The sequence below is a fragment of the Salvelinus alpinus genome, chromosome 30 (assembly GCF_045679555.1).
Source record: "Salvelinus alpinus chromosome 30, SLU_Salpinus.1, whole genome shotgun sequence".
Classification (NCBI taxonomy): Eukaryota; Metazoa; Chordata; class Actinopteri; order Salmoniformes; family Salmonidae; genus Salvelinus; species Salvelinus alpinus.
The window spans coordinates 24,726,867-24,789,382 of record NC_092115.1 but is presented as its reverse complement, the minus strand read 5'-3'; the positions used below and the strand labels follow the sequence as shown (position 1 = coordinate 24,789,382).

General features: G+C 42.7%; 1 long non-coding RNA gene across 1 annotated transcript; it reads right to left on the bottom strand.

The window, feature by feature from the left end:
- Window positions 1–35,161: 35,161 nt before the first annotated feature.
- LOC139560326 (uncharacterized) lies at window positions 35,162–40,247 on the bottom strand. Its single transcript, XR_011671914.1, has 3 exons — window positions 40,153–40,247; window positions 39,584–39,719; window positions 35,162–39,468 (listed from the first exon to the last, which is right to left on the bottom strand). It is a non-coding gene; the product is annotated as an uncharacterized lncRNA (long non-coding RNA).
- Between the last annotated feature and the right edge of the window lie 22,269 nt (window positions 40,248–62,516).

The window sequence follows — 62,516 nt, the reverse complement described above, 5'->3', positions numbered from 1 at the left end:
AGACTGGAACATGTTCCAGGATTTATCTGATGACATTGAGGAGTTTACCACATCAGTCACTTTCTTCTTTAATAAGTGCATCAACGACTTCGTCCCCACAGTGACTGCATGTACATACCCCAATCAGAAGCCATGGATTACAGGCAATATCCGCACTGAAATATAGGTTATAGGAAGGCCCAAAAAATGTGTCAAAGACGGCAAGCGATACCGGAGCGCCAACTCAAGGTCCAAAAGGCTCCTTAACAGTTTCTACCCCCAAGTCATAACACTGCTGAACAATTACTCAAATGGCCACCCGGTCTATTTACATTGACCCCCCCCCCTTTGTTTTTACACTGCTGCTACTTGCTGTTTATTATCTATGCATAGTTATTATCTATGCACCTCAACTAACATGTACCCACGCACATTGACTTGGTACCGGTACCCCCTGTATATAGCCTCGTTATTGTTATTTTATTGTGTTACTTTTTATTTATTTATTGAACTGCATTGTTTGTTAAGGGCTTGTAAGTAAGAATTTTATGGTAAGGTCTACTACACCTGTTGTATTCGGCGTATGTGACAAATAAAATGTGATTTGATTTTTAGAGCTGCCATTTTCAAGGAGTGGGACACTAATCCAGATGCTTATAAGACATACTACTACGACCTCCGATGAGCCATCAAACAGGCAAAGCGTTAATACAGGACTAAGATCGAATCCTACTACGATGACTCTGATGCTTGACAGATATGGCAGGGCTTGCAAACTATAAGGGATTACAAAGGATAACCCAGCCATGAGCTGCCCAGCGACACAAGCCTACCAGATGAGATAAATCTCTTCTGTGCTCGCTTCGAGGCAAACAACACTGAACCATGCATGAGAGCAATAGCGGTTACGTACGACTGTGTGATCTCATTCTCCGTAGCCGATGTGAGTAAGACCTTTAACATGCGCAAGGCCGCGGGGCCAGACTTAATACCAGGACACGTACTCAGAGCATGCACTGACCAGCTGGCAAGTATTTTCACTGACATTTTCAACCTACCTCTGAGCCGTTCTTTAATACCAACTTGTTTCAAGTAGAGCACCATAGTCCCGGTGCCCTAGAACGGCAATGCAACCTGCCAAAAGGAATAACTATGACTACAGCTCAACATTCAAACCCTTCAAAGCTCATTACCAAGCTCAGGACCCTGGCACTGAACACCTCCCTCTGCAACTGGATCCTGCACTTCCTGACGGGCCACCCCCAGGTGGTGAGAGTAGGCAACAACGCATTCGCCATGCTGATCATCCACACGGGGGCCCCTCAGGTGTGTGTACTTAGTCCCTTCTTATACTCCCTCCAACAAGATCAACATGTTTGCTGATGACACAACGGTGGTAGGACTGATCACCGATGAGGCAGCCTATAGAGAGGAGTTCAGAGACCTGGCATTGTGGTGCAAGGACAACAACCGCTCCCTCAATGTCAGCAAGACAAAGCAGCTGATCTTGGACTACAGGAAACGGGGAGGAAAGCACGCCCTCATCCCCATCGATGGGGCTGTAGTGGAGCGGGTCGAGAGCTTCAAGTTCCTCTGTGTCCACATCACTAAGGAATTATCAAGATCCACACACACCCACACAGTTGTGAAGAGGGCACGACAGCGCCTCTTCCCCTCAGGAGGTTGAAAAGATTTGGCATGGGCCCTCAGCTCCTCAGCTCTACCGCTGCAGCATTGAGAGCATCTTGACTGGCTGCAACACCGAGTGGTACGGCAACTGCAAGGCACCCAACCGCAAGGCTCTACAGAGGGTGGTGAGCACGGCCCAGTACATCACGGGGGCCGAGCTCCCTGCCATACAGGACCTCTATACCAGGCGCTGTCAGAGGAAGGCCCAAACAAATGTCAAAGAGTCCAGCCACCCAAGCCATAGACTGTTCTCTCTGTTACGGCAGAGGTTCCCAAACTTTTTCACTCAGTGCTCCCCTTCAGCAGTGGGGAACATCATGTCACAAACTGTTCATTTAGCAAATTCTTGTAATTCTATACATTTTGCCATGTATAAAGTGTTTTCATATGATACTTAGATGACACATTTAAAAAAAATATCTATTGGATGAAAAACCGAAATAAAAAACGTTAGCTGACATGAGCTAGTTGATTTGGACATTTCTGACAAGCTATAAATAGCTCTCTGAAGGCATGCAATTACTAAAATGACAAGAGGAACTGATGATGCACTACCTAATTTCAAAATTGCACCTTGTGCATTCTACTATCACAACTTTCATGAGTAAGTTTAAAGCCGGACCGAGTTGTGCGCACCACAGTTTGGGAAGCACTGTGCTACGGCACAGCAACAGGTACCAGTACACCAAGTGTGGAACCAACCAGACCCTGATTAGGTATGACTGCTAAACAAGACTGCTAAATGTCTACCTGGACTGTCTACACTGATCCTTCTTTGCACTGACTCTATGCACACACACTGGACTCTACCCACACACTCACACATACACTACATGACCAAAAGTATGTGGACACCTGCTCATCTAAAATTTAATTCCAAAATCATGGGCATTCATATGGAGTTGGTCCCCCCTTTGCTGCTATAACAGCCTTCACTCTTATGGGAAGGCTTTCCACTAGATGTTGGAACATTGCTGCTGGGACTTGCTTCCGTTCAGCCACAAGAGGTTGGGCCCTGTGAGGTCGGGCACTGATGTTGGGCGATTAGGCCTGGCTCACAGTCGGTGTTCCAATTTAAAAAATATTTATTTTACCTTTATTTAACTAGGCAAGTCAGTTAAAAACAAATTCTTATTTTCAATGACGGCCTAGGAACAGTGGGTTAACTGCCTGTTCAGGGGCATAACGACAGATTTTTACCTTGTCAGCTCTGGGATTTTATCTTGCAACCTTTTGGTTACTAGTCCAACGCTCTAACCACTAGGCTACCTGCCGCCCCATAGGTGTTCGATGGGGTTGAGGTCAGGACTCTGTGCAGGCCAGTCAGGTTCTTCCAAGTCGATCTCTACAAACCCTTTCTGCATGGATCTTGCTTTGTGCACAGGGGCATTGTCATGCTGAAACAGGAAAGGGCCTTCCCCAAACTGTTGCCACAAAGTTGGAAGCACAGAATCATCTAGAATGTCATTTTATACTGTGTAGCGTTAAGATTTTCCTTCACCGGAACTAAGGGGGCTAGTCCGAAACATGAAAAACAGCCTTAGACCATTATTTCTCCTCCACCAAACTTTACAGTTGGCACTTGGCGTCCGCCAAACCCAGATTCGTCCGCCGGACTGCCAGATGGTAAAGCGTGAGCCTGAATCATCGTGATTCAGAGAACACGTTTCCACTGCTACAGAATTCAATGACGGGTAGCTTTACACCACTCTAGCCAACACTTGGCATTGCGCATGGTGAGCTTAGCTTGTGTTCGGCTGCTCGGCCATGGAAACCCATTTCATGAAGCTCCTGACAAACAGTTATTGTGCTGATGTTGCTTCCAGAGGCAGTTTGGAACTGGGTAGTGAATGTTGCAACTAAGGACAGATGATTTTTACGCGCTACACGCTTCAGCACTTGGTGGTCCCGTTCTGTGAGTTTGTGTGGCCTACCACTTCATGGCTGAACCGCTGTTGCTCCTAGATGTTTCCACTCCAAAATAACAGCACTTATAGTTGACTGGGGCAGCTCTAGCAGAGCAGAAATTCGACAAACTGACACGTTGAAAGTCACTGAGCTCTTCAGTAAGGCCATTCTACTGCCAATGTTTGTCTATGGAGATTGCATGCCTGTGGGCTTGATTTTATTCAAGTGTCAGCAACGGGTGTGGCTGAATCCACTCATTTTAAGGGGTGTCCAAATACTTTGTATATATAGTGTACTTACACTGACACCCCAACACACACTACATACAGATGAAGTCGGAAGTTTACATACACTTAGGATGGAGTCATTAAAACTCGTTTTTCAACCACTCCACAAATTTCTTGTTAACAAACTATAGATTTGGCAAGTCAGTTAGGACATCTACTTTGTGCATAACACAAGACATTTTTCCAATTGTTTACAGACAGATTATTTCACTTATCATTCACTGTATCACAATTCCATTGGGTCAGAAGTTTACATACACTAAGTTGACTGTGCCTTTAAACAGCTTGGAAAATTCCAGAAAATGATGTCATGGCTTTAGAAGCTTCTGATAGGCTAATTGACAATATTTGAGTCAATTGGAGGTGTACCTGTGGATGTATTTCAAGGCCTACCTTCAAACTCAGTGCCTCTTTGCTTGACATCATGGGAAAATCAAAAGAAATCAGCCAAGACCTCAGAAAAAAATTGTAGACCTCCACAAGTCTGGTTCATCCTTGGGAGCAATTTCCAAATGCCTGAAGGTACCACGTTCATCTGTACAAACAATAGTGTGAAGATGCTGGAGGAAACAGGTACAAAAGTATCTATATCCAAAGTAAAACGAGTCCTATATCAACATAACCTGAAAGGCCGCTCAGCAAGGAAGAAGCCACTGCTCCAAAACCACCATAAAAAAGCCAGACTACAGTTTGCAACTGCGCATGGGGACAAAGATCGTACTTTTTGAAGAAATGTCCTCTGGTCTGATGAAAGAAAAATAGAACTGCTTGGCCATACTGACCATCATTATGCTTGGAGGAAAAAGGGGGAGGCTTGCAAGCCGAAGAACACCGTCCCCAACAGTGAAGCACGGGGGTGGCAGCATCATGTTGTGGGGGTGCTTTGCTGCAGGAGGGACTGGTGCGCTTCACAAAATAGATGGCATCATGAGGGAGGAAAATTACGTGGATATGTTGAAGCAACATCTCAAGACATCAGTCAGGAAGTTAAAGCTTGGTCGCAAATGGGTCTTCCAAATAGACAATGACCCCAAGCATACTTCCAAAGTTGTGACAAAATGGCTTAAGGACAACAAAGTAAAGGTATTGGAGTGGCCATCATAAAGCCCTGACCTCAATCCTATAGAAAATTTGTGGGCAGAACTGAAAAAGCGTGTGTGAGCAAGGATGCCTACAAACCTGACTCAGTTATACCAGCTCTGTCAGGAGGAAGGGGACAAAATTCACCCAACTTATTGTGGGAACCGTTTGACCCAAGTTAAACAATTTAAAGGCAATGCTACCAAATACTAATTGAGTGTATGTAAACTTCTTGCCCACTGGGAATGTGATGAAAGAAATAAAAGCTGAAATAAATAATTATCTCTACTATTATTCTGACATTTCACAATCTTAAATTAAAGAGTGATCCTAACTGACCTAAGAGAGGGAATTTTTACTAGGATTAAATGACAGGAATTTTGAAAAACTGAGTAAATGTATTTGGCTAAGGTGTATGTGAACTTCCGACTTCAATTGTATGCCCACACACACATGCATATTGATGCCACACACACACTTTCACACACACCACATACGCTACTGCTACTGTTTATTATCTACCCTGTTGCCTAGACACTTTACCCCTTCCTATATGTACATAGATACCTCGAACCCCTCGACATCAACTCGGTACTGGGACACCTCGTATATATTTTTTACTCGTTATTGTTATTCACTGGGTATTTATTCCTCATGTCATTTTCTCTCTCTCTCTCTCTCTCTCTCTCTCTCTCTCTCTCTCTCTCTCTCTCTCTCTCTCTCTCTCTCTCTCTCTCTCTCTCTCTCTCTCTCTCTCTCTCTCTCTCTCTCTCTCTCTCTCTCTCTCTATATATATATATATAGTTTTATCTTTATCTCTGCATTGTTGGAAAAGGACCCGTAAGTAAACATTTCACTGTTAGTCTAGACTTGTTGTTTACGAAGCATGTGACAAATAAAATGTCATTTGATTTGAGTCAGAGTGAGCTTTTACTCAACCAGCCTACCCAGAGGACAAAGTGGTTGGTCCTGAAAGGGCAGGTCAACCTGGCACCAAGCAGTGGTTGGAGTGCACCCGCATGCTAAATGAAGTCTCTATTCATCCCTGGCACAAAGCCTGTGTGGGTTCCCCAATGGAGAGAGGACCACCTCTCTGTCTGAAGTGCCCATCTCTGCCTCTGAAAGGCCCTGTGGATGCCATGCCACGCCACCCCCATTAGACACCCAAGAGACATTGCATCTCCTCCTGCTTGGCCAATCGCCTGTATACCACCACCACACAAGGAGAGAAAGAGAGATGGTGGCAGTGGCCAACATCCAACACTAGACCAATGATTTACTCCCCGTCTGCCCAACTAGCCCGTTATCCTGTCCTCACCCCTTTTACGGGTCAAAAACAAAGGCTGCATGCTGTATGTAGTTATTAGTTATAAGGAGGATTTCCAGTGAATAAAGTCATCATATTTGATGTTATATATTCAACTGGAATGCTCTTGATTTGAATGTCATGGAAAGTTCTAAATGAACAATGGTGTATTTTTGGATGAAAACCTGAAATTGACTTTAGTAAAACCACAGGCCACATGGAAATTATCGAGATTGGAGACATGGGGAATTGAACAATAAATTCTGGTCTTCCCATTAAATATTTAGATAATATCTTGGTGTAACGTGGACATGTAAGTGATCCAGGACTTTCCGAACAGTCCAGTTGAGCCAAAGGGGTAAGCTGAGCCGCCCTTGTTTCTAGGATACCATACACAAAATGTATACAGTACCAGTCAAACATTTGGAAACACCTACTCATTCAAGGGTTTTTCTTTATTTGTACTATTTTCTACATTGTAGAATAATAGTGATGACATCAAAACTATGAAATAATACATATGGAATCATGTAGTAACCAAAAAAGTGTTAAACAAATCAAAATACATTAGATAATTTAAAGGTTGTTCAATATATTTTTATAATTTTTTACTTTAGTTTATTTGGTAAATATTTTCTTAACTCTTCTTGAACTGCACTGTTGGTTAAGGGCTTGTAAGTAAGCATTTCACAGTAAGGTCTACACTTGTTGTATTCGGTGCATGTGACAAATAAAGTTTGATTTGATACATCAGTTGCGCTTCAATTTGAGGTCCTAAACCTAGCATTAGATTGCATCCTTGTAGCTGTGTGGGCTAATATAGTCAAAATGTTTGCCTTGGGCTAAGTTGAGCCAATGGCCATGGCGTAAGTTGAGCCAGTGACAAGTTGAGCAAATTGAAGTGTTTTCTTCCCAGGTGTAATGCAAGTCATTATCACTGGGATAGGAGGTAACACCAGGGTCTGGCCTATGTTAGAAGTGTAACATTTTCTTTACAAATACTTTGTTAGGTGTTAAGCCTTAAAAGATGCTTAAAGTGATTAAATACAAAAAAGTGATAGTGTTGAATTGTGTTTGGGAAATAAAGATAGACATGGTTTTAAAATGGTAGTGGTAATATTTAATTCATTACAGAAATGTGTAGGCGGCTTAACTTACCCTGTCCCGCGGCTCAATTTATCCAGAGTAAGTTGCGTCAAGAGACAATTTTGGACAAGCTATGTTTTCAAAACTGTAATGTTTACATTAATTCAGATTACTTCCAGTGATACACAACATCCTGAAATATATGTAGATATCTTTGTTAGAAGGAAAACTATATTTCCTTTGACGGAGTGATGGCTCAACTTACCCCACTCTCTCTTACAAGTGTTTTCTTTTCAGACCACTAAAAAAGTTCTCAGTTGACAATAATGTTGATTGTGTTTTGGTGCAGGGCCTATATTGGTGGAAAGGTTCTATTAATCAGTGCTTGATATGCGGTCGAGTCCAGGACGGTTGGCCTCCCAAGAGGGAATGGTGGGACGTTTCCAAATCTGAAGAAGGCTAATGAGCGTGTCTGTCTAGGTAAAAGAGCTCTCTCTCTGTGGAAAATTGCCAGTCTATGGTACAAGATTGATGCTGAAAATCTGCTGGGGTAACAAGGGAGGGCAACCTAGCATGTAACTGAGGAATACAGAGGTCCTATTTTTTTTTATTCTGTCTTGGACCAAAAGTTGTCTTTAGAAATATTGATTAGATAAATATATAATTCAGAATTTTTCTGCTAAGATTTTTTTTTTTTTTTTTGGTATAAATCACACTTTTCTTCTTTTAAAATCGACCAATGTTGTCAATATGAATCAGAAATAATCTCCTGCTGTGTGAGTTGTCACTTGAAAACTTGTGCCAATGATCTTGTCCATCCACACTCCTTCTCCTCCAGTACACTAATCACAACAGATATCCCAAAATAGCAGAAATACTCCTGTTGAAACTAAACCGCTGTCTATGACTGGGTTGGAATATTTAATGGACACGAAGTGAATGACCCCCCCCCCCCCTCTCTCTTACAGCCATTCAACAAAGCCAAACCAGCTCACTAACACAATGTCAAACCAGACAGATCAGTGGAAGAAGGTAGGGTTGGACTCTGAGTATGGCCAGCCAGGCTAGTGCAGTCTAAAAACCCCTGGTTAGACCCGTGATTAGAAACCTCTCTCTGTCATACCAGGATCAGGGAGAGAGAATGCATCTCCTGATTCTCAGCAAAGGCACTCCTTATCTCGTGTTTGGACCCTCCTTGTCCAACCCCTGTCCCCACCCCCCAGTCCCCACTATGTCCCTTTTCTCCAGGTTGCCTGGGTGATGCCTAACAAAGCCATCATTTTACCAATTTCCACAGAAACAGGTGCTGGCACAATGGCTGCTTCCTTCTTAGCTGAAAGGGAAGGTTAGTGAGGTTCATGGGAACCCGGGCGGACAATCTCATGGCTGTCCAAGTGTCGTCCCTGGGCCTGGGCATAAAAGAAGGCTAATTTGTTGTCGCTGTTTTCCCAGGGGGTGGGGGGGGGGGTGGTGGGGGAACAGTTTTCAAAACAGACCCCCTGATATCAATCTCCATGCCTGATAGGTCTGTTTTTGGCAAGGGGTGGTGTCTATTTTTTTTTCTTCAACTCCGTTGCAATAGAAGACAAAAGTGGCCATGTCATGACTTCAAGATGTTTTAATTTAGCTTCTCATAGTGCCCACATCCCTGTGTGTGTGTTTTATCCTGTTTTTTTGTGTGTTCCAATGAAAGTCTCTGATATCTGTGCTTATCTTTAACCCCACCAAAACAGAAAGGGGCGTTTGGCGCTAGAAAGTATTTGTGGGCACATTAAGAGTCAGAAGGGTTAGGAGGGGGTGGGTGGTGGCGCTGCACCTCTTGCACGGGCCTAGCAAAATGTTTTGTGGGGACACAACACCATTTGAGGGGTGTAAGCAAAGTATTTAGATTGTGCAAGAACTGTGTCATTCACTTGCAATCTTGTTAATAGTATTTGTCTCAATGTGCACCGCCCAATAGAATTGATGGAACTCAATCCAATTAGAATCAAGCTCAAGGACTGGGCTGTCACAGGTTTATTTATGCAACACAAAATATATTCTGAATATACTTTTTTCAGTATATCTGAATCGATGGGTACAATAATGAGGTATAGTGGAAAGAGGTTGGGTGTCAGAAATGTGCATGTTGCAAGCCCACACTTGACTTTTTGTATGTTTTATTATACCGTCTGGATTCCTCAACACCTCTCAACAATGAGACAGGGTTGTGCTCATCTGCATCTCAAATGGCACACTATTCCCTATATAGTGCACTGCTTATGACCAGAACCCTTTACAATATAGGGAAGAGGTTGCCATTTAGGATGCATCCCGAGCCTGAGGTGCCACTGTGCCAGTCTGTAGGGGTTACGGTTACACCGTCTCTGACCCAGACAAATGTAGCCAGCAGGCAGTAATCCAACAGGTTGGCACTCGGGCTAAATGGAGCAGCACCGTGGAGGGTGGGCTTCAGTCAAAGAAACTAATATCTAATATCCCTAATGATTGACAAGGCAGCTTTGAATCCATTCTAAAATAACATTTGTAGTGTAGAGAGAGACAGCTTGGAGAACTGGCATAGACAATGACCTAAGAAAACATTCCATTGACCTATGAAAACAGTCTTCAATCAATAAATCAAAATCTATAAACACAAATCAATTTCTTAAATACAAGACATAATTAGGGTAACGCAATGACAAAACCATGTCATTTGGTTTAATTAATTTGATTGAAATATATTTGTACGTGCGTGTGTGAATTTGTGTGTGGCTGCGTCTTAGGTGACATCCACCCACACAGGCAGGAGATGACGGGGCCATGTTTGCCCAGTTGGGGGTTGCAATGTTTCTGTTTTCGCCCTGATCTCATCTTCTCCAAAGCAGCAAGACCTCCAATAGTCCATTTGAGCCACTGGCTGCAGTGTATTGCAGCCACTAAAACATTCCACAAATGGTATAATAAGACATTGGCACAAGAGGCTTAGGACTGGGGGAGAGAGCAGGGATCGGTGGGCTTGTAAACCACTCTGTAAACATTCCATTGAAAGATGGAAGAATGCAAGCTCATAAGAGCTCTATTCAGTCAGCCGGGATCACTGTCAGTCAGCCGCTCAGAGGAAGGGGGGAGGGAGAACACAAAACACACACGCCCACAGGAACACACAGATAGCTAGCGCACAGCACAGCACACTTGGAGGGAAACAGACAAAGGCACGCACGCTTTATCTCAGGAGCCATGGCTAAAAGGGATGCAAAACACATTTATCAGTACCAGACACACACTGGTGAAGATTGTGTTACCACACACATACACAGATGCCAAAAAATGTCTGTAACCTGTACCAACACACAAGTACGTGCATAAACAGAAACACACACAATTTTTTTCCACAACTATGGGAAATAAGTAACCCCTAAATAAAGTTAGCTGTAATTGTCTTTATAATTCCATCAAACTTACATCTTCATACAGCTGAATCTCATCTCGTTGCAAGAAACCACTTGTGGTATAGGATTGTGCTCTATATCCGCTGACTAGTCATTGGCCTGAGCCTCATGCTCAGCCCTGTAGTTCTCCCCAAAAAATTGACATGCTGTGAATGTTCAACGCCACCTGATGGCGATAAGGAGTTCATAGAAAAATGTAGTTTTGATCCAAGGTGATGTATCACTTCTCCTCCACCAGAGGTCAATGTTTCTCTGTATATCAGCCCCAACAAGCTGACTTCAACACAGATAAAGATGAATAATATTGTAATGATCTGGCTAGATCATAAAGAAACAATTGTCCAGACAGAGGATTAAGTTTACAAATTCCCGTTTTTTTAACCCAACAGAGGCTACTGTTTGGCCGTAGCCCACGCCAAATAAATCAAGGATACCCGTATAAAACAACCGTGACCATCTCTTGTTAAGACCACGACCATCTCTTGTTAAGACCAGACGTAAGAGAGAGAACAATGGCTAAACATGGTCTTAAACTTGCGATGCTCCACCCCCCGCCAACCCCACCTCAATGTGGAATATAGAAAGGCCTGTGAAATCACATAATGTACAATGAGAGAAATGGTGGAATCAGCAGTGGTCAGATATGTTGCTCATTGACAACTATAGTTCAAGACAGCTGACAGGCATACCTCAGGACTTTCCTGCTGACCATCAGCTGGTATGGTTTCATCATGTGCATTGCCTCACATGGACTCTGACTGACTGACTGAGTGGCTAGTGTGTTTGTTAGTGTGTTGTCCCCCCTGTGGTTGCCATAACAAGTCAGATGACCAGGGTATTTCTCAGTAATGAGGAAATCCTCAGTGTCTCACTCAGTTGAATGCCTTCCATCTATTCTAGTCTGACCATGAAGGCTGACATCCAGTTACATCAACCTGTAATCAGGGGCGGACTTAGTGATTTGGAGGCCCCAGGCAGAGGCCAGTCTGAGCCGCCCCCATGCAAGCATGCACACAATATTTTTGCTAACTTAACTGTAAAAATGTATTAGCTTTTAATGTGCCATGAACACAACCAGTCATGATTTTTCATCCAATTGTCAAACAAATCTCTTCAAAAAGTAGGTTACCTCTGCACCGTTCATCCCAAAATAATTCCATCATCCGAACAGTGCACTGTGCACCAGCCAACATTCCTTCAATTCACAAGTGGCTGAAACTATCTAAAGCAGGGGTATACAACCTGATAATTAATTGCACTCACCTGTTGTCCCAGGTCTAAATCAATCCCTGATTAAAGGCGAACAATGAAAAAATGCAGTGGAGCTGGCTTTGAGGTCCAGAGTTGAGTTTGAGGGATCTAAAGCATTCGAGTGAGCGAAACAGCGCCCCTATGTCTTACTATAAGCTGCCCATGACATGCCATACTCTTTGGCCAGACCGTATCAGATACACGGCCTAAACACAAATACGGTAGGCTTACATGTCCTCTGCTTCAACAACGATGGAAGTATTATCCTCAGCACCTGTCTTTTTACTAAAGAAATGCGTTAACTTGAACTTTCTGTTAAAATTTAATATTTGTAATTTTTTTGCTCTGAAAGCACCTCCAAATCCTCTTAATTGAAATAAAAGGTTTGCTATCATATTACGTGAAACAATGCACAGGAGCTATGTCAGGGTGGAATAGCCCATTATTATTATTATTTTTAAACTTTTATTTTTATATTATGAAATATACTTAATGTATATGTATGGAAATACATTATTGATCTATTATAAATGATAATTCAGCTGTATGGATACATTTTGTTGGTCAACAATGTGGCATCATTACCCTGGGTGCAGTGGCCAAGCAAACTCCCCCCTCCCTCCCCATTTCCTTTGCAACTTTGAAGCTTCCCGCAGATTTTGCTGCTGCTGAACCAACCTGCTGAAGCAAGACAGAATGAGTTGTAACTAGTTCCCTAACCACAAAGTCATAAACCCCACATTTTTCTATAAATTCTCTTGTGATTTTAAACTTAACCTTAACATCACGGACACTGCTAACCTTATAACCTTAATCTTAAATTAAGACCAAAAAGCAAATGTTTGTTTTCATTAATATTTACCTTAGAGCCCATTTTCACTTTGTGGTAGTGCTATCTAGTGGAAAGCGACAAAGTGAGAGCGATGAGCTGAGCATCCCACAACCGTGGGTCGTTTGTCGGAAATCACATTGACTAACATGCTTTGAAGGGCTATAGAAGAATATGCTGTAAACCTGAATTGTTAGGGAATGTATCAATGAGAAAACAAGACTATAGAAGTCATAAGATTCAGAAGGAGAAGTGGTGAAGAGGGGAGTTGTGATGTTGTCTCTTCTTGTTGTTAGATAGGGTAGCCTATTTATAATGAAAATGAAGAAGTTGTCCATTTGACTCAAGGAATCCCCATCAGATGTTTTGACAAAGCGTAGGCTGGCTACACACAATGCTTGACTTGGACTGAAATAGGTGCCGGTACTGTTTATATTTACAGTTGAAGTCGGAAGTTTACATACACCTTATCCAAATACATTTAAACTCAGTTTTTCACAATTCCTGACATTTAATCAGAGTAAAAATTCCCTGCCTTAGGTCAATTAGGATCACCACTCTATTTTAAGACTGTGAAATGTCAGAATAATATTAGAGAGAATGATTCATTTCAGCTTTTATTTCTTTCATCACATTCCCAGTGGGTAAAAAGTTTACATACACTCAATTAGTATTTGGTAGCAGAGGTCTGAGGTCTTGGCTGATTTCTTTTGATTTTCCCATGATGTCAAGCAAAGAGGCACTGATTTTGAAAGTAGGCCTTTAAATACATCCACAGGTACACCTCTAATTGACTCAAATGATGTCAATTAGCTTATCAGAAGCTTCTAAAGCCATGACATCATTTTCTGGAATTTTTCAAGCTGTTTAAGGGCACAGTCAACTTAGTGTATGTAAACTTCTGACCAACTGGAATTGTGATACAGTGAATTATAAGTGAAATAATCTGTCACTAATCTGTCTGTAAACAATTGTTGGAAAAATTACTTGTGTCATGCACAAAGTACTTGTCCTAACCGACTTGCCAAAACTATAGTTTGTTAACAAGAAATGTGTGGAATGGTTGAAAAACGAGTTTTAATGACTCCAACCTAAGTGTATGTAAAATTCCGACTTCAACTGTAGGTGCAGGTGCTCCACAATACGTTTGAACATATGTTCTATAAGAGGAACTGGAGCTCAAGCAGTAGAAAATGTGAGGTGAGGGGACTCAGCTCCGGTGAGCTCCTGCCCAAGTCAAGCACTGGCTATAGTTGTTCGGTTTCAATGTTAACAAAACAAACACAAATAAACAATCACAAGATAGAAAAATCCCATTTTTTTTTACCAGGATTAATTTAGGTCGTTGAATGATGATTTGGGTCACGGGAGGACGGTCAATTTCTCATTTGTGTTTCGAGCTGAAAAAGTTTAAGAAAAGTATGTCATACATTGCTGTTGCCGCGTTCACGTACCAGTCGGAACTTGGAAACTCGGAAATGTTCGACATGCTAATTGGTTGAACACGGCACATGTATATGTACTTCCAGTTAGCAACTCGGACATTTCAGAGTTTCCTAGTTTCCGACTAGCACATGCAAGCGGCATAAGTCTTCATTCTGACCGTATCAGTGAAAATATGTATAATAAGTCCGAGTCCAAGACAATACATATTTTTGGGGGGAGTGAATCATTTTGTATTTAGATAGAAACCAAATGTAACAATTATCAATGAAGTACTATAACGCACCATAGCGTTACTAGAGTGAAATAGAATAAAAGTGTTGAGGTTTTCCTATTCTCCAGCAGAGGGCAGCGTCATACCAAAGTATAATGGTCTCATCTTTTTAGGCCCCGCTTCAGTCAAGGCCACATGGGTAATTTCGGAAGAACAAGAAGACAAAATACCCGACCACAACAAAGTTAGGGATTTTTGTTGTCTTCAGAGTGAAAGTAGCTACTAGCTAACCACTTCTACTGAATTTTCTATTTCCTTCTGAACACATCTAGCTGAGTGAGTACAAGACAGCTCTGTACAAACACAGTTTTACCAGCCAGTCTGAACTATTGTTAAATCATAGCTGGATGTCTCATTCAATGCAACATGAAAATGAGCAAGCACCCTAATCTTAATTACACCGGATAGTCCTCAGTATGGAACTAATATAACATACACAAAATGTAGTACTTTAATATTGTGATTTTTAAGGAAAGAAGGAAACATACAATGAAAGTGAGTGATCACTAATTCCTCAAGACTTGTTCTGGTGAAAAGGGGTTGGTGGTTAGAATGGAGTTGGTCATCTGCACATGACCACTAATCACAAGGCATCATTCATCAGGCATCTATTCAACTGTAACTCTTGTCAAAGAAACACATTACAGTTGCTGTTGGTAAGCCAGTAACAAGTAAAGTAATCAGAAGTTAAAACTGCAAGGATATGACGCATTCCCAATGCTATGGCAAAGATGGCTACCATACAGGGTTCATACACTGAGTCATCTCTCTCTCTCTCTCTCTCTCTCTCTCTCCTAATACAGTATATGAACATGGTCCTGAACTTTCCAACTGAGCTGCTACTGTGTCTGTAATTGACTGCTATTTGTAACATCAGAAATACATTCTCAACATAATTGCATTTCTGCCATTCACACACAGAGAATATTCTATGCACTAGCTATTATGGCCATTGGAGAGAGAGATATGGACAGAAGGGGAAAAATAAAGAGCGATAGAAACAGAAAGTGCAGAGGCCTGTCTAAATGATAATAAATGATACATGATAGGGGCATTCTTCTTACCAAACCAGATGACCTTTGTTTTGGAGGTGTTCAGAACAAGGTTAAGGGTAGAGAAAGCTTGTTGGACACTAAGAAAGCTGAGTTGTAGAGCATTTAACTCAAAAACCCGGGGAGGGGCCAGCTGAGTATAAGAAAGCTATACAATGAATGTACCCCAATTAACATCAATTAAGACATATATTATCATGTTCTCCCACTAGCCTGTTTCTACTCCCTGGTGGCCATAGAAACCCCCAAATACCATATCCCCTAGAATTTCTCCCCCTTGTTAAGATGAGAGAAACCTTCTGGGTTGTTATAGCACCATAATCCCTAAATGACGTCAGATTCTCTCTCGCTCTCTAAATCCGTGTCTCTTTATCTCCCCCTCTGTATCTCTTTATCCCACTCTATTCCATTTCTCTCTCTCCCTCTCCCTCTTTCTTGCTCTCCTTCTTTTTCCTCCATGTTGTTTAATCAGGAGGTGGGTTCCACACTATGGTGGCGTAGATACTCTGAGTTTGAATCAAAGCTGAATCACTCAGAACTAAACACGTAACCGTAGAAGGTTTCCTGACATATTGTTGGTGCTTGGTGAACCATGGGAATGGTGTAGCAGTTCCACATGTACCCAACATGGAGGAATATTGCTCTGTAATGGAAACCAAAACAGAAAGGATCAAAATGTGGCAAAAAATAAACAAAGAAAGTAATCAGATGTGTCATCATGACAATAAATAGTTGCCTGAAAAAAAAATATCCCAAGCAGCATATCAATAATCCTGTACCATACAGTTATTATCCATCTAGCTAATTTACAGAAATATTACAGAGACAAAATCAGGTGAGAAATATTCAACATAATGGAGACAGGCTGTCCTCTATTTGGGGCCCGTCTGGGTCGCAGACATGTGAGCTCAAATAGCAGCAAACTGGAGCAGATTATCCGGAATGTCTGTTAACCTGCAATACCAGAACATTGATGACTTAGTTTTAGTAGGACATATTTACTCCCTGTCACAACACTGCCTTACAGAGTGCTGTTAATCAAATAAAATGTTATTTGTCACATGCTTCGTAAACATCAGGTGTAGACTATCAGGAAATGGTTACTTACGGGCCCTTCCCAACAATGCAGAGAGAAAAAAATTGAAATAATAGAAAAATAATAACACAATGAATGAGTAACGATACTAGAACTTGGCTATATACACAGGGTACCAGTACCGAGTCGATGTGCAGGGGTACGAGGTAATTGAAGAAAGATATGTACATATAGGTAGGGATAAAGTGACCAGGCAACATAAACAGTAGCTGCAGCATTAGTGCTAAAGGGTCAGTAAAGATAGTCCAGGAAGCTATTGGTTAACTATTTAACTAACTATTTAGCAATCTTATAGCAGTCTACAGTGGGGAGAACAAGTATTTGATACACTGCCGATTTTGCAGGTTTTCCTACTTACAAAGCATGTAGAGGTCTGTAATTTTTATCATAGGTACACTTCAACTGTAAGAGACGGAATCTAAAACAAAAATCCAGAAAATCACATTGTATGATTTTTAAGTAATTAATTTGCAATTTATTGCATGACATAAGTATTTGATCACCTACCAACCAGTAAGAATTCCGGCTCTCACAGACCTGTTAGTTTTTCTTTAAGAAGCCCTCCTGTTCTCCACTCATTACCTGTATTAACTGCACCTGTTTGAACTCGTTACCTGTATAAAAGACACCTGTCCACACACTCAATCAAACAGACTCCAACCTCTCCACAATGGCCAAGACCAGAGAGCTGTGTAAGGACATCAGGGATACAATTGTAGACCTGCACAAGGCTGGGATGGGCTACAGGACAATAGGCAAGCAGCTTGGTGAGAAGGCAACAACTGTTGGCGCAATTATTAGAAAATGGAAGAAGTTCAAGATGACGGTCAATCACCCTCGGTCTGGGGCTCCATGCAAGATCTCACCTCGTGGGGCATCAATGATCATGAGGAAGGTGAGGGATCAGCCCAGAACTACACGGCAGGACCTGGTCAATAACCTGAAGAGAGCTGGGACCACAGTCTCAAAGAAAACCATTAGTAACACACCATGCCGTCATGGATTAAAATCCTGCAGCGCACGCAAGATCCCCCTGCTCAAGCCAGCGCATGTCCAGGCCCGTCTGAAGTTTGCCAATGACCATCTGGATGATCCAGAGGAGGAATGGGAGAAGGTCATGTGGTCTGATGAGACAAAAATAGAGCTTTTTGGTCTAAACTCCACTCGCCGTGTTTGGAGGAAGAAGAAGGATGAGTACAACCCCAAGAACACCATCCCAACCGTGAAGCATGGAGGTGGAAACATCATTCTTTGGGGATGCTTTTCTGCAAAGGGGACAGGACGACTGCACCGTATTGAGGGGAGGATGGATGGGGCCATGTATCGCAAGATCTTGGCCAACAACCTCCTTCCCTCAGTAAGAGCATTGAAGATGGGTCGTGGCTGGTTCTTCCAGCATGACAACGACCCGAAACACACAGCCAGGGCAACTAAGGAGTGGCTCCGTAAGAAGCATCTCAAGGTCCTGGAGTGGCCTAGCCAGTCTCCAGACCTGAACCCAATAGAAAATCTTTGGAGGGAGCTGAAAGTCCGTATTGCCCAGCGACAGCCCCGAAATCTGAAGGATCTGGAGAAGGTCTGTATGGAGGAGTGGGCCAAAATCCCTGCTGCAGTGTGTGCAAACCTGGTCAAGAACTACAGGAAACGTATGATCTCTGTAATTGCACACAAAGGTTTCTGTACCAAATATTAAGTTCTGCTTTTCTGATGTATCAAATACTTATGTCATGCAATAAAATGCAAATGATTTACTTAAAAATCATACAATGTGATTTTCTGGATTTTTGTTTTAGATTCCGTCTCTCACAGTTGAAGTGTACCTATGATAAAAATTACAGACCTCTAAATGCTTTGTAAGTAGGAAAACTTGCAAAATCGGCAGTGTATCAAATACTTGTTCTCCCCACTGTATGTCTTGGGTGGCTGGAGTCTTTGACAATTTTTAGGTCCTTCCTCTGACACTGCCTGGTATAGAGGTCCTGGATGGCAGAGAGCTCGGCCACAGGGATGTACTGGGCCCTACACACTACCCTCTGTAGCGCCTTGCGGTCGGATGTCAAGCAGTTGCCATACCAAGCGGTGATGCAGCCAGTCAAGATGCTCTCAATGGTGCAGCTATAGAATTTTTTGAGGATCTGAGGGCCCATGCCAAATCTTTTCAACCTCCTGAGGGGGAAGAGGCGTTGTCATGACTTCTTCACGACTGTGTTGGTGTGTGTGTGGACCATGATAATTCCTTAGTGATGTGGACACTGAGGAACTTGAAGCTCTCGACCCGCTCCACTAATCTCCTGGGAATGACAGTGTCAGATTATCTGACAATGTTTCAAGATCTAAGGGAAATAAGGCCTGTCAGAGAGTGGAGAGCAGATCAAGGAGGCCATTGTGGGGACGTGTATTGGTTTAGGTTTGATTGATGGAGGGTTTTTAAGGCATACTTAGCTGACAGCTGTGCACTGATGTGGCTCAGTCCATAATGAGATTGTGGACTAATGATGTTTGAGATGACGAGTGATCTGGCATCAAAGAGATCAGTCTGGCCTGTTATGTGATTCGGCAGATTCTGAGATGTGATGTGGGGGTTGTGTGTACAGTTACAGTATGAGGGTGTACGCGCATGCACACACTGACACACACAAGGGTGTATACTCATCACACACCACTCTAATACTGAGGCACCACAGTCAAGTATGTAGAGAGAGTGGAGTTGAATTTGCCCCGCCATAAAGCTCCAAGGGTACATCCTACTGTACCTAGTTCTGAATAACACAAAGCACCGTTTTTTTGGTGTTATTGCTATTCTTTTCTCAGTCTTTGCCATATTGCGTCAATGGCCTACTTTTAGGTATAACATTGTTCTATTGTTGTACTTCAAGAGGTGGGGACTTGCACAGTCTCAGTTGTAAATACAATGTGTCTGAGTGCAGCAGCCAGCAACTAAACAAATGCAGGCATGTGCACAGAGGTTTAGGGGTGCTGGAGCACCTGCCTTTTTGCCATCCTTAGGAAAAAAATAAATACATTTGCTTGCTATTTTTTATTAAAAAAATGTTACTATTACTTTTTATTTTGAGTTTTTTTTCTTTCTTGTAACTTTAAAAGTAACAAATTGCCCATCAAACTAGATCATTTCTCAAACTCCGGAGCGACAGTGGCAGTGCGCTGCTGGATGGTGAGTTTGAAATTAATACCAGGTAGGTACTTTGCAGTTGCTAGCTAACATGTCATCTCTTGGTCAGGGACAGGGGAGGGGGCAGTTGCAGTTCGATTGTTTGTCAGCAACAGAACAAATTCAAATCAGGTAAAGACTACCCACTGGGCAAAAACTGGTTCAATCAATGTTGTTTCCATGTCATTTTAACCCAAAAATTCTATGCGATGATGTTCAATCAACATGGAAAACTGATTTGATTTTTAAAAAGTAATCATTGTAAATTGTCTTTTTTTCACCCAACTTTTAACCTAAATCCAATGACATGGTGACATTTTATGTTGATTTCATGTTGAATTCACATTAGTTGACAACTCAAGCAAATGTTCATCAAAACTAGACATTGAACTGACGTCTGTGCCCAGTGGGTAGTTAGCTTGTTTTGACAGCGAATAACAAGCTGATTCATCTACTAGCAATGTGTGATGTGTGTTTTTGAGAAATAATTAGGGCCTATGTGTGGGTTATGTCTGGATGTGCAACAATAAACTGTGTGTTATTGACTGACCACAGAGATCAACAGCTGCTCGGCCTTGGAAACCCATTGCCTTGGAAACCCATTGCCTTGGAAACCCATTTCATGAAGCTCCCGACTAACAGTTCTTGTGCTGATGTTGCAACCAAGGACAGACGATTTTTACGTGCTTCAGCACTCGGCGGTTCCGTTCTGTGAGCTTGTATGGCCTACCACTTTGCGGCTGAGCCGTTGTTGCTCCTAGACGTTTCCACTTCACAATAACAGCACTTACAGTTGACAGGGGCAGCTCCAGCAGGGCAGAAATTTGACAAACTGACTTGTTGGAATTTGGCTACAGGAGAAGTAAAAAATATGAATTCAAGGTCTGTCCACGGCCCTGCACAAATGTGTCATGAAAAGCTAAAAGGTTCACTGCAAGACCTGTAGACCTGTACGATTTGTACTTCTTCTTCAGACATAACCCATGTACATAGATGGAAATTAAAGTGGGTGGAAAACGACATTGGTTTAATCACAGGTGTGCCTGTCTGCAGGGGCTAGTGATGCTCTGGATGTGCAACAACAACCTGTGTGTCATTGACTGACCACAGAAATCAACAGCAAGCTGGGGCATACCTCACTGAGACCTCTCATAACACTCATAAAGGAGAAAACAACATTGTGGACGGCAGACCGAGTGGAGTGTACAGATGACCTTCAAAGTAAACAAGACTATATAACAAATACTCAGTGCATTCAAGATGCAGTTTCTGACACTGTTTCTGAATTCTAACTAGGCTTTGTTTACATATATCAAATCAAACTTTATTTGCCACGTGCTGAATACAACAAGTGTAGATTTTACCGTGAAATGCTTACTTACAAGCCCTTACCCAACAGTGCAGTTCAAGAAGAAGAAAATATTTACCAAGTAGGCTATAATAAAAATGTCTAATAATATTAACAATAAGAATAACAATAACGAGGCTATATACAGGGGGCACCGGTACCGAGTTAGTGTGTGGGGGTACAGGCTAGTTGATGTAATCTGTACATGTAGGTGGGGGCGAAGTGACCATGCATAGGTAACAAACAAACAGCGAGTAGCAGCAGTGTACAAGAGGGGGGGGGGGGGGGGGGGGAATTGTTCAGCAGTCTAATGGCTTGGGAGTGAAGCTGTTGAGGAGCCTTTTGGTCCTAGACTTGGCGCTCCAGTACCGTTTGCCGTGCGGTAATAGAGAAAACAGTCTATAACTTGGGTTACTGGAGTCTCTGACCATTTTTTGGGCTTTCCTCTGACACCGCCTATTATATAGGTCCTGGATGGCAGGAAGCTTGGCCCCAGTGATGTACTGGGTCGTTCGCACTACCCTCTGTAGCGCCTTACGGTCAGATGCCGAGCAGTTGCCATACCAGGCGGTGATGCAACTGGTTAGGATGCTCTCGATGGTGCAGCTGTAGAACCTTTTGAGGATCTGGGGGCCCATGCAAAACAAAGGTTTTGTTGTGCGCTCTTCACGACTGTCTTGGTATGTTTGGACCTTGAAAGGGAGAGACTGTATAGATTTACAGTATACAGTGGGGAGAACAAGTATTTGATACACTGCCGATTTTGCAGGTTTTCCTACTTACAAAGCATGTAGAGGTCTGTAATTTTTATCATAGGTACACTTCAACTGTGAGAGACGGAATCTAAAACAAAAATCCAGAAAATCACATTGTATGATTTTTAAGTAATTAATTTGCATTTTATTGCATGACATAAGTATTTGATCACCTACCAACCAGTAAGAATTCCGGCTCTCACAGACCTGTTAGTTTTTCTTTAAGAAGCCCTCCTGTTCTCCACTCATTACCTGTATTAACTTCACCTGTTTGAACTCGTTACCTGTATAAAAGACACCTGTCCACACACTCAATCAAACAGACTCCAACCTCTCCACAATGGCCAAGACCAGAGAGCTGTGTAAGGACATCAGGGATAAAATTGTAGACCTGCACAAGGCTGGGATGGGCTACAGGACAATAGGCAAGCAGCTTGGTGAGAAGGCAACAACTGTTGGCGCAATTATTAGAAAATGGTAGAAGTTCAAGATGACGGTCAATCACCCTCGGTCTGGGGCTCCATGCAAGATCTCACCTCGTGGGGCATCAATGATCATGAGGAAGGTGAGGGATCAGCCCAGAACTACACTGCAGGACCTGGTCAATGACCTGAAGAGAGCTGGGACCACAGTCTCAAAGAAAACCATTAGTAACACACTACGCCGTCATGGATTAAAATCCTGCAGCGCACGCAAGGTCCCCCTGCTCAAGCCAGCGCAAGTCCAGGCCTGTCTGAAGTTTGCCAATGACCATCTGGATGATCCAGAGGAGGAATGGGAGAAGGTCATGTGGTCTGATAAGACAAAAATAGAGCTTTTTGGTCTAAACTCCACTCGCCGTGTTTGGAGGAAGAAGAACGATGAGGACAACCCCAAGAACACCATCCCAACCGTGAAGCATGGAGGTGGAAACATCATTCTTTGGGGATGCTTTTCTGCAAAGGGGACAGGGCGACTTCACCGTATTGAGGGGAGGATGGATGGGGCCATGTATCGCGAGATCTTGGCCAACAACCTCCTTCCCTCAGTAAGAGCATTGAAGATGGGTCGTGGCTGGGTCTTCCAGCATGACAACAACCCGAAACACACAGCCAGGGCAACTAAGGAGTGGCTCCGTAAGAAGCATCTCAAGGTCCTGGAGTGGCCTCGCCAGTCTCCAGACCTGAACCCAATAGAAAATCTTTGGAGGGAGCTGATAGTCCGTATTGCCCAGCGACAGCCCCGAAACCTGAAGGATCTGGAGAAGGTCTGTATGGAGGAGTGGGCCAAAATCCCTGCTGCAGTGTGTGCAAACCTGGTCAAGAACTACAGGAAACGTATGATCTCTGTAATTGCAAACAAAGGTTTCTGTACCAAATATTAAGGTCTGCTTTTCTGATGTATCAAATACTTATGTCATGCAATAAAATGCAAATTAATTACTTAAAAATCATACAATGTGATTTTCTGGATTTTTGTTTTAGATTCCGTCTCTCACAGTTGAAGTGTACCTATGATAAAAATTACAGACCTCCACATGCTTTGTAAGTAGGAAAACCTGCAAAATCGGCAGTGTATCAAATACTTGTTCTCCCCACTGTATATACATTTGCAATCGTGCATGCATTAGGGGTGAGCAACAGTGCAGACAAATATCACTGCTGTTGATTGGTAGCAGTCGAAACTGCTGAAAGAGAGAAAGTCTTGTTTGTCTTCCTCTCCCCGCGAATGTGGTCCAATAGCCTTGAGAGCTTCTGCCTGGTTAGTGTAAGGTTTCATGTTGGTTCTGTCTGATTGCAGTAGTGGCTTGATGACTCTCCCTAAGGTTGGCACTGCCGCAATCCAGCTGCAGTCTGGGCAGATTGATCACTCTATTAGTAGGGTGTGTTCCAACACCCGGCTGGCTTCTCCTCTCCTGTCCTATCAGCCTAGCAGCTAAGAGCCGGAGGACTGGACTGGACTGGACTAGTTGGGGATGGTGTCTGTGTCTGTGTCTGTGTGTGCGTGTGTGTGTGGGTGAGTGTGTGTGTGTCCTCTAGATCAAATACTACTGCATGAGAAATTAACCCTGGACGTCAGTGTGAGGCAGGTGGCTCATTATGATCCAGGTGAACATGAAATTATAGGTGCCATGACACGTACTAACCTTGCACACATATCATGTAATGATATGTAGTAAAACAGTGTACTAAGCAAGATTATTGGAACTTCAACAGCTCAACAGTTGGCTGTATAGTTCTAAGAAACTCAGTTGTTGTGAGCAGAAACTTTGGTTAAGCTGCTTGTTGCAAAAGCATTAAGTACTCAATGCAACTTGAACAGAGTTACATGTACAGTGGGGAGAACAAGTATTTGATACACTGCCGATTTTGCAGGTTTTCCTACTTACAAAGCATGTAGAGGTCTGTAATTTTTATCATAGGTACACTTCAACTATGAGAGACGGAATCTAAAACAAAAATCCAGAAAATCACATTGTATGATTTTTAAGTAATTAATTTGCATTTTATTGCATGACATAAGTATTTGATACATCAGAAAAGCAGAACTTAATATTTGGTACAGAAACCTTTGTTTGCAATTACAGAGATCATACATTTCCTGTAGTTCTTGACTAGGTTTGCACACACTGCAGCAGGGATTTTGGCCCACTCCTCCCTACAGATCTTCTCCAGATCCTTCAGGTTTCGGGGCTGTCGCTGGGCAATACGGACGTTCAGCTCCCTCCAAAGATTTTCTATTGGGTTCAGGTCTGGAGACTGGCTTGGCCACTCCAGGACCTTGAGATGCTTCTTACGGAGCCACTCCTTAGTTGCCCTGGCTGTGTGTTTCGGGTCGTTGTCATGCTGGAAGACCCAGCCACGACCCATCTTCAATGCTCTTACTGAGGGAAGGAGGTTGTTGGCCAAGATCTCGCGATACATGGCCCCATCCATCCTCCCCTCAATACGGTGCAGTCATCCTGTCCCCTTTGCAGAAAAGCATCCCCAAAGAATGATGTTTCCACCTCCATGCTTCACGGTTGGGATGGTGTTCTTGGGGTTGTACACATACTTCTTCTTCCTCCAAACACGGTGAGTGGAGTTAGACCAAAAAGCTCTATTTTTGTCTCATCAGACCACATGACCTTCTCCCATTCCTCCTCTGGATCATCCAGATGGTCATTTGCAAACTTCAGACAGGCCTGGACATGCACTGGCTTAAGCAGGGGGACCTTGCGTGCGCTGCAGGATTTTAATCCATGACGGCGTAGTGTGTTACTAATGGTTTTCTTTGAGACTGTGGTCCCAGCTCTCTTCAGGTCATTGACCAGGTCCTGCCGTGTAGTTCTGGGCTGATCCCTCACCTTCCTCATGATCATTGATGCCCCACGAGGTGAAATCTTGCATGGAGCCCCAGACCGAGGGTGATTGACCGTCATCTTGAACTTCTTCCATTTTCTAATAATTGCGCCAACAGTTGTTTCCTTCTCACCAAGCTGCTTGCCTATTGTCCTGTAGCCCATCCCAGCCTTGTGCAGGTCTACAATTTTATCCCTGATGTCCTTACACAGCTCTCTGGTCTTGGCCATTGTGGAGAGGTTGGAATCTGTTTGATTGAGTGTGTGGACAGGTGTCTTTTATACAGGTAACGAGTTCAAACAGGTGCAGTTAATACAGGTAATGAGTGGAGAACAGGAGGGCTTCTTAAAGAAAAACTAACAGGTCTGTGAGAGCCGGAATTCTTACTGGTTGGTAGGTGATCAAATACTTATGTCATGCAATAAAATGCAAATTAATTATTTAAAAATCATACAATGTGATTTTCTGGATTTTTGTTTTAGATTCCGTCTCTCACAGTTGAAGTGTACCTATGATAAAAATTACAGACCTCTATGGATTAAAATCCTGCAGCGCACGCAAGGTCCCCCTGCTCAAGCCAGCGCAAGTCCAGGCCTGTCTGAAGTTTGCCAATGACCATCTGGATGATCCAGAGGAGGAATGGGAGAAGGTCATGTGGTCTGATAAGACAAAAATAGAGCTTTTTGGTCTAAACTCCACTCGCCGTGTTTGGAGGAAGAAGAACGATGAGGACAACCCCAAGAACACCATCCCAACCGTGAAGCATGGAGGTGGAAACATCATTCTTTGGGGATGCTTTTCTGCAAAGGGGACAGGGCGACTTCACCGTATTGAGGGGAGGATGGATGGGGCCATGTATCGCGAGATCTTGGCCAACAACCTCCTTCCCTCAGTAAGAGCATTGAAGATGGGTCGTGGCTGGGTCTTCCAGCATGACAACAACCCGAAACACACAGCCAGGGCAACTAAGGAGTGGCTCCGTAAGAAGCATCTCAAGGTCCTGGAGTGGCCTCGCCAGTCTCCAGACCTGAACCCAATAGAAAATCTTTGGAGGGAGCTGATAGTCCGTATTGCCCAGCGACAGCCCCGAAACCTGAAGGATCTGGAGAAGGTCTGTATGGAGGAGTGGGCCAAAATCCCTGCTGCAGTGTGTGCAAACCTGGTCAAGAACTACAGGAAACGTATGATCTCTGTAATTGCAAACAAAGGTTTCTGTACCAAATATTAAGGTCTGCTTTTCTGATGTATCAAATACTTATGTCATGCAATAAAATGCAAATTAATTACTTAAAAATCATACAATGTGATTTTCTGGATTTTTGTTTTAGATTCCGTCTCTCACAGTTGAAGTGTACCTATGATAAAAATTACAGACCTCCACATGCTTTGTAAGTAGGAAAACCTGCAAAATCGGCAGTGTATCAAATACTTGTTCTCCCCACTGTATGTATGAGACAGAGTCCTCCTGCCCTAATGCCATGTCTTTGATACTTACAGCACTGGTTAACAGAGACAGTTACTGTCCAGTGCAAATCACCCTTTTCTATTTGTGAGGTTGTATTTCCAGCTCAGCCCAGAATGGCTGATGTTGAAGTTGCTTTATGTAATTACAAGTTACGACATCTAAAATCCGCGAGCTTGGACACGTTAACACTAAATGACTGTAAAGTAAAGGAGAAATAGAGATATTTGTGCTTTGCGTACCATGTCTTCTCTCTCTACAGTAGGTATCTCAAAGATGCAGTCCGGGATCTTAAGCACTTACAAATTGGAATTCGTAACATACACTACATGACCAAATGTATGTGGTCACCTGCTCGTCGAATATCTCATTCCAAAATTATGGGTATTAATATGGAGTTGGTCGCCCCTTTTCTGCTATAACAGTCTCTACTCTTCTGGGAAGGCTTTCCACTAGATGTTGGAACATTGCTACAGGGACTTGCTTCCATTCAGCCACAAGAGCATTAGTGAGGTCATGTTCTTCCACGCTGATCTCGACAAACCATTTCTGTATGGACCTTTCTTTGTGCACAGGGGTATTGTCATGCTCCCGATGAACAGTTATTGTGCTGATGTTGCTTCCAGAGGTAGTTTGGAACTTGGCAGTGAGTGTTGCAACCGAGGACAGACGATTTTTACGCCTTACAAAGTTGAGCACTCTGCGGTCCCGTTCTGTGAGCTTGTGTGGCCTACCAGTTCATGGCTGAGCTGTTGTTGCTCCAAGACGTTTTCACTTCACAATAACAGCACTTACAGTTGACCGGGGCAACCTTAGCAGGACAGAAATTTGACAAACTGACTTGTTGGAATGGTGCCACGTTAAAAGTCTTTGAGCTCTTCAGTAAGGGCATTCCACTGCTGATATTTGTCTATGGAGATTGCATGGCTGTGTGCTCGATTTTATACACCTGTTAGCAATGGTTTGGCTGAAATAGCCAAATCCACTCATTTGAAGGGGTACTTTTGTATATATTCTGTGCCTTGCAAAAGTATTCATCCCACATGGCATTTTTCCTATTTTGTTGCATTACAACCTGTAATTTAAATTTATTTTTATTTCATGTAATGGACATACACAAAATAGTCCAAATTGGTGAAGTGAAATGAAAAAAATTGCGTTAAATAAAATTCCAAAAAATTTAAACCTGTCACGCCCTGGCCTTAGTATTCTTTGTTTTCTTTATTATTTTAGTTAGGTCAGGGTGTGACATGGGTATTTATGTGGGTTTTGTAGTGTCCAGGGTGATTGTAAGGTTTAGGGGGTTTATTTAGAGTAGTTGGCTTTATGTTTAGTATAGTTGTCTAGCTGTGTCTATGTTGTGTGTAGTTGTCTAGGAAAGTCTATGGTTGCCTGAATGGGTTCCCAATTAGAGACAGCTGGTTTCTGTTGTCTCTGATTGGGAGCCATATTTAAGGTAGCCATAGGCTTTAGTTTGTTGTGGGGAATTGTCTATGTAGAACGTTTGTAGCCTGTGTGTGTGCACTACGTTATTTAGCGTCATGATCGTTTGTTGTTTTGGTAGTTTGTAAGTGTTTTGTTTCGTTTTGCCTTCTTCAATAATAAAGAGAAGATGGCTTATTTTCCTCATGCTGCGTTTTGGTCCGAATCTCTTCCACACGATCGTGACAGAATTCCCCACCACAACAGGATCAAGCAGCATGATCGGAACCAACAACAGCGGCAAAGTAAACAGGACTCATGGACATGGGAGGAGATCCTGGACGGCAAAGGACCCTGGACTCAGCCAGGGGAATATCGCCGTCCCAAAGCGGAGCTGGAGGCAGCGAAAGCGGAGAGGCGGTTTTATGAGGCAAAGGCAAGGCAGAGTGGCTGGAAGCCCGTGAGTAACACCCAAAAATTTATTGGGGGGGGGGGCTAAAGGCGAGTGTGGCGAAGCCGGGTTGGATACCTGAGCCAACTCCCCGGGCTTGCCGTGGAGTAAGAGGGCGTCGTACTGGTCAGACACCGTGTTATGCGGTAAAGCGCACGGTGTCCCCAGTACGCGTGCTTAGCCCAGTGCGGGCTATTCCACCTTGCCGCACTGGGAGGGCTAGGTTGGGCATCGAGCCGAGTGCCATGAAGCCGGCCCAACGTATCTGGTCTCCAGTACGTCTCCTCGGGCCGGCGTACATGGCACCAGCCTTACAGGTGGTGTCCCCGGTTCGCCTGCATAGCCCAGTGCGGGCTATTCCACCTCGCCGCACTGGCAGGGCTACGGGGACCATTCAACCTGGTAAGGTTGGGGAGGCTCGGTGCTCAAGAGCACGTGTCCTCCTTCACGGTCCGGTATATCCGGCGCCACCTTCCTGCCCCAGCCTAGTACCACCAGTGCCTACACCACGCACCAGGCTTCCAGTGCATCTCCGGAGCCCTGTTCCTCCTCCACGCACTCTCCCTATGGTGCGTGTCTCCAGCCCAGTGCCTCCAGTTCCGGCACTAAGCCACCTGTGCGTCTCCTGAGTCCTGTACACACTGTTATTTCTCCCCGCACTCGTCCTGAGGTGCGTGCCCTCAGTCCGGTACCACGCACCAGGCATATAGTGCGCTTTGAGAACTCAGTGTGCCCTGTTGTTGTTCCCCGCACTAGCCTTAAGGTGCGTGTCATTAGCCCGGTACCTCCAGTTCCGGTACCACGCACCAGGCCTACAGTGCGTCTCAGCCGGCCAGAGTCTGCCGTCTGCCCAGCGGCGCCTGAACTGCCCGTCTGCCCAGCGGCGCCTGAACTGCCCGTCTGCCCAGCGGCGCCTGAACTGCCCGTCTGCCCAGCGGCGCCTGAACTGCCCGTCTGCCCAGCGGCGCCTGAACTGCCCGTCTGCCCAGCGGCGCCTGAACTGCCCGTCTGCCCAGCGGCGCCTGAACTGCCCGTCTGCCCAGCGGCGCCTGAACTGCCCGTCTGCCCTACGCCGTCTGAACTGTCCGTCTGCCATGAGCCTGCAAAGCCGCCCGTCTGCCATGAGCCTGCAAAGCCGCCCGTCTGCCATGAGCCTACAGAGCCGTCCGCCAGACAGGAGCCGCTAGAGCCGTCCGCCAGACAGGAGCCGCTAGAGCCGTCCGCCAGACAGGAGCCGCTAGAGCCGTCCGCCAGACCGGATCAGCCAGAGCCTTCCGCCAGACCGGATCAGCCAGAGCCTTCCGCCAGACCGGATCAGCCAGAGCCTTCCGCCAGACCGGATCAGCCAGAGCCTTCCGCCAGACCGGATCAGCCAGAGCCTTCCGCCAGACCGGATCAGCCAGAGCCTTCCGCCAGACCGGATCAGCCAGAGCCTTCCGCCAGACCGGATCAGCCAGAGCCTTCCGCCAGACCGGATCAGCCAGAGCCTTCCGCGAGCCATGACCAGCCAGAGCCGTCAGCGAGCCATGACCAGCCAGAGCCGTCAGCCAGCCATGACCAGCCAGAGCCGTCAGCCAGCCATGACCAGCCAGAGCCGTCAGCCAGCCATGACCAGCCAGAGCCGTCAGCCAGCCATGACCAGCCAGAGCCGTCAGCCAGCCATGACCAGCCAGAGCCGTCAGCCAGCCAGGATCCGCCAGCCAGTCCGGAGCTGCCGTCCCTCAGCCCGGAGCTGCCGTCCCTCAGCCCGGAGCTGCCGTCCCTCAGCCCGGAGCTGCCGTCCCTCAGCCCGGAGCTGCCGTCCCTCATCCCGGTGTTGCCCCTTATCCCGGTGCTGCCCCTTATCCCGGTGCTGCCCCTTGTGTCGATGTTACCCAAAAGATTAAGTGGGGGTAATATGAGGGTGGTCATTTGTAGGGGGAGATATAAGCTGGGATTGACTATGGTGGGGTGGGGACCTCGCCCTGAGCCTGAGCCACCACCGTGGTCAGATGCCCACCCAGGCCCTCCCCTAGACTTTGTGCTGGTGCGCCCGGAGTTCGCACCTTAAGGGGGGGGCTATGTCACGCCCTGGCCTTAGTATTCTTTGTTTTCTTTATTATTTTAGTTAGGTCAGGGTGTGACATGGGTATTTATGTGGGTTTTGTAGTGTCCAGGGTGATTGTAAGGTTTAGGGGGTTTATTTAGAGTAGTTGGCTTTATGTTTAGTATAGTTGTCTAGCTGTGTCTATGTTGTGTGTAGTTGTCTAGGAAAGTCTATGGTTGCCTGAATGGGTTCCCAATTAGAGACAGCTGGTTTCTGTTGTCTCTGATTGGGAGCCATATTTAAGGTAGCCATAGGCTTTAGTTTGTTGTGGGGAATTGTCTATGTAGAACGTTTGTAGCCTGTGTGTGTGCACTACGTTATTTAGCTTCACGATCGTTTGTTGTTTTGGTAGTTTGTAAGTGTTTTGTTTCGTTTTGCCTTCTTCATTAATAAAGAGAAGATGGCTTATTTTCCTCATGCTGCGTTTTGGTCCGAATCTCTTCCACACGATCGTGACAAAACCGGAAAACTGGTGTGTGCATATGTATTCGCCCCCTTTGCTATGAAGCCCCTAAATAAGAAACCAATTACCTTCAGAAGTCACATAATTAGCTAAATAAAGTCCACCTATGTGCAATCTAAGTGTCACATGATCTGTCCCATGATGTCAGTATATATACACCTGTTCTGAAAGGCCCCAGAGTCTGCAACACCACTAAGTAAGGGGCACCACCAAGCAAGCAGCACCATGAAGACCAAGGAGCTCTCCAAACAGGTCAGGGACAAAGTTGTGGATAAGTACAGATCAGGGTTGGGTTATAAAAAAATATCCTAAACTTTGAACATCCCACGGAGCACGATTAAATCCATTATTAAAAAATGGAAAGAATATGGCACCACAACAAACCTGCCAAGAGAGGGCCGCCCACCAAAACTCACGGACCAGGCAAGGAGGGCATTAATCAGAGAGGCAACAAAGAGACCAAAGATAACCCTGAAGGAGCTGCAAAGCGCCACAACGGAGATTGGAGTTTCTGTCCATAGGACCACTTTAAGCCGTACACTCCACAGAGCTGGGCTTTAAGGAAAGAGGGGCCAGAAAAAAAGCCAATGCTTAAAGAAAAAAATAAGCAAACATGTGGGAGACTCCCCAAACATATGGAAGAAGGTACTCTGGTCAGATGAGACTAGCTTTTTGGCCATCAAGTACTCTGGTCAGATGAGACTAGCTTTTTGGCCATCAAGGAAAACGCTATGTCTGGTGCAAATCCAACATCTCTCATCACCTCAAGAACACCATCTCCACAGTGAAGCATGGTGGTGGCAGCATCATGCTGTGGGGATGTTTTTCATTTGCAGGGACTGGGAAACTGGTCAGAATTGAAGGAATGATGGATGGCTCTAAATACAGGGAAATTCTTGAGGGAAACCTGTTTCGATCTTCCAGAGATTTAAGACTGGGACACAGGTTCACCTTCCAACAGGACAATGACACTAAGCATACTGCTAAAGCAACACTCAAGTGGTTTAAGGGGGAACATTTACATGTCTTGGAATGGCGTAGTCAAAGCCCAGACCTCAATCCAATTGACAATCTGTGGTATGACTTAAAGATTGCTGTACACCAGCGGAACCCATCCAACTTGAAGGAGCTGGAGCAGTTTTGCCTTGAAGAATGGGCAAAATCCCAGTGGCTAGATGTGCCAAGCTTATAGAGACATAGCCCAAGAGACTTGCAGCTGTAATTGCTGCAACAGGTGGCTCTACAAAGAATTGACTTTGGGGGGGTGAATAGTTATGTTTTCAGTTTTTTGTCTTATTTCTTGTTTGTTTCACAATAAAAAAATATTTTGCATCTTCAAATTGGTAGGCATGTTGTGTAAATCAAATGATACAAACCCCCCCAAAATCTATTTTAATTCCAGGTTGTAGGGCAACAAAATAGGGGGGTGAATACTTTCGCAAGCCACTGTAGTGTATCATACGAATTGCAGGCCTTAACATATCATACAAAATGCATGACGTAGTACACATTATTGTGCACAAAATTCTGTGACCAGTTTTGGCTCATGTGCACTACTTTCAAAACTACTGGCTGAAATGATACAAAACCTATGTAACATGACTTTAAAGCTGCAATATGTAACTTTTTGGACGACCTGACAAAAGTCACATAGAAATGTGAGTTATATATCTGTCATTCTCATTGAAAGCAAGTCTAAGAAGCGGTAGATCTGTTCTATGTGCGCTATTTATATGCTTCCTGTTCTTAAATTAGACAAACTATTAGAATTCTAGCAACCAGGAAATTCCGGTTTCTGCGTATTGCACCTTTAAGTCTTCAGCAACAGTTTCTAAACCCAAAGGTGCAACTTCACAAGATTTCCGGGAACGGTTGCAAAACAGACCAAGCAGACCTGGCCGGCGTTTGTGGTTTGAGAAGTCAATGAGAGAAGGGAAAAATGTTTCCTCAGTTGTTCATTTCCTCAACATCTAAAGGCATAATGTAGATTCAAGCATAATGTAGATTCAAAGTGACAAACTGACACGTTTTCATTTTTGTCACAAACAACTTTATATTGGAGGAGTGCCTTTGATTTGACAGCCTGCACATGCCCAGTTCGGCGTGAGACGACTGTTAGACCCGATGACGTGTTTCTACGCATGAGCTTAGCTAGCCAACGTCGCCATGACATCACCAACAAGTGTGAACAGGAATTTCTATGGGAGAAGCAGTTTTATTTTATTTAACCTTTATTTAACTAGGCAAGTCACTTAAGAACAAATTCTTATTTACAATGACAGCCTACCCCGGCCAAACCCGGACGACGCTGGGCCAATTGTGCACCGTCCTATGGGACTCCCAATCATGGCCGGATGTGATACAGCCTGGATCTTCATTCTGTACCGTCTTTGAGTCAGCCCCTTGCACTTTTTCACATTTTGTTGAGTTACAACCTGGAATTAGAATGGATTTAATTGGCACTGATTTTCTTTGACACTGATGTACACAAAGTACTCTAATGTCAAAGGACTACTTCTGATCTAAAGGGAGATTTTTTTTGTCTCTCACTTTGTTGGCTGCCAGAACTCTTGTCTTCTCAGCCCTGTCATGCTGCCAGTCAGTACAGTCAACTCTTGGCTGCTAGCTCTTTTAGGCTGTGTGCTGCCATCCTGATACAGCAACATGTAACCGTAAGGGATCTCTGTCAATCACAAAATACCCTTATTTTACCAATCCAGACTGCAGTGAAACTGTCCACGATCACTCAAAAAATCTAGTGAATGAATTCAGAATATACTGATAGTTTGTTTAATAGTTTGTTGAATATTATCTATTATACCATCTCTTGACACAATAACAATAATGTCGAATGGAGGTACTTTTAGAGTCCGTAATACAACCCCAGTCTAGCAGGACAATTTACTCTGAAAGTGCTATTGACACCAGTGTTATTTTTGCATTATGCTTCCTCCATCATTTCCTATACTGAATGTATCCCCTGCACTGGCCATGATAGTCTCTAAAGAGAGTCATTTGTTTACAGGGAAGATATAGCCTGTGGGATAAATATTTTTGGACAAAGTTGCAATATGTTTTTGTTCCATTTAGGCAGTCTGAGGAAAAAATCTTGTTTATTCAAAAAGCGAATTCATCCATTCCTTTACGCAGCTGTGAAGACACAGTGGAGTCGAGTGGAAGAGGATAGGGGAGCTGAGGGGTGATTGACATCTGTTAGCCTGCGATAAAGGTGCTACCAGATCAGTTTAGAGGGTGGCCGGCAGGCAGGCATTTTGTGGCCCTTCTAATCTAGTTGACTTTGGCCTATGATCTTATTTTTTCATATCATTCTGACCATCTGCACGCTTTCTAATTCGGTTAGAACCAACATCTACAAAGCACCACGCAGTTGGTTTGTCTTAGAGGCCAGGAATCAGGAGAACAAAGAAATTGTGCATTCCTTTAAAAGACTGACCAGACCTGCAAGCTGTGCCGATGGCTTATCTTGAAAAAAGCAGTTAGAGCTTGAAAATCACTTCTGATGGGTTCCACCACAAAGATATTGAAACACTTTGTAGAATGAGATGAAATCTTTCTGTAGACTTGTCATGACGTCAATTCTGTTATATCACACACTGTGTGAAGGTTATTTCTGTTTTAGGATCCAATGCTAATAATTTATTTTTATTTTTTATAAACAAAACAATAATATGCATCACAAGCTGTGTATGCTGTAATGACAGGATATGTTGAAGGTCACAGCATGCGACAGAATCAGCCTTTGTTTAAAGACTGTTACTTTACAGAGCTGATAGACTCAACTCTAGAGTGATTAGAATATTCCGGTTCTCCTATGACTGTAGTCTGGGAGTGGAACTGACGGGGACTGTATTATAGAGAATGATGTTACTAACAGACATTTACAAATCCTTTGTTTTTCTGCTAAACATTTACAGAGTTTACATGCCTTCACAGACATGAGATACAAAAAAGATGAATTTATTTTATTATTATTTTACATGATATACAACATAGCAAATAGACCAATGAGAGTCAGACAAATATAAGTATTTTACTTCTCCTCCACTCCAGACAACATAAAAAAACATACACTAGTTGAAGGGGAATGAGATAAGGAGTGTGTGTGCATATGTGTGGGCATGCGTGCATGTATGTGTGTGAGAGAGAGGAATAGAGAAGAAATACGGAGAAACCGTGATAGTGAGGAAGCACAGCTATAGAGAGGGAGAAAGGGCACATGACAACTATAGTCCCTGCTTGTTTCCATGGCAATTGCTACTCTCCACCACCACCACTCACATGTGTCTGCCTGTCATTTTGAGGTGGGAGGTACTGGGATTTCCTATCTCACTTTCCTTCTGCAATCCAATAATCTGACACATGATGACGTCATCACATTTCACAATCACCAGCAGTTGCTTCACTCTCTCCTCCCTCCCTCCTTCCATACCACCCTCCCTCTGGGAAAGTTCCCTCACATCTTTGAACACCTCCCACCCACTGTAAAACCACAATAAATCACTTCCTGTTTCACAGCCAGGTGCCTTTGGTGTGCTGCTGAGCACAAAGACGTATTACTCAGACAGACATGCATTGTTTCCTGTTTTGATGATTGCTAGACTGCAGCACATATGTGGTGTTGCATCCAATGATGTGTATGGTTGCCTCGCAACCCGCCAACACATGTTGCACATCTTGCTTAACAGGCCATAGTGCATAGCTAGCCTACTGTAGTAGGAGAGAATTAATTCACTCACCATGTGCTTTATACAATGACATTATAAAGATTCCATGTTTTCAAATAAGGGGATGATAATAAAACATGAATAATCTGAGGATCATACATGGAGATATGATAATTTAATCCCTTGGGATTATATCATTTGATTAACATGTATATGATAGAGTATTTATCAGCACTGTTATGACAGCCTGACCATTATTAATTATAATGGATTTACCACAAACAATTGATTGTCGTGGCATTTAAACTCATTACATAACATCATAATAGTCACAATTACCACCAAATACTGAATACATTTACTGCATGTTACTTCACTGGAATGTAGCTTTCCAAATAGCCCAGCTCTTGGAAATGGAGAGAATTCAAGAGGATTTTTAGAGCTAATTGTAAGAATTGTCTGAGAACCCCTTTATTTCATGTTTATATATTGGCTGGAGTTTGTCTTCAGTCGTAAATTAGTTCCTGCGTGGTAACGGGTTATTGGTTTATACTTCCAAGTTCCATACCTTGGAAAGAGCACAAAGCATATTTAGGCTTAAATCTGAACACATAATTTATATAATCTGTAAAGTATGTTTGGACATCTTTTATGTAGCAGAGAATGCATAAGGGGAAATTTCCCTAATAAACTGACTGTCAGGGAGAAGAGATGCTGGAGACAAGCACAGGAATTTATGAGATGAGAAGATAGACCATGAACTTCAGAGGAGTTAAGATTAGTGGAGAGACTCTTTTGATGTCCCGGTAGTGTCTTTATATTGAGTTAACAGATTTAAACTGGTGTTGAATTAAACAATACCAGAGGACTCAGATATAGTATGGATCCCAATGACACCCTATTCCCTATTTAGTGCTTTTAGTGCCCTAGGGTCAAAAGTAGTGCCCTAGGGTCAAAAGTAGTGCACTAGTCAAAAGGGTAGGGTGCTAGGGTACCATTTGGGATGGAAGTAATATAGCAACGTCAGAGTAATGAATATGCAGATATCCCTGGTATTGTAAGCGGCTGGAAAGAAGTCTGCCAGGGCCAGGGGTGTGGGTCTAAACTAAAACAACCCGTGTCTGGAGAAGTGTGCTTCTGATACAGAGGCTACAACTCCCTTCTGAAGATTAATGAACTGAAAAGCACTTCCAAACACCCCGTCAGCTTTACCTGACCCCTCGGAAGCAGGCAGCAGATGGGGCCAATTCTGGACGGGCCCTTGTGACAGCTGTCAGGGGTAGGGGGTGGAGTAGGTCAAAGGTCAAAGATCCTCTAGCTGAAAGAAAGACCCCTCTGTCCCAAACCCCACCCCCCTCAACTACTACCACCACTGCTACCACTACTTAGGCTGTATCAGAGTCCCTATTTCTGTCCAAAAAGAGGATGGATGCGTCAGGACATGTCGGGGAAGCAGGATATAGCCAAGTAGTGATGGGGATTCCGAGGCTTTTCAGTGAGCCAGATCATTTGGCTCTGTTAATCTAAAAGAGATGTTAGTTTGACTCCCAAATGGCTCTTTGTTCAGAATTGTGCTAGGACCAAGAAAATATAGCAATGTTCTAATGTAAAGCCTTCCCTAATTCAGTCTCAAAAAGAGGATGTCTAGGCATGTCCTGTGCTAGGGGGAGGCAGCAGGATACAGCTAAGAGAGTAAGAAGTACTATGCTGCCATCAGCTGTTTTCTACATAAATCATGTCCCCTATGGGATGGTGAATCTTTTGAGCTGACAGGTCAGGCCTGTAATTCAGGATCAGGATACTCCGTCTGGGCCAGGACTAGGGTTTTCCCTCCAGTTTGGACAACTGTGTATACAGTTATGTCACAGATCCTGTACCAACAAAGGATATCTTCTTCTGTTTTGCCTATATGTAAAGAAAGCCATATGTTTGTCTAAATGTAAAGCAAAGAGAGAGGCTGAAATTAAGTAATAGATATTTTCCTCATGTATATATATATTTTTTTTTACAAATTAATGCATGTGAAAAATTCAGAGATGTTCTCTCAAACTTTTGTAGAATTTCAGCCAATAGTTTCGAAAGTGTTGCTCATGAGCCAAAAGTGGTCCACGTTTTTTGTGTACTATGTAATCAAATTTTGTACTACATCATCCATTTCGTATGATATGTTACGTCCTGCAAAATCTTTTTTTTTATATGTTACGTATCGAAATCGTACTATATGTTACGAATTTGTTGTGCTTAAGATCCTGGAGTGCATCTTTAAGCACTCACATCTCAAGTTAGGATTCAGCCCATACACAATAAGTATATCGTAAAGTAGTTTAGGGCTCCAGCAGCCCATACACAATAAGTATATCGTAAAGTAGTTTAGGGCTCAAGCTCTGGAAAGAAACAAAGTGCCATAGTCAAATATTTACTGCAGTTGTAGCCTACATTTCTAAGATACAGTTATCTCCTCCTAAAAATAGCACAGCTTCCTCTAAGTTCAACTGCCTTCTGTGCATATTTATTTCAAACCCAACGCTGCTAATTTTACATTCACTTGTTGTGAGGTGAAGTGTTCAGGAGGATTATGCTGTACCCATGTATTTTCTTTCGGTGAGAAAGCAAGGTTATTAAGGGCTGTCAGAGTTAATCAGTTAACTCAAGTTCACTTTTTAAAACTTAAATTAACGTTTATTTTCTATTGCGATTAATCGCATTGTCTGAAAGCATTCAAAATACACTAAAAACATCCAAAACACATAATCTATACAGCTAAAACAACAATGCGATGTCAAAACAAGTTGACATTGAGGGTAAAGAAAGTGTGCTTTTAGAAGTTTACCTGATTTTGCGTACCATTGCTTTGGACAGAATCAAGGAATGCTTTTTGTATAAAAAATCTTAAATTACAGCTCAATTTGAGCAAATTCTAACATGTTATGAAGCTGGTTGTCAAGTAAAGTGTTACCATTTCAATAGCAACATAAAAAGAACAGACAAACCTTTGGCTCAGGAATATTCTCCCCTCCCTCTGAGATCACTGATAGAGATATCTACCACCACACAGATATCAGGTGTTCCCTATACCTGTTCTCTCCAAAACTTTGCTGAGCTCTTGTTTCACTATGGCAGCCTCAGCCAACATGGACAAATATGGTCATGAACAGCCTGTTATAATAGCATTCCTCTCCTCTAACCTCCGACACCTTGGCCGGCCCAAGAGAAAGGTCTACACATGCACATTCATAGCTGGGATAGGATTTGAATAATTGCATTCAATGGAGTGAATAGGAGTCATTGGGGCCCAGGGCCGCTTTCTATTCCCTGGTTGACAGATGAGCAGACTGTCTTTGTGTTGCTGTGGAGCGGAGGGGAGCAGAGGGAATTGAGGGGCCCCAACTCACTCAGCCAGTAGGTTTAGGTTTAGCTGTGGCGGCTGCAGTCGTCGTTGCAGCAGATGGAGTTTGGCGCCTCTCGCCCTGCAGAGGGTCCAGCCTGAGGGGGTTGGTCCCACCTGCCGGGGCCACACAAAGCAGGCCCATGTCGTCACAATACCCTGCGCTGCAGCCTGGAGACTGTCAGGCCCAGGAGGCTTTTCTTCAGTGTGTCTGTGTCAACGAGGACGTAAGTACTGCTTAAAAGGATTTCCAAACAAAGTCTAAAAGAGGTCATATGAATATTAACAATAAACAGCTGCCACTCGTTTGGCTCTGTGCTAGTTACCTTCACTCATGGTCTCTGAGTTCCACTTCTACGGCAGCCAGCAGCAAGTGTTCTAGTCATGAAATATTAAGGCCTATGGAACTTGGTTGTTTCGTTGTGTTTTCTGCCATGAGTGGTTTGTTAGAGGACTAATGCACTGTGGGTGATCAGGAGAACATGGAAAAGTACTTGAACTGTTCAATAGAGATTCCTCACAGTACAGAGATAAAAAAAATACATTTGTGGAGAAGCATCTAAAAATGAGGCTCTGTGTTTAGGATAGACGATGGCCTCGTATACATTTGCTTCCACAAATCCCTTTTTGATAATGCAATTTTGGAAATCCCTACATTCAGACAACGATATCTCCTTTTACTATCCACTCATGAAAGTTTATTGATAAATTATCTAGGATGGAATACATTTATCTGAATGTAAATTAATCATGAACAAATATATTCACATACACTGAGTATACCAAACATTAGGAACACCATCCTAATATTGAGTTGCATCCCTTTAAATTTTTTGGGGTGCCAAAAACATGAACTCAAACATGTTTCTAACCAGTGGATGAAAGTAGTACTTACATTTTTTGGGGCTGTGATTAGGTAGGCAGACCACGTCTGAAGGAGGTGACATCATTCTGCTGTGTCACAACACTGCTCGGTATGCTGCTGCTGCGGCAGAGAGCGAGAGAGAGAGTGAGAGAAAGAGAGGCAGAGAGAAATAGAGAGAGAGGGAGAGAGAAATAGAGAGGGAGAGAGAGAGAGACCAAATTGAGACTGGATGCAGAATTCTGCAAAAAAAGCCTCTGTGTACAAACGTAAAACACCAAATAACACACGCAGAGCAGAATTACGACGATACCCGCTTGTTATCAAAATCCAGAACATAATAGTTAAATACAACCACCTAAAAGGAAGCCATTTCCCAAACCTTCCATAACAAAGCCATCACCTACAGAGAGATGAACCTGGAGAAGAGTCCCCTGAGGAAGCTGGTCCTGGAGCCCTGTTCACAAACACAAACAGACCCCACAGAGCCCCAGAACAGCAACACAATTAGACCCAACCAAATCATGAGAAAACAAAAATATAATTACTTGACACATTGGAAAGAATTAACCAAAAAACTGAGCAAACAGGAATGCTAAACAGAGAGTACACAGTGGCAGAATACGGTGCCTCTGTGACTGACCAAAACTTAAGAAAAGCCTTGACTATGCACAGACTCAGTGAGCATAGCCTTGCTATTGAGAGATGCTGCCGTAGGAAGACCCGGCTCTCAAGAGAAGACAGACTATGTGTCCACTGCCCACAAAATGTGGTGGAAACTGAGCTGCACTTCCTAACGTCCTGCCAAATGTATAACCACATTAGAGACACATTTCCCTCAGATTACATAGACCCACAAAGAATTTGAAAACAAAACACATTTTGATTAACTCCTATATCTGTTAGGTGAAATACCCCATTGTGCCATCACAGCAGAAAAATGTGTGACCTTTTGCCACACGAAAATGGCCACCAGTGAAGGTTAAACACCAATGTAAGTTCAAGACATATTTATGTTAATTTATTTTCCCTTTTGTACTTTAACTATTTGCACATCATTACAATACCATACTGTTGTGTCGTTGACGATCATTAAATGTGAAGACTATATTATCAAATCAATTCTCTATGTGTAATTTAATTATGAGATTAAACTAATCATGTACTGAAACTTTAATTAACTAGGAAGTTGGGGCACCACGGGAACATGTTTATAGAGTGTCAATTTCCCGAACATAACTCTTCAGATATTTTCATATCTTATCAAAACAGTCGCTTATTAATTAATTTGACCTAATCAGTATCATTACTGAACGTTGCAAACCCTTGGATATCTGCAAGAACCCTAGCCTAGATCATGAATCAGTGATATACAAATTGGTTAAATTATTTATTTATTAACTAATTAATCAAATCACAGAAAGACATGAAAACACACACAATTAGCTCATACATGGGTTACTACATGACACAAAGAAAAAGTCCCTAGCTGACGAAACCGATATGATGGCTTGGTAGACAAAGGAAAGGGGGTGGGGACCGCTCAAGAGCGGGAGACTCATAGCTGATAACTACACTCATAGAAATTGCTAATACTTTGAATATGAACAACCGCTCATTCGAAAAGAAATAGCAATTTACATATATACGAGTGTATACCTTGTTGTCGCTCTCTGTGGTCGCCGGTCTAGCTGCTGGAGAGAGTCGACAGAAAAGTCTCTGGTTGCATTCCTTGATGTTTCGGCGGATGTCAGTATTCTTCGTCCTAGACTACGTATATTTCCAGCTGCAGACTGAAAAGGCCTCGTCTAAGATTGGCTCCTTCTGTGGCAATGTTTTAGAGTTTAACCATTTCTAGCCGTGTAGCCAACGCTACACGCTGTATGGTCTCCTTGGCCTATAGAGTTGTAGTTCTTAATCATTTCACATGTAGCTACCGCTCCATGCTTATCTGGTCTTGTAGTTTTAAACCATTTGTCAGCCGTGTAACCACCGCTGTACACTGTCTGGTCTACTGGCCTATAGAATTGTAGCCATTCCAACGTGGGGACTCCGTCCCGGCGTTCTCTGACTTAATGTACATTTTGTAGGAAGTGGGTTTTATACTCTGTGGAGGAAGGGGACGTTCCATGACGCCGACCAAGTCTATGCTCACGTGGGCGTGGCCACTGACTAGTTAAAACTTGACATAAAATAAAATAAAATTGTATTAGTCACATGCGCCGAATACAACAGGTGTAGACCTTACAGTGAAATGCTTACTTACGAGCCCCTAACCAACAATGCAGTTTAAATTTCTTAAACTTCTAAAATACATAGCCTCCCGGGTGGCGCAGTGGTCTCAATCAATCAATCAATTTTATTTTATATAGCCCTTCGTACATCAGCTAATATCTCGAAGTGCTGTACAGACACCCAGCCTAAAACCCCAAACAGCTAGTAATGCAGGTGTAGAAGCACGGTGGCTAGGAAAAACTCCCTAGAAAGGCCAAAACCTAGGAAGAAACCTAGAGAGGAACCAGGCTATGAGGGGTGGCCAGTCCTCTTCTGGCTGTGCCGGGTGGAGATTATAACAGAACTATGCCAAGATGTTCAAAAATGTTCATAAGTGACAAGCATGGTCAAATAATAATCATGAATAATTTTCAGTTGGCTTTTCATAGCCGATCATCAAGAGTTGAAAAACAACAGGTCTGGGACAGGTGGCGGTTCCATAACCGCAGGCAGAACAGCTGAAACTGGAATAGCAGCAAGGCCAGGCGGACTGGGGACAGCAAGGAGTCACCACGGGCGGCAGTCCCGACGCATGGTCCTAGGGCCCAGGTCCTCCGAGAGAAAGAAAGAGAGAAGGAGAAAATTAGAGAGAGACAAGATTTTCAAAATGTTCATAAATGACAAGCATGGTCAAATAATAATCAGGAATAAATCTCAGTTGGCTTTTCATAGCCGATCATTAAGAGTTGAAAACAGCAGGTCTGGGACAGGTAGGGGTTCCATAACCGCAGGCAGAACAGTTGAAACTGGAATAGCAGCAAGGCCAGGCGGACTGGGGACAGCAAGGAGTCACCACGGCCGGTAGTCCCGACGTATGGTCCTAGGGCTCAGGTCCTCCGAGAGAAAGAAAGAGAGAAGGAGAAAATTAGAGAGCGCCAAGATTTTCAAAATGTTCATAAATGACAAGCATGGTCAAATAATAATCAGGAATAAATCTCAGTTGGCTTTTCATAGCCGATCATTAAGAGTTGAAAACAGCAGGTCTGGGACAGGTAGGGGTTCCGTAACCGCAGGCAGAACAGTTGAAACTGGAATAGCAGCAAGGCCAGGCGGACTGGGGACAGCAAGGTGTCATCATGCCCGGTAGTCCTGACGTATGGTCCTAGGGCTCAGGTTCTCAGAGAGAAAGAGAGAATGAGAGAATTAGAGAGAGCATACTTAAATTCACACAGGACACTGGATAAGACAGGAGAAGTACTCCAGGTAACCAACTGACCCTAGCCCCCGACACATAAACTACTGCAGCATAAATACTGGAGGCTGAGACAGGAGCGGTCAGGAGACACTGTGGCCCCATCCGAAGAAACCCCCGGACAGGGCCAAACAGGAAGGATATAACCCCACCCACTTTGCCAAAGCACAGCCCCCGCACCACTAGAGGGAAATCCTCAACCACCAACTTACAATCCTGAGACAAGGCCGAGTATAACCCACAAAGGTCTCCACCACTGAACCAGGTCTAAGGCACTGGTTCAAGCCCAGGCTCTGTCGCTGCTGTCCGCAACCGGGAGGCCCATGGGGCGACGCACAATTGGCTCAGCGTTGTCCGGGTTAGGGAGGGTTTGGCCGGCAGGGATATCCTTGTCTGATCACGCACTCGCGACTCCTGTGGCGGGCCGGGCGCAGTGCACGCTGACCAGGTCGCCAGGTGTACGGTGTTTCCTCTGACACATTGGTGCGGCTGGCTTCCGGGTTGGATGTGCATTGTGTCAAGAAGCAGTGCGGCTAGGTTGGGTTGTGTTTCGGAGGACGCATGGCTCTTGACCTTCGCCTCTCCCGAGTCCGTACGGGAGTTGCAGCGATGAGACAAGACTGTAACTACTACCAATTGGATACCACAAAATTGGGGAGAAAAAAGGGGGTAAAAAATAAAAAAAATAAATACAGATAAGAATAAGAAATAAAAGCATCAAGTAATTAAAGAGCAGCAGTAAAATAACAATAGCGAGACTATATATGGGGCGGTACCAGTACAGAGTCAATGCGCGGGGGCACCGGTTAGTTGAGGTAAGATGTACATGTAGGTAGAGTTATTAAAGTGACTATGCATAGATGATAACAACAGAGAGTAGCAGCAGTGTAAAAGAGGGGGGAGGGGCAATGCAAATAGTCTGGGTAGGCATTTGATTAGGTGTTCAGGAGTCTTATAGCTTGGGGGTAGAAGCTGTTTAGAAGCCTCTTGGACTAGACTTGGTGCTCTGGTACAGCTTGCCATGCGGTAGCAGAGAGAACAGTCTATGACTAGGATGGCTGGAGTCTTTGACAATTTTTAGGGCCTTCAAATCAAATGTATTTATAAAACCCTTCTTACATCAGCTGATATCTCAAAGTGCTGTACAGAAACCCAGCCCACAACCCCAAACAGCAAGCAATGTAGGTGTAGAAGCACCTTGGCTTGGAAAAACTCCCTAGTAAGGCCAGAACCTAGGAAGAAACCTAGAGAGGAACCAGGCTATGAGGGGTGGCCAGTCCTCTTCTGGCTGTGCCATTCTATGCTAGCAAAACAGTCCTGTTGCTTAGTATCTGCTTCATCTGACCACTTTTTTATTGATCTAGTCACTGGTGCTTCCTGCTTTAATTTTTTGATGGAAATTTGATAAAACGGATTTAAGTTTTCCTGCATTAAAGTCCCCAGCTACTAGGAGCATCGCCTCTGGGAGAGCTTTTTCTTGTTTGCTTATGGCGGAATACAGCTCATTCAATGCTGTCTTATTGCTAGTCTTAAACAGCTATGACAAATACAGATGAAAACTCTCTAGGTATGTAGTGTGGTCTACTGTTTATAATGAGATACTCTACCTCAGGTGAGCAATAGCTCGAGACTTCCTTAGATATCGTGCACCAGCTGTTATTTACAAAAACACATAGTCCGCCGCCCCTTGTCTTACCAGACGCCGCTGTTCTATCCTGCCAGTGCAGCATATAAACAGCCAGCTGTATGTTGATAGTGTCGTCATTCAGCCATGTCTCCGTGAAGCAAAAGATATTAACATTTTGAATGTCCGTTGGTAGTTTAATCTTCTGCGTACATCCTAACAAGTATCTCGTTTAAAAGGCCAACATTACATTACATCTTCTCACAAATAGTTTCATATTCAATCATATATTTTATACAACATTTAGATGTAAACCCCATAATTGAGAAGTGAACACAACCAAAGACACAGTATATATTGTTCTACTGTCTTTCCTGATGTCACACAATAAAACCAATTCGACAGCATTGTTCTTTAAATACCCATGGACAATTTCCACGTTCTCAAACATAGAAATATTGTTTAATTCTCCAATTTTGGGGATTAGGAGTTTTGGCAAGATAAGCTCTTTGTTCTCCCAGAGGTTTCTTTCCCTCCATATTCCATGGAAACAAAGAGTTTCTACCATGAATTTATAACCATTGTAAAACCTGAGGTGGGAGAGATATACACCTTAAAGGGCCACGTCGTGACAGTACATAGCCATAATATTATATTTGAAATGTCTCAATTTCTTTAAAATGTTTGTGAGTGTAATGTTACTGTTCATTTTTTGTTGTTTATTTCACATTTGTTTATTATCTATTTCACTTGCTTTGGCAATGTAAACCTATGTTTCCCATGCCAATAAAGCCCTTTGAATTAAATTGAGAGAGAGCGAGACCAAATGAGAAAGATGGAGGGAGAGAGAGAGGGAGAGGGAGTAAGAGAGAGAGATAGAGGGAGAGAGAGAAATGGAAGGAGAGAGATGGAGAGAGGAAAAGAGAGAAACTGTTCTGTTCCCTGCAGCCACAGCTCTAGTCTACATTCACTACAGAAACTCTCCCTAGGGAAACCACCTAGTTGGCTGACTGGAGGGAAAGAGATCTTGTCACGTGATGTTTCCTCCCGTTTCTCTCTTTCTCCCTCTCTCTTTCTCTGTACCTTCCTCCACTCCACTCTCCCTCCCTCGTTCTCTTTCTTTCTCTTTCTCTCGCTCTCTCTCTATCTCTCTCTATCTCTCTCTCTTTCTCTCTCTCTCTCTCTTTCTCTCTCTCTCAATTCAATTCAATTTCAATTCAATGTCAATTTAAGGGCTTTATTGGCATGGGAAATACATGTTAACATTGCCAAAGCAAGTGAAGTAGATAATAAACAAAAGTGAAAATAAACAATAAAAATTAACAGTACACTCACAGAAGTTCCAAAGGAAAAAATACATTTCAAATGTCATATTATGTCTATATACAGTGTTGTAACGATGTGCAAATATTTAAAATATAAAACGGAAAATAAATATAAATATGGGTTGTATTTACAATGGTGTTTGTTCTTCACTGGTTGCCATTATCTTGTGGCAACAGTTCACAAATCTTGCTGCTGTGATGGCACACTGGTATTTCACCCAGGAGATATGGGAGTTTATCAAAATTGGGTTTGTTTTCGAATTCTTTGTGGATCTGTGTAATCTGAGGGAAATATGTGTCTCTAATATGGTCTACGTTTGGCAGGAGGTTAGGAAGTGCAGCTCAGTTTCCACCTCATTTTGTGGGCAGTGTGCACATAGTCTGTCATCTCATGAGAGCCAGGTCTGCCTACGGCAGCCTTCCTCAATAGCAAGGCTATGCTCACTGAATCTGTACATAGTCAAAGCTTTCCTTAAGTTTAGGTCAGTCACAGAGGTCAGGTATTCTGCCACTGTGTACTCTCTGTTTAGCATTCCAGTTTGCTCAGTTTTTTGGTTAATTCTTTCCAATGTGTCAAGTAATTATATTTTTGTTTTCTCATGATTTGGTTGGGTCTAATTGTGTTGCTGTTCTGGGGCTCTGTGGGGTCTGTTTGTGTTTGTGAACAGAGCCCCAGGACCAGCTTGCTTAGGGGACTCTTCTCCAGGTTCATCTCTCTGTAGGTGGTGGCTTTGTTATGGAAGGTTTGGGAAATGGCTTCCTTTTAGGTGGTTGTAGAATTCAACGTCTCTTTCCTGGATTTTGATAATAGCGGTATCAGCCTAATTCTGCTCTGCATGCATTATTTGGTGTTTTATGTTGTACACGGAGGATATTTTTGCAGAATTCTGCATGCAGAGTCTCAATTTGGTGTTTGTCCCATTTTGTGAATTCTTGGTTGGTGAGCGGACCCCAGACCTCACAACCATAAAGGGCAATGGGATCTATAACTGATTCTAGTATTTTTTGCCAGATCCTAATTGGTACGTTGAATTTTATGTTCCTTTTGATGGCATTAAAGGCCCTTCTTGCCTTCACAGCTTCGTAAAAGTTACCTGTGGCGCTGATGTTTAGGCCAAGGTATGTATCGTTTTTTGTGTGCTCTAGGGCAATGGTCTCTAGATGGAATTTGTATTTGTGGTCCTGCAACTGGACCTTTTTTGGAACACCATCATTTTTGTTTTACTGAGATTTATTGTCAGGGCACAGGTCTGACAGAGTCTGTGCAGAAGATCTAGGTGCTGCTGTAGGCCCTCCTTGGTTGGGGACAGAAGCACCAGATCATCAGCAAACAGTACACATTTGACTTCAGATTCTACTAGGGTGAGGCCGGGTGCTGCAGACTGTTCTAGTGCCCTCGCCAATTCGTTGATATATATGTTGAAGAGGGTTGGGCTTAAGCTGCATCCTTGTTTCACCCCACGACCCTATGGAAAGAAATGTGTGTGTTTTTTTGCCAATTTTAACCACACACTTGTTGTTTGTGTACATGGATTTTATAATGTCGTATGTTTTTCCCCCAACACCACTTTCCATCAATTTGTATAGCAGACCCTCATGCCAAATTGAGTCAAAGGCTTTTATGAAATCAACAAAGCATGAGAAGACTTTGCCATTGTTTTGGTTTGTTGTTTGTCAATTAGGGTGCCAAGGTGAATACATGGTCTGTCGTTCGGTATTTTGGTTAAAAGCCAATTTGACATTTGCTCAGTACGTTGTTTTGACTAAGGACATGTACAAGTCTGCTGTTAATGATAATGCAGAAGGTTTTCCCAAGGTTGCTGTTGATGCATACAGTGGGGCAAAAAAGTATTTAGTCAGCCACCAATTGTGCAAGTTCTCCCACTTAAAAAGATGAGAGAGGCCTGTAATTTTCATCATAGGTACACTTCAACTATGACAGACAAAATGAGAAAAAAAATCCAGAAAATCACATTGTAGGATTTTTAATGAATTTATTTGCAAATTATGGTGGAAAATAAGTATTTGGTCACCTACAAACAAGCAAGATTTCTGGCTCTCACAGACCTGTAACTTCTTCTTTAAGAGGCTCCTCTGTCCTCCACTCGTTACCTGTATTAATGACACCTGTCCACAACCTCAAACAGTCACACTCCAAACTCCACTATGGCCAAGACCAAAGAGCTGTCAAAGGACACCAGAAATAAAATTGTAGACCTGCACCAGGCTGGGAAGACTGAATCTGCAATAGGTAAGCAGCTTGGTTTGAAGAAATCAACTGTGGGAGCAATTATTAGGAAATGGAAGACATACAAGACCACTGATAATCTCCCTCGATCTGGGGCTCCACGCAAGATCTCACCCCGTGGGGTCAAAATTATCACAAGAACGGTGAGCAAAAATCCCAGAACCACACAGGGGGACCTAGTGAATGACCTGCAGAGAGCTGGGACCAAAGTAACAAAGCCTACCATCAGTAACACACTACGCCGCCAGGGACTCAAATCCTGCAGTGCCAGACGTGTCCCCCTGCTTAAGCCAGTACATGTCCAGGCCCGTCTGAAGTTTGCTAGAGAGCATTTGGATGATCCAGAAGAAGATTGGGAGAATGTCATATGGTCAGATGAAACCAAAATATAACTTTTTGGTAAAAACTCAACTCATCGTGTTTGGAGGACAAAGAATGCTGAGTTGCATCCAAAGAACACCATACCTACTGTGAAGCATGGGGGTGGAAACATCATGCTTTGGGGCTGTTTTTCTGCAAAGGGACCAGGATGACTGATCCGTGTAAAGGAAAGAATGAATGGGGCCATGTATCGTGAGATTTTGAGTGAAAACCTCCTTCCATCAGCAAGGGCATTGAAGATGAAACGTGGCTGGGTCTTTCAGCATGACAATGATCCCAAACACACCGCCCGGGCAACGAAGGAGTGGCTTCTTAAGAAGCATTTCAAGGTCCTGGAGTGGCCTAGCCAGTCTCCAGATCTCAACCCCATAGAAAATCTTTGGAGGGAGTTGAAAGTCCGTGTTGCCCAGCAACAGCCCCAAAACATCACTGCTCTAGAGGAGATCTGCATGGAGGAATGGGCCAAAATACCAGCAACAGTGTGTGAAAACCTTGTGAAGACTTACAGAAAACGTTTGACCTCTGTCATTGCCAACAAAGGGTATATAACAAAGTATTGAGATAAACTTTTGTTATTGACCAAATACTTATTTTCCACCATAATTTGCAAATAAATTCATTAAAAATCCTACAATGTGATTTTCTGGATTTCTTTTCTCATTTTGTCTGTCATAGTTGAAGTGTACCTATGATGAAAATTACAGGCCTCTCTCATCTTTTTAAGTGGGAGAACTTGCACAATTGGTGGCTGACTAAATACTTTTTTTGCCCCACTGTATCCCACGGTAGTTATTGGGGTCAAATTTGTCTCCACTTTTGTGGATTGGTGTCACGCCCTGACCTTAGTTATCTTTGTTTTCTTTATTATTTTGGTTAGGTCAGGGTGTGACGAGGGTGGTATGTGTGTTTTTGTCTTGTCTAGGGTTTTGGTATGTCTAGGTGTGTGTGTGTAGTCTAGGCATTATGTAGGTCTATGGTGGCCTGGATTGGTTCCCAATCAGAGGCAGCTGTTTATCGTTGTCTCTGATTGGGGATCCTATTTAGGTTGCCATTTTCCAGTTTGGTTTGTGGGTTATTGTCTAGGTGATGTTGCATGTCTGCACTCGTGTCATTTAGCGTTCACGGTCGTTTTGTTTTAGTTGGTTAAGTGTTCTTTTTTATAATAAAAGATGATGTATTCACATCACGCTGCGCTTTGGTCTCCTTCCTATGACGAACGTGACAATTGGGGTGATCAGTCCTTGGGTCCAAATATTGGGGAAGATGCCAGAGCTAAGGATGATGTTTAAGTATAGCCAATTGGAATTTGTTGTTTGTATATTTTATCATTTTATTGAGGATACCATCAACACCACAGGCCTTTTTGGGTTGGAGGGTTTGTATTTTGTCCTGTAGTTCATTCAATGTAATTGGAGAATCCAGTGGGTTCTGGTTGTTTTTAATATTGATTCTAAGATTTGTATTTGATCATGTATATGTTTTTGCTGTTATTTGTTATAGGGCCAAAAAGATGGGAGAAGTGGTTTACCCATACATCTCCATTTTGGAGATTCGTGTTCTTTGTTCAGTAATTTCCAATTTTCCCAGAAGTGGTTAGTCTATGGATTCTTCAGTTACATTGAGCTGATTTCTGACGTGCTGTTCCTTTTTCCGTAGTGTATTTCTGTATTGTTTTAGTGATTCACCATAGTGAAGGCATAGACTCGGGTGTTCTGGGTCTCTGTTTTTGGTTGGATAGGTTTCTCAATTTCTTTCTTAGGTTTTTGCATTCTTCATCAAACCATGTGTCATTGTTGTTCGTTTTCTGTTTGAAATGTTCATATTTTAGATTTTTTTTTAAATATATTTTTAGGTCTCTGTCTCTCCCTCTCTTTCTATCTCTGTCACTTTTGCCAACTACTCAGAGACAAAGGCTTCTGTCACCATTCATATGGATTTGTTCATCACGATCCCTCCTGCTGCATTGCTTCCCTTCCCCTGACACAGTTCAAAGAGCTGTTAGTCAGCTCGCTTCTGTAAAACTCTAGTGGCTATCATGTGAAAACTAATTAGGGAGGTCATTAGTACTCTAGTCTATGGAGATGTGAGGCTTCCTCTGTGTGCTGTTATTTACACTTAACCCCATTGTACCATAAGCAATATTTTAGAGGTTACTATACTGTTTTTACCCCTTACCCCATTCAAATATATATATATATATGCAAATAATGTTAATAGAACTTACAGCCCTCTGGGTAAAGGGGGCTATAGGCTCAGTCTAATTTAATTATTTAATGTTAGTGATCAGTAAGAAAAGGGTCAGAGAACAAAGGTTCATTGAATGATGTGCACTGTAACCTAATTCTAGTCCTGCTAGGGTGGTAGATCCCTAGTGTAAACAGCGATATGATGTGCAGGTCCAGAGGCAGCATCGATCGCCTGTCAGAGACATATTGATTGGATGGTTTCTCTGAGGGTGAAGGTACTTTCCTCCCTCCCTCCAGGCTTGGGGCTTTGATTTACAGTACTGTAAGGTACACAGTGGGTCTCCCTCTCGCTCTATTTCTCTTTCTTTCTCTCTCTCTCTCTCGCTCGATGGCTGGCACATTCTTAACAAATAAGACAGAGGCTGCTTCGAGGCCATCCAATTGTTGTGAACTTTAGTAAGCTATCAGACACATGACAACAAGCCTGTTATTGTCTTAGGTAAACATTCCCCAAATGCCATTTCTATGACATTGTACTCTTGAATTCCCTGCAGGGTGTCAGTATTGGGCGATGTAGACAATGCAATTGCAAGTCTTAGCATTTGGAATCCGCATGGGATGATATGACTTCCTCTCTATTTCAAATGGTTATTTTGCTCACTGGTCCCTACTATTTGCCTGGGTAAACTATCTCCCTAAATACTTTAAACCTGATTTAAAAGATAATTCAAGGGGTAGAGAAACAGACATTTTCAGTTGCTTCAACTGTTTTCTACTAAAATGTAGATACGTGTATTTTAGAATTCTTCAAGGAATCAAAACAAGCCTTCTATTGGAGGATGAAAAGCTGCTTTATGACTTCATATGAAACCATTAAAGGAATTGATGGTTAATGAACTAATCTGAGAGCATTCATACACATGAATTTAACACATGAAAAGACCATTTATTGTGTGTGCTAAAAGCAGGGCTTTGAAGAAAGAGAAGATTAAGGGAACTAACATGAAAGCCTGCTTTTCTCTGCTAGCGTTGGATACCATGCATCCCACCTGGTAGAAAAATCTGTGTGCCACTTTGCTGCTTTATGAGTGTTTAGTAAGTCAGTGGTAGCTGGGTTATGGACAAGTCCATTAATTCTAAATTAGTAGTTCTACAGACTAAGACTGTGCCCCCATATGGATGTCATTACTGCAGTACATTGCTTATACTTACTGGCAGTTGCTTACGTACAGTATGTATATGTGTCACTTGTAGACTCTGTTGGTTATAGATCTGTTTTGCTGTGTGATTAGAGGAACATACAGCTGGTGACCAGGCTACTGTTGTCAAGGCAACCACATCTGAATTTCTTCCCTGCAAGTTGTCATGATCAAATGAAGAAAAAAAGACCAAATGGGCACTAGGCCACATGTGTACCTTGTTTCCAAAAAAAGGTCAGTGACTCGTCAATACTCACTCCTCTAATTTGATTACTTGCAAAACACCTATCATTGCACATTTTGGATTAATTTGCGTAATTTAGCAGACATTCTTATCCAGAGCGACTTACGGGAGCAATTAGGGTTAAGTGCCTTGCTCAAGGGCACATCAACAGACGTTTGACAGAGTCGGCTCTGGGATTCGAACCAACAACCTTTCGGTTACAGGCACAATGCTCTTAACTGTTAACTGCTAGGCTACCTGCCTCCAGATTCCACAAACAGTTTGTAAAAACAGAAAAGAAGAAAAGTAAAGACATAACACCCCTTACTCTGTGATAACTATTGTGTGGGTGTTTGCTCTTCCAGGAGTGGAGTCGAGGCAGCTGTGAGTCATCATAACCTTGGTTATTACATAACATTCCAACCGCCGCACTAAAACTCACTTTACCAGTAACAGTACACTGACAATAATACCAAGTAATAATACCTATAATAATAATACCTCAAAGTTATTTTCCCACCCATATCTTGTAAATCACAAAGCCTCTGTGCTGCTCTACTGGCCAAGCCCCACCTGCTCGTAGCTGCCTGAGACTGTAGCAGTGAGATGTTCACACCAGGGTGAGAGAGGTCAGCAGCCATGGGAGAGCCTGGGAGTGCCCCAGAATGTATTTTTTCACTTGGGAAGTGGCCCTGAATCTTAAGCACTTCACACTTCCAGCCTGTAAACCCAGTATGGAGTAGCTCAGGGGGGTCTCTGGGGAAAACATTCTCTCTGATCTGATGGTAAACATCTAGGTGATTATATTCCCATCTTCTCCTTCTCCTGCTCTGGAACAGCATGGGAGACCATTCTGTTTGTATGTGCTTCTGTACATGACAAGGACATGTCTCATACTCAGCCTTTTGTTTGTACTTGTAATTTTTATTTTTGGTTGATTTTAATGATGGCTTTATCATCAACACTTACCGTATAGCTCTGTTATACAACAATAGTATGTATACTGGTGTGTGTGTGCAAATCAAATACATGTAATGAGGTATAGAGAGAGAAAAAAAGAAAGTTAAAGTATCTCAATACAGTGAACTATATATCTCAAAACAGTAGATTACTACAACATAAACTACAAGTGCCTTTCAACAGGAGACATCCAGGTTGATTCCAGGAGCCTTGGCCTGGCCTGACCCTATTCGTCCTCCTCAGTAGACATTATCCCTTTACCTCAGGGCGTGGGAATATGATTGATCACTTCAAATACATCACTGTACAAACATCACACAGAGCCAGGTGAAGGCAGATAGGGTCTATGACAACTCCTTTTTTCTATTTTTACAATTTAGGTCAGCTATGCTGGCCTATGGAGTCCCTTGGGAAACCCAACTACAAAACCATCCAATGATGGGATTTATAAATAAATCATCTCCCGAACGGACTGATCTCTATAATGTATAAACAACTTTTGGAATGTTCATACTCTGAGCTAGCTATTTAAAAAGTATGGTCCACAGATCTAAGTGAATCTGAACAACCCTTTAACTGGAGCAGAATATGGAAAAATATGACCTTGGCATCCCGTAAGCCGAACCATCAACTTACAATTTAAGTTTGTTCACAGACTATATAAAACTAAGGAAAGGTATTATGATGAAATTGGGCCCAACATCCAACTGTTGACTGTGTCCCCTAAATTACATAGGCAGACTCCTTCAAATGATGTGGTAGTACCATGAAGTTAAATGCTTCTGGGACAAAGTTTAAAAAAATGTATTTAGAAGTGCATGAATGTAAATATGCAATGCGTTGCATCTACTATGTAACTTAACAAGGATAGCTTCTTGAATCTCTCAATCAATCAGAGATGATTACTGCTGGCAGGCAGAACTGCCGCAAAGAAGATGTTGGCTCTTAGATGGCAATCACCTCACTCCCACCCAATTTGCCAGTGGATACAGTTACTATTAGAAGTTAAAACATCAGAATTATTGACAGCGAGAATGAATGGTGCTAGTCAAAGAACAACTGAGGCCTGGACAAATATAATTGACTCTGTAAAGAATAATCTCAGCTAAAGCCCCACACATACGAATAAACAATCTATAAAGCCCAACACATACAGCACCAGTCAAAAGTTTGAACACAACTACGCATTCAAAGGTTTTTCTTAATTTTTACTATTTTCGACATTGTAGAATAATAGTGAAGACATCAAAACTATGAAATAACACATATGGAATCATGTAGTAACCAAAAAAGTATGAAACAAATCAAAATATATTTTAGATTTAATATTGTTCAAAGTAGCCACCCTTTGCACACTCTTGGCATTCTCTCAACCAGCTTGATGAGGTAGTCACCTGGAAGGCTTTTCCAACAGTCTTGAAGGAGTTCCCACATGTGCTGGGCAATTGTTGGCTGCTTTTCCTTCACTCGGCGGTCCAACTCATCCCAAACCATCTCAATTTGGTTGAGGTCGGGTGATTGTGGAGAACAGGTCATCTGATGCAGCACTCCATCACTCTCCTTCTTGGTCAAATAGCCCTTACACAGCCTGGAGGTGTGTTTTGGGTCATTGTCCTGTTGAAAAACAAATGATAGTCCCAGTAAGCGCCAACCAGATGGGATGGTGTATCGCTGCAGAATGCTGTGGTAGCCATGCTGGTTAAGTGTGCCCTGAATTCTAAATAAATCACTGACAGTGTCACCAGCAAAGCATCCCCACACCATCACACCTCCTCCTCCATGCTTCACGGTGGGAACCACACATGCAGAGATCATCCATTCCCCTACTCTGCATCTCACAAAGACACAGCGGTTGTAGCCAAAAATCACAAATTTGGACTCATCAGACCAAAGGACAGATATCCACTTGTCTAAATCAAATCAAATCAAATTTTATTTGTCACATACACATGGTTAGCAGATGTTAATGCGAGTGTAGCGAAATGCTTGTGCTTCTAGTTCCGACAATGCAGTAATAACCAACAAGTAATCTAACCTAACAATTCCACAACTACTACCTAATACACACAAGTGTAAAGGGATAAAGAATATGTACATAAAGATATATGAATGAGTGATGGTACAGAACGGCATAGGCAAGATGCAGTAGATGGTATAGTGTACAGTCTATACATATGAGATGAGTAATGTAGGGTATGTAAACATAAAGTGGCATAGTTTAAAGTGGCTAGTGATACATGTATTACATAAAGATGGCAAGATGCAGTAGATGATATAGAGTACAGTATATACATATGAGATGAGTAATGTAGGATATGTAAACATTATATTAAGTGGCATTGTTTAAAGTGGCTAGTGATACATTTTTACATAATTTCCATCAATTCCCATTATTAAAGTGGCTGGAGTTGAGTCAGTATGTTGGCAGCTGGAGTTGAGTCAAATGTTAGTGGTGGCTGTTTAACAGTCTGATGGCCTTGAGATAGAAGCTGTTTTTCAGTCTAATGTCTATTGCTCAAGTTTCTTGGCTCAAGCAAGTCTCTTCTTCTTATTGGTGTACTTTAGTGGTGATTTCTTTGCAGCAATTCGACCATGAAGCCCTGATTCACGCAGTCTCCTCTGAACAGTTGATGTTGAGATGTGTCTGTTACTTGAACTCTGTGAAGCATTTATTTGGGCTGCAATCTGAGGTGCAGTTAATTCTAATGAACTAGAGGTAACTCTGGGTCTTCCTTTCCTGTGGCGACCCTCATGAGAGCCAGTTTCATCATAGCGGATGGTTTGATGGTTTTTGCGACTGCACTTGAAGAAACGTTCAAAGTTCTTGAAATGTTCCATATTGACTGACCTTCATGTCTTATAGTAATGATGGACTATTGTTTCTCTTTGCTTATTTGAGGTGTTCTTGCCATAATATGGAAATGCTATTTTACCAAATAGGGCTAGCATCTGTATATCACTCCTACATTGTCACAACACAACTGATTGGCTCATCCACATTAAGAAGGAAAGAAATTCCACAAATTAACTTTTAACAAGGCACACCTGTTAATTGAAATGCATTTTTTTTTTGTATTTTTTTTTTTAACCAAGCAAGTCAGTTAATAAGAACAAATTCTTATTTACAATGACGGCCTACCGGGGAACAGAGCGACAGATTTGTACCTTGTCAGTGCTGGGATTCGATCCAGCAACCTTTTTGTTACTGGCCCAATGTTCTAACCACTAGGTTACCTGTCACCCCATTGAAACACATTCCAGGTGACTAACTCATGAAGCTGGTTGAGAGAATGCCAAGAGTGTGCAAAGCTGTCATCAAGGCAAATGGGTGGCTATTTGAAGAATCTCAAGCATAAAATACGTTTTGATTTGTTTAACACTATTTTGGTTACTACATTATTCCATATATATTGTTTCATAGTTTTGATGTCTTCACTATTATTCTACAATGTAAAAACCCTTGAATGAGTATGTGTTCTAAAACTATTGACCGGTAGTGTATTATATTTTTGTTCTGTATATATATATATATATATATATATATATATATATATATATATATATATATATATATATATATATATATATATATATATATATATATATGTATATATATATATATATGTATGTATACACTATCGTTCAAAAGTTTGGGGTCACTTAGAAATGACCTTGTTTTTGAAAGAAAATAAAAAGAATTGTCCATTAAAATAACATCAAATTTATCATAAATAAAGTGTAGACATTGTTAATGTTGTAAATGACTATTGTAGCTGGAAAGGGCTGATTTTTAATGGAATATCTGCATAGGCGTACAGAGGCCCATTATCAGCAACCATCACTCCTGTGTTCCAATGGCACGTTGTCTTAGCTAATCCAAGTTTATCATTTTAAAAGGCTAATTGATCATTAGAAAACCAGCACAGCTGAAAACTGTTGTTCTGGTTAAAGAGGCAATACAACTGTCCTTTAAACTAGTTGAGTATCTGCAGCATCAGAATTTGTGGGTTCGATGACAGGCTCAAAATGGCCAGAAACAAATAACTTTCTTCTGAAACTCATCAGTCTATTCTTGTTCTGAGAAATGAAGGCTATTCCATGAGAGAAATTGCCAAGAAACTGAAGATCTCATACAACGCTGTGTATTACTCCCTTCACAGATCAGCGCAAACTGGCTCTAACCAGAATAGAAAGAGGAGTGGGAGGCCCCTGTGCACAACTGAGCAAGAGGACAAGTACATTAAAATGTAGTTTGAGAAACAGACCCCTCACAAGTCCTCAACTGGCAGCTTCATTAAATAGTACCCACAAAACACCAGTCTCAACGTCAACAGTGAAGAGGCTACTCCGGGATGCTGGTCTTCTAGGCAGAGTTGCAAAGAAAAAGCCATATCTCAGCCTGGCCATTAAAAGATTAAGATTGGCAAAAGAACACAGACACTGGACAGAGGAAGATTGGAAAAATAGTGTTATGGACAGACGAATCTAAGTTTGAGGTATTCAGATCATAAAGAAGAGCATTTGTGAGACGTAGATAAAATGAAAGTATGAAAGCCATCTGTCAAGCATGGTGGAGGCAATGTGATGGTCTGGGGGTGCTTTGGTGGTGGTAAAGTGGTAGATTTGTACAGGGTAAAAGGGATCTCTAAGAAGGAAGGCTATCACTCCATTTTGCAACGCTATGCCATACCCTGTGGGCGGCACTTAATTGGAGCCAATTTCCTCCTACAACAGGACAATGACCCAAAGCACAGCTCCAAACTATGCAAGAACTATTTATGGAAGAAGCAGTCAGCTGGTATTCTGTCTATAATGGAGTGACCAGCACAGTCACCGGATCTCAACCCTATTGAGCTGTTGTGGGAGCAGCTTGACCGTATGGCACGTAAGAAGTGCCCATCAAGCCAATCCAACTTGTGGGAGATGCTTCAGGAAGCATGGGGTGAAATCTCTTCAGATTACTATTTCATATAAAAATCATTATTATTTTTAATTTTTTTGTTTTATTTCACCTTTATTTAACCAGGTAGGCAAGTTGAGAACATGTTCTCATTTACAATTGCGACCTGGCCAAGATAAAGCAAAGCAGTTCGACACATACAACAACACATAGTTACACATGGAGTAAAACAAACATACAGTCAATAATACAGTGAAGAATAAGTCTATATACAATGTGAGCAAGTGAGGTGAGATAAGGGAGGTGAAGGCAAACAAAATATATATATAAATAAATAAAAATATAAAAAAGGCCATGGTGGCGAAGTAAATACAATATAGCAAGTAAAAACACTGGAATGGTTGGTTTGCAGTGGAAGAATGTGCAAAGTAGAGATAGAAATAATGGGGTGCAAAGGAGCAAAATAAATAAATAAATACAGTAGGTAAAGAGGTAGTTGTTTGGGCTAAATTATAGATGGGCTATGTACAGGTGCAGTAATCTATGAGCTGCTCTGACAGCTTGTGCTTAAAGCTAGTGAGGGAGATAAGTGTTTCCAGTTTCAGAGATTTTTGTAGTTCGTTCCAGTCATTGGCAGCAGAGAACTGGAAGGAGAGGCGGCCAAAGGAAGAATTGGTTTTGGGGGTGACCAGAGAGATATACCTGCTGGAGCGCGTGCTACAGGTAGATGCTGCTATGGTGACCAGCGAGCTGAGATAAGGGGGGACTTTACCTAGCAGGGTCTTGTAGATGACCTGGAGCCAGTAGGTTTGGCGACGAGTATGAAGCGAGGGCCAGCCAACGAGAGTGTACAGGTCGCAGTGGTGGGTAGTATATGGGGCTTTGGTGACAAAACGGATGGCACTGTGATAGACTGCATCCAATTTATTGAGTAGGGTTTTGGAGGCTATTTTGTAAATGACATCACCGAAGTCGAGGATTGGTAGGATGGTCAGTTTTACAAGGGTATGTTTGGCAGCATGAGTGAAGGATGCTTTGTTGCGGAATAGGAAGCCAATTCTAGATTTAACTTTGGATTGGATATGTTTGATGTGAGTCTGGAAGGACAGTTTACAGTCTAACCAGACACCTAGGTATTTGTAGTTGTCCACATATTCTAAGTCAGTGCCGTCCAGAGTAGTGATGTTGGACAGGCGGGCAAGTGCAGGCAGCGATTGGTTGAAGAGCATGCATTTAGTTTTACTTGTATTTAAGAGCAATTGGAGGCCACGGAAGGAGAGTTGTATGGCATTGAAGCTCGTCTGGAGGGTTGTTAACACAGTGTCAAAAGAAGGGCCAGAAGTATACAGAATAGTGTCGTCTGCGTAGAGGTGGATCAGAGACTCACCAGCAGCAAGAGCGACATCATTGATGTATACAGAGAAGAGAGTCGGTCCAAGAATTGAACCCTGTGGCACCTCCATAGAGACTGCCAGGGGCCCGGACAACAGACCCTCCGATTTGACACACTGAACTCGATCAGAGAAGTAGTTGGTGAACCAGGCGAGGCAATCATTAGAGAAACCAAGGCTGTCGAGTCTGCCGATGAGGATGTGGTGATTGACACAGTCAAAAGCCTTGGCCAGGTCAATGAATACGGCTGCACAGTATTGTTTCTTATCGATGGTGGTTAAGATATCGTTTATTTGTAACCTTGTCAACGTCTTGACTATATTTCCTATTCATTTTGCAACTAATTTCATGTATGTTTTCATGGAATACAAGATTTCTAAGTGACCCCAAACTTTTGAATGGTAGTGTATATATACACGGAACAAAAATATAAATGCAACATGTAAAATATTGGTCCCATGTTTCATGAGCTGAAATAAAAGAGGCCAGACATTTTCCATATGCACAAAATTCTTATTTCTCTAAAATTGTGTGCACACATTTATTTTAATTCCTTTTAGTGATAATTTCTCCTTTGCCATGATAATCCATCCACATGACAGGTGTGGCATATCAAGAAGCTGATTAAACAGCATTATTATTACACAGGTGCACCTTGTGCTGGGGACAATAAAAGGCCACTCTAAAATGTGCAGTTTTGTCACACAGCACAATGCCAAAGAAACAGTATCTAAAGTTTTGAGGGAGTTTGCAATTGGCATGCTCACTACATGAGTGTTCACCAGAGCTGTTGCGATAGAATTGAATGTTAATTTCTCTACCATAAGCCTCCTCCAACGTCGTTTTAGAGAATTTAGCAGTACGTCCAAACGACCTCACGAGCGCAGACCACGTGTAACTACACCAGCCCTCCACATCTGTAATAAAGGCCTTTTGTCTGGAAAAAAATTATTCTGATTGGATGGGCCTGGCTCCCCAGTGGGTGGGCCTATGGCCTCCCAGGCCCACTCATGGCTGCGCCCCTGTCCAGTCATGTGAAATCCATAGATTAGGACCTAATGAATTAATTTAAATTCACTGATTTCCTTAAATGAACTGTAACTCAGTAAAATCTTTGAAATTGTAGCATGTTGCATTTATATTTTTGCTCTGTATATAACAGTACCAGTCAAAAGTTTGGACACACCTACTCATTCAAGCGTTTTTCTTTATTTTTTATTATTTTCTACATTGTATAATAATAGTGAAATATGTAGTAACAAAAAAGTGTTAAACAAATCTAAATATATTTTATATTTGAGATTCTTTAAAGTAGCCACCCTTTGCCTTGATGACAGCTTTGCACACTCTTGGCATTCTCTCAACCAGCTTCAAGGCACCCTTCACCAGCATGGCTAACACAGCATTCTGTACTTAGGTGATAAGTGGTGGGGAGGAGTGTGCAGATGAGGAGGAGGACAGCCGTTACATTAGGGGTGTAGAACCACCTCTTTTTGTTTCTTTTACTTTAAATACTAATTCTACTATTACAAAATCCTTTTGATCATATGTATGGAAAAATGTTTGGAGAAAAAAATGTATGCACTCCCTACTGTAAGTCGCTCTGGATAAGAGCGTTTGCTAAATTACAAAAATTTCCAAATGTAAATGATCAATAGGATAATTTCTCTGTATGTATTTCTTACTTTACTTTTTATTTTGAGTGGCAGCCCATTGGTACATGTTATATAAACTGAATATATCAATTTAAATTGATATTGTACCTGTAAACCCCCCAACAAAAATGACTCTACGGATATAAATGGATTTACTGATGCTCAGTGACGTTGACTCACATGGCCCCGGACCTGATTATAGGGCCTGAATGTTTCTAATATCAACACATCCTGTTCAATGCAAAGGCTTTACCCATGTGTGTGGGAGACTGAATAGATTGTGACACTTGTTCCTAATTGCACAATGTGTGCAGCCAGCCCAACTACGCATGTGAGTAGGTTGTAGTTTATTGTGCTTTATTCGGGAATGGTTCTATCTTCAATTAGGGTAAAGTTTGTAAAGTAAATATCTGGTGAATGTTCAAAGATTTCTCATATGATTCACTTACCCACATGGATATCTCTCCGAATGACATTCAAGATGTCACTAGCATCACTAGCATCCTCTAATTTACAGTTTAGGCCAACAAGCATTTCATCTGCCAAATCTATTGATCTAATGCCATGGCTAAAAAAAATTCTGCAGGCCTACCATCACCCTCTAACAAAACCAACATGTGACAGGCTCTACATAGTCTTTCCATATAATTCACCTATGACCAACGCATTCCCACTTGATATCTCAGCCCGAAGCCCAAGTGATTGAACGTGTGGTGGAATGATTCCAGTACACAGGTTCATGTTCAACAGCTTGGGCTGAGTAGAGCTGCCTGAGGAGGGTGGGTCGCTCAGGGCTGAGATGTCAGTTGTTCAGCTTTGTAGGAGGATAATGTGGTGA